Here is a 58252-nt window from a genome sequence, read left to right on the forward strand (position 1 = left end):
GAAGTTTGTTCAGATCTTCCTAATGCTTTCTGGAAAAGAAAACAGCAGATGGTAGATTTACCATATGAAAAGGAATTTAGTGAAAAATAAATCCCTAAAAAGCCAGGCCCATTCAAATGAATGAAATCTTAGAAAGACATTGTAGAATAGAAATCAAGGACTTAGAAAAGAAAGGCTTAATTATTAAATCAAGATCCCCCTGGTCGTGTGCAACTTTCTATGTCAACAAAAATAGTGAAATGGAAAGAGGTACACCTAGATTAGTAATTAACTACAAACCTTTAAATAAAGCTCTTAAGTGGATTAGATATCCTATTCCAAACAAAAAAGATCTTCTTCAAAAGCTTCATTCTGCTTTTATTTTTTTTTAAATTTGATATGAAATCAGGATTTTGGTAAATCCATATTCATCCTAAAGATCAATACAAAACTGCTTTTACAGTTCCATTTGGCCAGTACGAATGGCATGTAATGCCATTTGGATTAAAAAATGCTCCTTCTAAATTTCAAAAGATTATGAATGACATTTTTAATCCTTATTCAAAGTTTTGCATTGTGTACATTGATGGTGTACTAATCTTTTCAAATTCTCTGGAACAACATTTCAAACACTTAAAGACATTTTTTTATGTTGTTAAGAAAAATAGTCTAGTTGTTTCAAAATCTAAAGTATCACTATTCGAAACGAAAATTAGATTTCTTGGACACTAAATCTCTTGGGGAACTATTACCCCAATTGAAAGATCTTTAGGTTTTACTTCAAAATTTCCAGATAAAATTTTAGAAAAAACTCAATTGCAAAGATTCATTGGCAGTTTAAATTATGTCATGAATTTTTATCCAAATTTAAACTGTTTAGCGAAACCTCTCCATGATAGGTTAAAAAAGAATCCCCCTGCATGGTCTGATGAGCATACAAAGATTGTTCAAAGCATCAAAAAATAAGTTTCTGAAATTCCATGTTTACATCTAGCCGATCTATCTGCATTTAAGATTGTTGAAACCGATGCATCAGATTTAGGTTATAGTGGAATTCTTAAACAAATTCAAAACAAAAAAGAATGCATTGTCCAGTTTAGTTCTGCACACTGGAATAATAGAAATTCTTTCAATAGTTCTATGCATTTCAAAGTGATCTTTTAAATCAAAAATTTCTTTTAAGAATTGATTGCAAATCTGCAAAAGAAGTATTGCAAAAAGATGTTCAAAATATAGCTCAAAACAAAGTTTTGCCAGATGGCAAGCTATTCTTTCTGTTTTTGATTTTGAAATTGAATACATAAGAGGAGATTCAAATTTAATACCAGACTTTCTAACTAGAGAGTTCCTTCAAAAACAGGAGTGATAATGCCGCGAAAAACGAGAGTAAAAGATAAAGAAGAAAAGCCAACAGCAAATGCAAAAGCTATTCAAAGTCCTGAAAAGGAGATTATCCCCTCCTTTTCAAAGCCAATCAGAACTTGGACTAAGATCATCCAGGAAGAAATAAACAAAAACGAAGAAAGCCCGGCCCAAAAATAATTTCAAATACAGGAATGGCTTGCACAGCAACCTCCCAAGTTTTTAAAGATGGTCCAAGAATATTCAAAGACAAAACCTGTGGCTGAAGTCCAGCCATAGATTTCTCCAAAGTCATCTTCTTCATCAAACAAGGGTAAAGGTATACTCCCTATCCCTCTTTCAAAACTTGAGATAGTGATTTTCTCACAAAACCTATCTCACAACTCTACAAGCATTTCAAAGCCAAATTCATAAAAAATAGTTTTGTCTCAAACAAAACTTTTCAAAACTAATGAATATATAGAAAAACAAAAGTTTCAAAGCATTTTGACTGTTGATGAAGGATTCTGTATAGAAAGCCCCTCAAAATTAGTTTCAAAATTTTTTCCTCCGTGATGGTATTTTAAACCTTGGAATAAAGCAAAACCTCAGTCTTATTACCGGTCTATCCTAGAGGTAACTGGTTCCGTAAAATTTAAACACTTCAAAAAATATAAAGACTATAAAGACCCAGCTTATTTCACATGTACCATTCAAAGAATCCTTCACCCTTCAGATTGGAGAATGGATTTACACTCGTCAAAATCTTTCCCGACCTCCCTTCAAAGCACTTACCCTTCAAGCCTCAATACAACCTTTAACTACTGGGATTACTAGCAAGCCTGGTTAATACTTTTCTCCTGCAGAATGAAGGATAGAGCCATTCTTGGCTTTTCCACTTCGACACAAGCACAATTCAAACTTCAAAAATCTCATATTGGTTTAAACAATGGTGGAATTATTATGGTAACATCCCCGAAACCATAATACCAGAGGTACTCCCTTTGTTTAACCTCTTCAAAGCCCACTACAAACCAAACAAAATAGAAAGATAATTTCCCTCCTTGCTTTTATTTTGTTCAAACTTTTCCCTCCCTTGGGTATGTATGTGGTATTTCCATTTCAACCAAGCAGCAGATGGAGAAATCATACTTACCCGTAGGTTCAAAGTAAAATGGTGGGACAAATTCAACTACCAAGAAAAACTATCTCCAAAGATTGTCCAAAATTTTCTTACGAAGAATAGCTTCTTGCCAGCACCTAAAGAACAAACTATCTTTCTGGCACAAAAGTCTTTTATTCTTCCAAAGTTGGCGGCAGCTTAGACAGAAGAAGATTTCCTACAACTAATCAAACAATTGTCAGAAACTGCATCTTCTAAAGGAAAGTCTAAAGCTTTGTCCTCCTCTTCAAGCACCAGCTCAGCAGCCATTGACTTAAATGGTGACTCGAACGAAGATGACTGTTTTGGGATATTTAAGCCCATCAAATAAAATGTTCTAAATCCTTATAAAGCTCTTGGGTTGAAAACTAGAAATGGCGGCCCATGGTAATTTCTGTAATGGGCCAAAAACTCACATATTTATATTTAAAAAAAATATCTTTTCAAAAGAGAAAAAGGCAAAAGATTCTACACCATTATTCTTAAAAAGAAAAAGACGAAGACTCCATTATTCTGAAGCATGACAAACAATTTCTGCTCCATTTCAGAAAAATTATGGAGCCCCTTACTCCATTACCAAAAGTATCCAAAGAAAGAATTATTGAGGCCAAAGGCTGAAGCCCTCTATAAATAGAGGAGTTATCAAAGAAGAAGGCAAACTGAAAAGTCATACGAAAATCTTATATTGTTCAAGTTCTACTATTAGAAATATAGTGAAAAGAGAGTGATCGTGAAAGAAAGAGAGAACCCTTCCTCTTGTATTCTACTACTCTTGTAAGTTATATTTCTTTGTTTAAAGCTTTCATTTTAAAATTTGTATATTTGTTTATTAATAAGAAATTGTTGCTTCTTTTTACTTGTTGTGCATATTTTATAACAAGTGTATACTCTACGCTTGCCTCGTCTGAGGATCCTGCATATCAAAAACTTGTTAATCAAAACTTATTAAGCTTGTTCTAGTAATAAGTGTATGCTCTGTGCTTGCCTCGTCTGAGGATCCTGCACATCAAAAACTTCTTATCTTTAAATCCATTGGTATCAGAGCCTACAGAGTTCCTAGGAGGAAAAGATTGTTTGCATATAAGAAGTTTTAAAATTATTTTAAACTGCATCATATCTTTGTTAAATAAACTTGTTCATTTATGCACAATAGTAAGACATGTTTTTGACATTAGGGCAGTATAACTGGTGGCTTGGTTCATGTTTGTTTAGAAAGTTATTTTGATTTATTTTAAAATAAATCTAGAACCACTTTTCTGTAGATCGTCTTCTTTTTCAAACTCTTCTACCTCTGAGTCTTCAAGATCTAAAGGTTTAGTAAATAGTGAGGAAATCACTATTGAAGATGTTACAAAGCATATTGATGATTGAAAAATACCCAAGATTCAAAAGAAGCAAATCTATGAGTTTTCAAAGTTTCCTATCTTCAAAACAAATTTTACTATCAAAACTGAAGAAAGAGATATTCAAATTTCAAAGCCTTTTGAAGAAATCTATCTTCTAAATCCAAAAACCTTGCATAAACATAAAGAAAAAGATTATAAATACATCCACATAGGCCTTGTCCAGGTAGGAATAAAGCCCCTTACCAGAGAAGGTTTAGATACTTCCATCTTAGCAGTCCTTAGAGATGCTAGGTTTACAAATTTTTATGATTCTTTATTAGGTATTATCGAGTCAAGTCTTAACAAAGGGCCTATTAGTTTTAATTATTTTCCAAATATTACAATTTTTTTAAATGATAGAAATGTCTTAAAGAGTATTGTTCTCTAGATAAAGACGCATAATTATAAAATACTTGAAGGGTCCATCCTGATAGCTTTGATTTTCAAAATACATTACAAAGCCATGATTTCTGCCTTTGGTTCGAAACACAAACTTCACTCACCAAAAGAAGAAACCTTATTCCTCCAAACAGACCTTTCTAAAGCCAACACAACGATTCCAAAAACTATTCAATGGAAAAATATCACTCTTCCAGAAAAATAGATCCTTGAAGGACCAACCCAACCTGAATCACCAAAGCAGACAGAACCAAACATTAATCTTAGAAACATAACCCAGTTTCCATATGGAAAAGTAAAGCTCGCGTTCAACAGGAAATCAACTTCTTCTAGATTTTCTGATGATAGTTCTTCAATTTCAACCATAGATATTGGAAGGGTTTCAAATATACCTTCTGCTATCTATGCCCTTTACAAAGAACCAACAACATCCCAAACATTACCAAGATTTTTAACATCAGATTTGCCAAGCTCAACCACTACATTACAAAATGTTGATTACCAAAGCAATGTCTCTAGACTTGTTTATAATGAACCGAAGAAAGATGATGATATAAAGTCTATCTCTACCTCTTCTTCACCCTCACCATCTGCAATAACCCAAAATCTAGAAGCAGAAATCAACATGATTTCAAAAAAAATTCAGATTAACAAAAAGCTTTTACATGAAGATTTCTATTCAAAGAAAAAGCTTTGGTTTTTAAAAAAGTTTTACAAGAAAAAGATGGTAACCAGGAAAGATACTATGAATATTGCATACAAAATAAGATCCAAATCACATTTTTTGATTGGTTTCAGATATATTGCAAAGAAAATAGTATTTTATTTCCTTTCAAAGATAAACTCATTAGTCCAGTTACCATTAGGAACAAAGCCCCAAAAATGGAAGGTCGGAGAAAACTAAACCATCCAGTCTGAACATCCTCCTCTTAGGAAGATAACCATTCCTTATGGAGCAAATGAAATTGAAGCCGCACCTTACAAATTAGTAGGAGAAGGGTTTGAGAGAAATATCAAAAATATTATTCAACAGAATAATTTCTCAAATTTCTATCTTAACATAATAGGAAAACAACTGGTTAGGATAGAAAGCCAAATTCAAAGACCTACTACAGTCTTAACCTCTGTAATCCCCAATACTGGTCATCTAAGAGAGGTGGGTCAAACAAAAATACTCAAGAATCTTGTCTTCAAACCCTATCAGATTTTAAAGCCTAGTGAAGACCAATTTCACAAGCAAACTGAGTTTGCTAGAGCAGTCAGAGAGCAACTTAGCAAGTTAGCCACTTCCAAGTCTTCAAAAAATCTAATACCAGATACTCCTCAAAGGAGTAGAAATATCAGAGCTATAGAACAAGCCCAAAGCAGTTAATCTAATGATTCAGAACTAGAAAATGTAACTAAAAAACCCTCCCAAACCAGTAGATTGGGATGGCAAGCCCCTAGACTAACTTAGCATACTCCTAGGACTACTGCCCCTGATTTAAGTATAGAAAATGTAAATAATGTACTTACCCAGTCTAGGTTCAATGCATTCTCCGTCTATGAATGGAATATAGATGGAATATCTGAGTACAAAATTCTTGGTCTTTTACAACAGATGACCATGGCAGCTAATGCCTACAAAAAAAAGGGTTAAGCAATTGAACCATGCAACAAAAAAAAGGCAGAATTCATTATTAAGTCCTTGAACTATTCTGTTTTATTTTATTGAGCATTTAAATTTTTATTTTATTTTATAGAACTCTTAAACTTTTACTTTTGATTTTATTAAGGACTTTTTATACATATTTTATGAGACTTTTGTTTGATTTATTGAGTTCTTATACTTTTATTTTTACTTTGATTAAAAACTATTAGATCCTCGATAAAAGTAAAAACAAGGACTCAATAAAATATAATAAAAATTAAAGTATTCAATAAGACAAAACTGAAAAGTTTAAGAGCTTAAAAATAAATATTACTCAAAAAAATTGGTAATTTTATTTTCTTTCAACCAAAAATGAACTAATATAGTTAAGGGAAAGGTTTGATTTAATAAGTTTCTCGGTTAAAATGGTAAAATTTTTAAAAATATTATTTAGTGCATGAGGATACACATAGGTCGTAGAGTAAATGGAACTTTTATTCCTGAAACTTTTGTTAGATGTATGTTCTAAAAGCCAATTGGGCGTTTTGCTTTTTAGTTCATACATTGTGATATTATTATGTAATGAATATCTTTTTATTTATGGCAGTTACCTTTCATTCATTTTTATAGTAAATTATTGATGAGTCCAATAATATTTATGAAAGACTCCATTCTTAATAATTGAGAATATGAGTGAAGATAATCTTTAGAATAAAAATTATATAATAATTCTTAGTTGTAGGATTAAATAATAGATATTTTTAATCTAGAAGACCAACATAACGTGTTTAATTTTATGATTAGTAGGAGATACTAATATATACAGGATGGTGAATTTCATGCCATTTAGTATGATTACTAAATTAATCATTATTGGTCACTTGTGAGACAAGTGGACTGAACATGACTTGCAGAAATAATAAATCACATAGATAATTTACTTAAGTTATCGATTTATTATTAAGTTGTGATGGTGTAACTAATCCTTAGATCTGAGATGACAAAGTCGTCTCATGAATATGTAATTAGAATTTGCTTATGTTATAGGTCTCTATTCATGATAAGAATGGGTACTTGCAGATAGTGGCTCCAATTATATATGCATGGAGGCGGATTGATCGGTCTAAATTATGTATAGATATTTAAGGGTATTTTAAAGCTTTAATGATATATTTCTATATATAAAATGGTGAAAATATGTGCTTTTGCCTCATTTAAGCTTAATTGTCTATTTTCAGGAATATTAACAAAAAGAGAAAAATATGGAGCTAAAAGAAGCTTAATGGGACATATTCGTGCCAAGGCCCAAGATTAAGATGCATGGACTGCTAATGATAAGGCCTAAAGGATATTTTAGTCGTTTTTTATAATTATTAGGATTTATATTAAGAGTTATTTATGGAATAGTATTTGGTGGAGATTAAGATACTTTAAGTCTTATCTCTTAGATAGACTTATATTAGTATACTCATCTCTAGAGAGATTTATTTAGAGGAGGACTCTTCTCTATATAAATCTCTGCAAAAAAGAGGAGGAAAGAAAGGAAGAAGGATGGGAGTTTTCTCCTACCTGCTCTCTACACCTGCCACCATTATTCTCTCCATAATTCTCTACAGTTCTTCATAAACACTTTAGTTTTAGTTTTCATTATTCTTTTAGGATCTAAGGAGCTTTTCAAGAAGTGGAGATTGAGGACCAATCTTCTTCCTACTTGAAGAAATTCTGGATCTTGAGGGAGCTTTTTACTTTCTTATTTTTTGTCTTTCTATTTAATACCATGATCATTGGGTTAAATATGTTAGACTAGTTTTCATAAGTGTTTAGTTTAGTCTTTCTACTTTTGTATGAACCTTGTTATTTATTTATTTAATGAATGATTTTTTTACCTTCATATCTTTATTAGTTTCAGTTATTATTGTTAGTTAACCGTCATATTAATTTAGCAATAGTAATTGTTATGAAAATCTTTAGGTTTAAAAGTATTAGAAACATCATCTTTACTTTAATCTATGTTGGTATAAGAAACCTAAGTTGTATCATTAGCTTGAGTTATTTAGGGAAAAGGCACATCACCATCTCATTTATTAGATCTAGGCTTAAAATAAAATAAGGAGATTACTAAGTAAATGGCTAGATTAAATACTATTTTTAGCATATAGTTTTAGATTATAAGCATTTGCATTTGCATTGCATATTTATTTATTGTTTAGTTACTTTACTTTATGACCATTATCCTTTCAAACATACGATTTAGAGTATTTAGATTTACTTTTATTGTTTTGTGTTGATAATTAGTCTTTATAATAAGTGGCCTCATAGTTCCTTGAGAGATCGACCTCGTGGTGAACTTATCCTTACTATAGGAACGGTTCGTGCACTTGCGAGTACTAAAAAAGACATATCAAGTTTTTGGCACTGTTGCCGGAGAACTGTGTCTAAATTTATTATATTGATTGATTATTAAAAGTGTCTTATGTTTGTTAGTTTATTTTATGTTTTGTGATTTATTTTGTTTATGTGTTTTTATTTTATTTGTTTGTTTTGTGTTTTGTGTTTTGTGATTTGTTTTGTTTATGTGTTTTTATTTTGTTTTAAAATTTTATTTTTAATCTGAAATTTTCTTTTGTTTTGTATGCTTAGCAGGAAACAACTAGAAGAAGAATCAACAGAAGAAGTTGATATCATGGCAAACCCACCAAGAGAAGTAGGAGCTGAAAGGCGAATGACTATGAAAGATTATGCACTGCCTACAATTGGTAACACTACTTCAAGCATAGTTCTAGGTGATATATCTAGGAATTATGAACTTAAGAGCATTCATTTTAATATGATTCCTTCATTTTATGGTATGCCTAGTGAGGATGCATTAACATTCATTAGAGAATTTTATGCCGTAGTTCATACTTTCCTATTATCTGGACTTAATGAGGATCAACTAAGAATGATGTGTTTCCCTTATTCATTGAAATAAAGAGGAAAGGCTTGGTTAATGACATTGCCTCCTAATTCTTTGAGAAATTGGAATGAATTTTGTCAAAAGTTTATGAGTAGATTTTACTCACAGCAAAAGACCAAAGAATTAAGAGGTGAGATTTCTAATTTTTATCAAGAGAATGCTGAATCATTTCATGAAGCATGGGATCGCTTCAAATCACTTTTATTACAATGCCCACATCATGGATTCCCACTCCCAATAACTAACCAATCATTTTATGATGGGTTGACACACCAATATCAATGTATGTTTGATAATGCAGCTGGGGGTGCTATGTTAGAAAGGACACCTGATGAGGTTTATAACATCTTTGAGATGTTAGGAGCCAATTTTCAACAAAAGAGTGTGAGGACAAAGTGAATAGAAGTAAATGAAGTGGTAGCTAATAGTAAGATGGCCATGCAATTGGCTGAATTGATTAAGCAAGTTAATATGCTTACTTCAATAAAGAAAACTCACCAAATAATAAGGTATGTGGTATTTGTGGTATTTATGGTCATAGTGCTAATGTATGTTCATCTTTTAATAATTACAGAGAAAATATGTATGACCAAACAAATTTGATGGATTCTTACCAACCTATGCATCCTATGAATGACCCTTATTCCAACACATATAATACAGGTTGGAGAAACCATCCAAATTTTTCTTGAAAATACAATGACCAAAACCCACCACAATTATTGAGAAATCAAAATCAACCTCATTACCAAGACCAATATTCTCAATTCCAAAGGGACTCCAATCCTTTCTTTCAAGATCAAGAATAAACTCTTCGATCTAATGAACAAAGGAAGCCAAGTTTGGAAGAAACACTTCAATCATTTATGATGGCTTCTCATGATAGGATGGAGAGGAATGAAAAAAAGACAGATTCCATTGACGCTTCACTAAAACGTTTAGAAGCTCAAATGGAACAAATTGTTGAAGAGCTCAATAAAGAGGAACTATCAAGTCAACCTGAACAAGCCAATTCCATTACTACTATTAGAAGAGGTGAGGTTGTCGATAATATTACTATGGAAACTGAAAGAAATTTTTCTTCTTATACAGGTACACCTAAAAATGATGGATTATTGTAAAGCAATGAGGAAAGCATACAAAAGGAAGAAAAAGTAGAGCCTAATCTTAGGCTGGAGAAGAAAAAAAAGGAAGCATTTTCTGGACCTAAATTTCATAAGGCAGCTCGACCTTATAGACCCCCTATTCCTTTTCTAAACCAACCCCAAGAGAGCAAAAATGATGAATTTTTTTTTGAAAGTATTGAGATGCTCTCTAAAGTTAATACTAACTTATCTTTGTTGGATGTTATCAGGAATAAACCAGCTTATGCAAAATTCTTTAAAGAGTTGAACACCAACAAAAGACGATATGCGAACAACGAAAAAGTACAAGAAGCAAGAGTAATGCTTCAACATCAATTGCCCCTTAAGATGAAGGATCTTGGTAGCTTCACCATTGATATTACAATAGGTGATAAAAAACATACAAAAGCCATGTTAGATTTGGGAGCAAGCATCAACTTGATGCCTTATTCGATGTATGAACGACTTGGCTTGGGAGAGTTGAAGCCTACCACTATGTCTCTACAATTTGCAAACAGATCGATAAAATACCCTAGAGGTATAGTGGAAGACTTGCTAGTGCAAGTCGGTAAGTTAATAATTCTAGTTGATTTTGTAGTACTTGACATGGAAAATACACCAACAAGGGATAAAGAGCAAACCATACTCCTTGGTAGACTTTTCATGGCAACTACAAGAAATGTGATTGATGTGCATAATGGAAAACTTACCATGACAGTTTTAAGAGAAACTGTGGAACTTAAAGTGTTTGATTCTCTAACTTTATCTCCTAAATCTACTATTGATAAGTGTTCATATAATTATTTAGATTCTCTTGTTTATGAACAATTATATGATGATATTCCATTCTTAAGTGACAAGAGTTTTCATGACACTTTAGATGTTCGCATAAATAGTATGAAGCCATACTTGAAAGGAATGGCTTATGAAGAAAGGTGGAGTGCGCGGATGAACGCCCACCATGAGCATGATCAGGAATGTCTAGCTATAGACAATAAACTTAGCAATTGTATTTCTGTTTTTATGCATTTAAGTTATATTTTTTATTTCTATTTTTATTTATTTATTATTTTTCTATTTATTATTTATTTTATGTTTATCTTGTAAGCTTATATTTGATCTCCAAAAGGCAATATGTCTCCATGAGAAGCAATTAAAGCTCCAACAAAAAAAAAAAAATTGTGCGAGCCACATTCGTGACAATTTTCACACCGAAAGAGATGACACGGGCCCGTGGCGAGAGACAACAGGCGCCAAGCTGCGCGCGAGCTTCATGACGATCCCGCCAGGCGCGGAGGGCCGCATGCGCGCAGGCGTGGAGGGCAGGGGCGATCTGCCGCGAGTGCCGTGACCTCGCTGCTCTTCGTGACCTCGAGCGGCGCGGTTGCCCATATGCCGCGCAGGATGCGGGCCGTGGCGGCATAGGGGCGACAGTTGCGGCACGCGCCCGGCGGTAGGCGACGAGCGGCGGGCTAAAAAAAAAAGAAAAAAAGAAAAAATTGAGCAAAAATTAAAATAATTAAATCCAAGAAATTGGGATTAATTATGAATTATTTTTAGTTAAAACACTCTCTTTTTAAAATTAAATATATATCTATCTCCTCCACATAAATAGTCATATCATTGATTTAGGACTTTATTTTAAATTTTATTCTAGAATTTATATTTATTTATTAGGACCTAACTTTTAATTATCTTAGGATTTAATCTTTTTAGTATGTTTAGGATAATTTATTATTTTTAATTCTTTATTATTATTTTTTATTTTTTATTTCTTTATTTCTTTTATAATTATCAATGATGTGTGTTCAAATGTGCTTCTAAGGTTTGGATGGTGGAGATTGGAATTCAAGTTCATGGCTTATTATGCATTGCAAAATTCTAGGGGAGTATTCTATCTTTTTCCTCTCTTTTTGTTCTTTATTTTTCTATATGCAATGACATTGAGGACAATGTCAAATTTAAGTGTGGGGGAGGGAAATAGAATATTTCTTCGATTAACTTTATACGTCATATACCATGAGAATTAGCAACTTTGGTTAATCTTTTGTAAAATTTTAAATTTTTCCACTCAGCTTTTTCTTATTGTTCTATATAAGAGTCAATGAAAGAATGCTATTATGTTAAGATTCTTGAAGTCTTGAGTTAGTTTTTAACATGTATAAATATGAACTCATGAGTTATTTGCACTTAAATGATCAAGTATTCATCTTTGTATATGGACATGGTGAATAGTTTAGCAACATTCGACATGGGTATGATTAGAAGTGTATGATTTAGATTATGATTTCCTTGTTATTAAATTGGCTTGCCTAAGTTTGTGAGATATGATATGGGCAAGTTTAAAGCTCTAAGTTTAATAACTCTTCTCCGTTAATTTTAGTTGCTTACTAACTAGGGATCTTCATGACCAATGTCGATTTTCGCATAAAAAGGCAATTAAGATTATGAGTATGCAAAGCATCTTGTTGTATGTTTTGTTGAGTAACCAGGTGCATTCATTACCCATGTTTGTATTTGCATAAAAAGGCATAACATCTCAAGAAAGAAAGAAGTACCCCAAGTATCAAAAATAAAATCTAAGGGGTATAAAGAAAAGAAAAGAAAAAGTATAAGAGCTTCAAAAGCAAGTAATAAATGCCTATTGATCTCTTGTTTTTGAATGAAGGTTTTGCCTTTTTGAATAGGGTTATGATAATTTGGATTATACATCATAGTTGTATCCTTTGAAGATGAGTTAGACTATTTGTTGTGAAACAGGTGTGAAGGATTGGATGCTTGAGTCTTTTGATTAATAATGATTGAGTTTATATTTTTAAAGAAAATTATTATGACTCAAATGTTCTTGAGTTGACATGATCTTTGCATTAGTAAGATTCTTTTGAATAATATCTTTAAGCTGAGTAGGGATGTTTTTCATGATTTTTGCAAAAGTTAATTCTCAGTTGCTATTTACTTGAGGACAAGTAAAAGTTTAAGTGTGGGGGTATTTGATCGGTCTAAATTATGTATAGATATTTAAGGGTATTTTAAAGCTTTGATGATATATTTTTATATATAAAATGGTGAAAATATGTGCTTTTGCCTCATTTAAGCTTAATTGTCTATTTTCAGGAATATTAGCAAAAAGAGGACAATATGGAGCTAAAAGAAGCTTAATGGGACATATTCGTGTCAAGGCCCAAGATTAAGATACATGGACTGCTAATGATAAGGCCTAAAGGATATTTTAGTCGTTTTTTATAATTATTAGGATTTATATTAAGAGTTATTTATGGAATAATATTTGGTGGAGATTAAGATACTTTAAGTCTTATCTCTTAGATAGACTTATATTAGTATACTCATCTCTAGAGAGATTTATTTAGAGGAGGACTCTCCTCTATATAAATCTCTGCAAAAAAGAGGAGGAAAGAAAGGAAGAAGGATGGGAGTTTTCTCCTACCTGCTCTCTACACCTGCCACCATTATTCTCTCCATAATTCTCTACAGTTCTTCATAAACACTTTAGTTTTAGTTTTCATTATTCTTTTAGGATCTAAAGAGCTTTTCAAGAAGTGGAGACTGAGGACCAATCTTCTTCCTACTTGAAGAAATTCTGGATCTTGAGGGAGCTTTTTACTTTCTTATTTTTTGTCTTTCTATTTAATACCATGATCATTGGGTTAAATATGTTAGGCTAGTTTTCATAAGTGTTTAGTTTAGTTTTTCTACTTTTGTATGAACCTTGTTATTTATTTATTTAATAAATGATTTCTTTACCTTCATATCTTTATTAGTTTCAGTTATTATTGTTAGTTAACCATCATATTAATTTAGCAATAGTAATTATTATGAAAATCTTTAGGTTTAAAAGTATTAAAAACATTATCTTTACTTTAATCTATGTTGGTATAAGAAACCTAAGTTGTATCATTAGCTTGAGTGATTTAGGGAAAAGGCACATCACCATCTCATTTATTAGATCTAGGCTTAAAATAAAACACGGAGATTACTAAGTAAATGGCTAGATTAAATACTATTTTTAGCATATAGTTTTAGATTATAAGCATTTGCATTTGCATTGCATATTTATTTATTGTTTAGTTACTTTACTTTATGACCATTATCCTTTCAAACATACGATTTAGAGTGTTTAGATTTTCTTTTATTGTTTTGTATTGATAATTAGTCTTTATAGTAAGTGGCCTCATAGTTCCTTGAGAGATCGACCTCGTGGTGAACTTACCCTTACTATAGGAACGATTCGTGCACTTGCGAGTACTAAAAAAGACATATCAAGTTTTTGGGCGGATGTTCATCAACAAGGAATCCATTGCCTTGAGTAAACAAGGAAAATGTCCTATGCGCTCCCGCAACATCTTTACTAGAAAATCCTTGGCCAAGGTAATTATAATTAATGGAAAAAGAGGTTTTCGTATTAATCAAATTTAGTCGAGATGTATCATAGATTTAGTCATAGAATCAAGTTAGTGGATTTTTCTATCCCATGATCCTCACTTAATTGGGATATTGTTAAGTGGAAGGATTTAATTACATGGTAACTATAAATAATGGGTCTGTAGATGATCAATGCCTTTATATTAATTAATTAACTATAATATGTTATTAAAAGTCACTTATAATTTATGAAAACAATTGATGGATAATTATTTAATTATTTTCTTAATTGATTAAATTAGTTTAATTAATATTAAATTCTCATTGTCAATTAATAATGAACCTAGAAAGTCACATACTTTAAAATCGACTCAAGCAAAAAGACGATTGTGTGGGATAATCTAGAGAGTTTGCATTTGCAAATTTCTATTTGATTCTCTATTCGAATCGACATCAAAAATAAAGAAAAAAAAAAATCTATTCTTTCAAGATTTTAAGTTCTTCATTTCTTAATCAAAAGAAAATTTTATTTTTCTAACTTAAACTTCAATTTTAACTTGTAAACCTAATTTCTAAGTATTGTGCATCAATTTCTTGCTTCCCTGCACTATATGTAATGTATAACAGCTTTTAGTAATATGGCTGAGGTAATTAGAGAGCATTTTCCTGCAAAATATATAAACAAAATAAATATAAAATATAACTAAAGGCACCTTCAACAAAATGCTATCATATATTCAAAAATAGAGGTAGTGATTTTGTTTGGAATACTGATGCTCATGTGGTTTTTGCTCAACCTAAAATTAATTAATTGTGGTACGTATATGTGTTAATTTAGATTTTTCAATGATTATTTTAGAAAATATTATATTTGTCTATTATTATTTAATATAATTACTAGTTTTATATATTCTTTCCATGATCCGTGTTCTATATTATTAAAGAGTAAGAAATATAAATAATTTAGTAATTTTCATAGAAGTATGGGGAAGCCGCGGTAAGATTTTACTTTTACGGTCAATTTTTGTATAACTTTTTTAAATTTTTTTATGGTTTTTTTAAATATTTATTTATATATTTTTTTAGAATTGCAATGTGGTATCTTTTTGATATTTCATTGGTATTCTTTTAGAATATTCTTTCTTATCATTAAATAATTTTTATAGTTTTATTTTAATTATATTTTTATATATTTTAAATTATATTTAGTATATTTTTTGAAACATATATCTTCATATTATCAAAAACACACTAGTTACTATAAAAAAAACACATAAAATCGTTCACTTTATGAATACCAAACGTAAAGATATAAAATAAAAATGATAAATCTACCTCATTTAGTTGATTTCACAGTAATACGAGTTAAAATCATACCTTTCAGTATTTTATAGATATAGTTTTAGTATCCTTTTTCAGATGAAATTCTGAAAAGAAAATTAATAATAATGCAAGTTAAATTAATAAATTTTTGGTATTTTTTCTGATGAAATTCTGAAAGAAAAAATAAAAAATGTAAAATAAGAATTGAGATTACAATAATGAAAATTAAAAATAATATCATTTTGATATCTTTTAGGTGTACTTTTAGTATTTTATTTTTGATGAAATATTAGAAATAAAATTCATAATAATACAAGTTAAAATAAATAAACTTTTGGTATTTTTTAGTATCTTTCTTTTTCAAATGAGATTCTGAAACATAAAAAAAAATGTAAAGTATAAATTAATTTTACAATAATACAAATTTAGAAGAATAATTATAGTATCTTTTAGGTATATTGTTGATCTCTTTTTTCTGAAAAAATTTTAAAAAACTAAAATAGAAATAAAATGTTTTGAAAAAGAAGATCGTAAAAAAATATTTTTTACCACAAAAATAATTTTTTTTAGAAAAGTAGTACCCCATTGAATGTCTTTAATATTTATAAGTGAAAAGTTCCAACAAACCAAATAGGTAGTTGTAGCTATTTTGATATTTATTTGTATCTAAATTCAAATCTATTAGTCAGGTTCGTACACTCTAGAGATCCCACATTACAAATGAAATATTTTGGTATTTGTTGGACTGAAGTCAAAATCTATTAATTGGGGTCTATATACTTTAGTGATTCCACTGCACAAAGAAACATAAAACTTTTTAGAAATATCCTAAAATTAACAAAAAAATATTATTTTTTATTGTGAATTTTTTTAAAAAAATATTGTTTTTCTAACCTTTTTTTTAAATTTATAATGTGTCATTTTTCAGTTATTTTTAGTTATTTTTTGGATATTCTTTAGTTGCTTTACTAAAAAAAAAAAAAAAAACAATTAAAACTGTAATTTTGAAAAACAATTTAAAAATCATATTTTCGATATTTTAACATAATAAAATAGAAAAATCATAAATTTGATAAAAAAAATATAAATATTTTTATTATTTTTCCAAAAAAATAAGAAATACAAACAATATATTTTGACTAACAAACTAAGTAGTTGATTCTAGTAATTTTGGTACTGGTTAGAACCAAACTAATATTTTATTAATTAAATTCTGTACTATCTCATTCATTCTAACTCCCACATTAATCAATTTAATTCCATTTTTTTTAAAATATGATATTAATTATTTTTTTATTTTTCTTCGATTGTTTTTTGATACAATAATAAAAAATAATTAAAGAAAAATAAAAAAATAACTGAAAAACAATCACTACCGTATTTTATAAAAACAAGTTTACCAAACAATATTTTTGATAAAAGATAAATTTATACAATAAAAATAATATCTTTTCGGTTGATTTTAGGTTATTTTTAAAAAATTCTAAATATGTACATTCAAATTTAAATTTTCATCAAATCCAATTAAATATGGATAATCATAAGCCCAAATTGCTAAAGTTCATGGCTAAGCCCATAATTCAAACCCAGATATTTTTGAAAATTATGCACATAGTGATATAATGTAAAGGAGAAAAGCCTGGAAGAGTGGCGAGAAAGCAATGGAAAACAGTTGCATGTAATTACTGGTTGAGAGAAGAAAAAAGTGCAAAGCAAGGAGAAAGTTACAAATAGTGATGAGTAGAGTCCAAGCAACATACATCACAAGCCTGAGAATAAGAAAGGAAAAGTGCATATTTACCCCCTCTATTTTTATTATTTTTTACAATTTTCCCTTAACACTTTTATTTATTTATATTGAATCCTCGTACTTTTATTGTTGTTGACGTTAGGCTTTTTTTAACAGGACGTTAGTACGTATATCACACACTCTCTCTTAATGACAATATAAATGAACTTTTAAGTTTTCTCTATTAAACTTTTTTAGACATTTGCCTCCTAAATTTTTATTTTCTTAACGTTGAATTCTTGTATTATATTTTTTATCAACATTAGCCCCTTGAAATTTATTATTTTAAAAAATTATCATATATATATATATATATATATATATATATATATATACTAATAAAAATTTAAGGAGGTAATATCGCAAAGAATATAAATATAAAGATCTAATGTAAAAAATAAAAGTAGAAGGGGCAAATGTATTAAAAAAAATTAACACATAAAACTCAAAAAATCATTCACATTCTCATTAACGAAATGTGTATTACACGCACTAATTTACTATTATAAAAAGACCTAATATTAATAAAAATAAAAGTGCAAGAACTGAATATGTACAAATAAAAGTGCATAAAATAATTATAAGAAAATTGAAAAGTGCATGAGGCAAAATATGTGTCTTTCCAATAAGAAATCTTCATTCCACCAAGAATATTTCAATTAGTTTTAGTTAAATGATTTCGCCTAGAGTTAAAAATCTATTACTATTTTAAATTTCTTAATTACTTACACAATCATTTAATAAATTTCAAAAAAATACATTTAATATAGAATTATTAAAGTATCATAAATATAAAAGCCAAATATTGAACAAACAGTTATTTTATATGTTTAAGATGATTTTAAAATGAGACCGTCTTAAATTAATAATATGTTTTAATTGAAAAAATTTATTTTTGTGTTAGAGTTGGAATTAAAGATTTTTTTTTTTTTTAGAACTGTCATTTGATATAGAATTTATATCTTTGAAAAGAAACATTAATCAACATAAAATAATTAACTAACTGATATTTTATCTTTTAAGGATGACAATGTTCCAATTTACATTAACTTGGGAAGTTAAGTTAACTAAGGTGTACATATATAAAATTGGCTTAACATGTGATATTATCTTTAGTTTCAAAAAGAAAATTATTGATAAGAAAAACAAAGTTGAGACATGGTGGAACATGATGACAAACAAAACAACAAGTCAATCAACCCCACCAAGCCGCCCATGATAATATTATTTTGAGCCTAATATTCTCTTATCCACTAAAATTTAGGATAGCATGGTGGTACCAAGAAAATTACAAATTAATCCTATCACATTTATATATATATATATATATATAATAATTGACTAGATATTGAATACAAAATAAAGCATCAAAAAGAAAAAGGGTCAATATTACAAATTTCAATTATAAAATACATCCAAGAGCCACCCTATTATACATATATTGACATAATGTGAAGACACATAACTTTATAGGATACTTTTCATGATTTCTTATTAATTAACATTGCACACCTAGCTAACCTTTTCCTGATTTAATTATGTTCGAGTTTCATTTGTTTTTCAAGGAAAATACAATATTAGTTAAAAAAGAAGAAGAAGTATCTAGATAACTTGAGGAATAATAATTAAGCAATTTAGACATGGGTATTGTATAAATGGAAAAATCTTTATTCTAAGCAAGGAATTGATCCTTGTCCTACCTTACCTCATTTTACAAATAAACTTTTAGGATCATATTTTATTTTAGAATTTAAAACTTCATAGACAATAATAATGCTTATTGTTTATGTTTTAATTTTAAACTATTTAAATTTGATTATTTTAGCTTTTTATGAGATTAAATTCTAGTATCCACTCTTAAAATAATTTTACCTTAAATTTTCACAACTTTAACATTACACATACTACACTTTTGTATTAATTTTATGAATTTTAATAAAAATAATATTATTTCTTAATATATGTATATTTAAAATTAATATAAAATATATTAAAATTTTAATAAATTAGAAAACACTCTTACCGATTTAACACTTTTAGATATAATAATAATATTATAAGTAAAATAAATTGTAGCCATCCACATTTCAGTCTACGAACCTTTTTACCAAAATGGGCAGGCATATGACAAATGAAAAGGACCGAACCGCCGAGTCCCAACAACCATACTTCACAATCTCACACCAAACTTGACATTCTCGATACATAGTAAGATGATCAATTCAAAAACAAGAAAAGAATTTGTCCACATCTCAAAATCTAATTATTTCTTTTTGCTTTTCAATATCTAATTATTCAACCAAAAAAAAATACTGAAAATTTATTATACATAATAATTATAAAATTTAAAAAATTATTGTTAATTATTATTGTTATATATAAAATTGTTATAAAGTATTTATTTTATTTATATTGTAATTCGAAATAACAAATTTTATAAAATTTATAATTTTAGTTAAATTACTATTTGATAAGATAAAAAAACAAAGATCTATAATTTCAAAATCGATTGTTGTTATTCTCATAAAAAAATGATTTTAAAATGCTATAAAAGGTTTTAAATATTAATAGATCTAATTTAGTGATAAATACATATTGAATGACATTGCTTTCAGAATGCGACATCGATCATTAGTACGTTGGAGAGCAACGCTGATCTCCAGTCTTAACATAAATGTAGATCCATACTAGACATATTTGAACAATATTTTAATTTGGGTCTTTAATATACAATTTTAAATTTTTTAATAATTACAAATTCTTGTTATAATTTCTACTCTAAAATTATTTATATTCAAATATTTAATATCTCAAAAATATTTGTAACTTTAACTAAAATAAATAAAATTATAAGTAAAACTAATACAACCAATTATATTAGTATTAGTCAAAACTATTGGGGTGTTTTATTATAATTACTAACTTGTTTTTGGTATAATACCAAGTGAAAATTATTGGGAACAAAATCAGAAATTACTTTTTGAGTTCATAGATTGTAACTATGAACCAATCATGCTCCATTCACTGATTCTTATGTTCAATTTAGGATTAAGTTAAAAAAATTATTATATGGTTTGACACTTTTTCATTTGTGGGACGGAAATATTTTTTACATCAAAGAAGTATTATATATTTTATTTTCTTAATATTTCTTAAATATATATTTATATTTTTATTATTTTCATATAATTTTTCATATATTTAATACAAACTATTACTAAATTATGATTTTATAAGTAATGTGATATCTAACAATACATTAAAGAATTTTATAAATATAATTTTATTTAAATAATATTTTTTAAATTTGATTAATTAAAAATATAAAAATTTTAATAATTTTTGTGAACACCAAATATCTAATTAGATACTAAATTAATTAAAAATACTTATTTTATCAAATATTTATATTATATTAATATTTATAATTTAAAAATAGAAAATAGTAAATGTATCTAAAAAATACTAATAAAAGAAAACATATGTTACTTTTTTGATACAAAAAATATCTCTATTCTTCAAGTGTAAAAACGCCAAACTACAGAGTTAATTTTTAAACTTTATCCTTCAATTTAAATACTGATATCTAAAATCCATCAATTTTACATTTTATATATTAAAGATTGATAAATATTAATTATATTCATGGATTATAATAATTTTTATAAAAAGATCTAAATTTTTGTATCTTTTGATAAAAAACATTACTGATATATAGTTTTATAGCTTTATATTATTATTTTATTTAAAATATTATATTAATGCATTAACTAATATGTTACCTTTTAATTGAATAGTAATTTTAATCTTAAATAATATTATATAATTCAATAATAACTTTTAATTCTAAAATATTATAGATATAAATGCTTAAATATGAAATTTTTTCTGATATGTATATTTATTCTTAATATATTAATCTTTTAACATATTTACTTTAAATATATAAGTATTAGTTTTTAAATTATCAAATTAGTACACTAATTATATATTATTCTTTAAACCAAATAGTAATTTTAATCATAAAAGTAGTATAATCAATATGTTACGGATTTTTAATCCTGCTAAAATATTAATTACGTTTTCTAATATTAATTTATATAAATATAATTAAATATTAATTAATAAATTAATAATTACATTTTGTATGGGATATTATTCTTATATAGTTTATTAGAACATTTTCTTTATAGATTTAATTTAATACTAATTAAATTTTATGCTTTCAAAATTCTTAAAATTATTTAAATTTTATTATAAATTTTTGTTATAAAAGTCATTGGAAAAAACCAATTTTTTTTTTTTTGCTTTTTAAGTGAAAATGATTTTCAAAAAAAGAAGAAAAGAAAGTGAAAATGAAAAAGCCGTTGGAATTGGAAATGTCCGCATAGGTTCCTTAACCAATAACCATATTCATCTCCCATTGCCACCTCTCTCTTTTTCTTTTTCATTCTTCTTACACCTTACCAGTCAAAACTATCTTCATTTTCTATCTCCAAAATCCACACCCACACTTCTCTCTCTATGAAATTCTCTTTATCTTAGGGTTTTAGAGTTTTGTTGTGAAAATTTGAGGACGATAATAACATAACCAAATGGGGAAGAAGACACGCAGGCAGTTGAAAGCTATGCTTCGCAAGAATTGGCTTCTCAAAATTCGTCACCCTTTTGTTACTCTTGCTGAGGTTTGGTTCTTTTGTTTACTACTATTGTTATTATCAAACATTTTGTTCTTTTAATTATTATTATTGGTATGGTTTTAGTATATCTATATAGTTCTTGTTCTTGTTGTTGTTGTGTGTGTGTGGGTGTAGTTTGATCACAGTTTCATTCTTTATGTCTTGAAGTTTGCTCGTTTACTCTTTGTTTCAGCTTATCTGAATTCAGTTCATTTTCTTTATTTTTTTTCTTTAGTTCTTCAATGTATATAGTTTTGTGGGTTTGGTGGTTGTCATTTGATTAGATTTTCATTCTTCAGTTCTTGAATTATGCTCTTTATTTTTTTTGTTTCAGCTTACTTAATTTGATTTGATTTCCTTTTGCCTTTTTTTTTTTTTTTTTTCCATTTAGCTTGATTTGATTCATTTTAATTTTGTGTTTTCTTTGTGATCAAGAAGTGTCTTTTTCTTGAAGAGCGTGGTATGGACACCCAAGTAACTATTTGCATTTTATTTGCTCTTTGAATTTATAAGTTCTTTTTCTTTTCTTTTGGTTTCTGCCAGATTTTGCTTCCCACGATTGTAATGTTACTATTAATAGCTGTACGAACGCGAGTTGATACACGAATTCACCCTGCCCAGCCGTAAGTCCACTATTGCCTATTTGCCTTTCAATCTACTTTACTTTCATGTGTTTCTAGGCACCTTTTTCTGATTACGAATTTTGGGATAAAACAGATAACAAAAGCTCCAAATTGTTTGTTTAATATTTTTTTTTTAAATTGTTTTTGTTGGCTGGTTTATTATGTGGAAAGAGAAACTCACAAATTTTAAGCCAATGATGGTTTATTAACTAAAGTGAATTGATTTCGTGGTTACTTCATTATAGTGTAATTCTCTACTCATGATATTGTGTGAAGTGAATGGCACTATGTATTTATTGAATTGGTCTCCAGGTATATACGGGAAGATATGTTTGTAGAAGTGGGCAAAGGAATTTCCCCAAATTTCCAACAAGTTCTGGAAGTATTGTTGGCAGAGGGAGAGCTTTTGGCATTTGCACCAGATACAGAAGAAACAAGGATGATGATCCGCTTCCTGTCGATAAAGTTTCCTTTACTTAGGGTACCTATTAATAGTATTTTCTCTGAGATTTCCATTCTATAAATCATTTTGTGTTTTCAGGTGTAATTTATGGTCCAGATTACTTTTAGCCACTTTAGATATTGCTCATCAGAGTCTTCAATTTTATTATTTTGATTTAACTTTCTATTCTTCTGTGGTATAGTTTTAGGATCATAAATTCCCTTCTGCCAATCAATTATCAGCCTTGTCAAATTTAAATAATGTTAGAAGTTTTATTTATCCCACATCGCTTGGTTACTGGGCTGTTATAGTGTATATAAGTGGATTTGATGCCCTCTTCCTTTGAGTTAGTTTTTGGGAATGAGTCCTATCCAAGCCCATTTATCAAATAACAAAGAATTACAATATAGTTCTCTGATTTAATCAAAGGAATAAATGTGACCAAGATAATAAGAAGGCAGTTTCTGCTGTCTGGTCATATTTTTCTATTCGTTTCCATGAACTAGCTGGTTGTTTAATGTACTCATTTGCATAAGATTTTCTCAATTGTTTCATTGAACTTGTAGAGAATAATTGAGATGCAGAATAGATATAGAGATATGGCTTAATACACACCTTAAAAATCTTATGTATCACTGTTTATCTATAGGCTGTTATTTAAAAATTTCTGCTGTCGTAATATAAATATGAAAGTTGAACAGGAATGTGACACAAAGTTAATATAAATACGTGCTTTTGGGTATTTGTTCTTACATAGAATTGTAGAAGGGCAGGGATTATTTTGCTTTTTATTTTTCTTTCTTTCTTTCTCTTCAGTATAGTATGGCATTGAAATCAAGATTTGGTATTAATTTGCTAAAAAATGGCTCTAGGTAACAAACATACTATATTGGTATGCTTCTTTACCGTCATATCACGGGATGGCTATCTAGGAATCATTAGTGAAGCTATTAAGATAATTGTATCATCCACTGCACTTTGTTGCTGTAGCCCTCACATTATGTACCTAATAATTAGTTCAAAGTCTGTAGAAGAAACAAGAAAAGGAAAAATTTATCCACCTTAAGCTTTGATACGACAAGATACTGATGGTGTAGGCGATTTCATAAGGGAATTTGATGAATTATCGTTTCAAGTTTTTATTACGATGTCACTACAGTTAGAGCATTTGGTTGAAATTATACATGGGTTTAACATCCGACACTAGGATGGTTGAAATGTTAATTTATGGAGTTAGGTTAAAGGTGTGAAAAATGTCCAAACTACCATAGTTGCCACCAGACTGTCGCCATGGGACATCACTACAAGTACATCATTTGCTCAACTGAAAGGGGCTAAGATAATGAAATTCAATATATTTTCCAACCTATTATTGAATGTGGCCTTAGAGATGTGTCGGTTACTATGAAAGTTCTCCTAATGTTCATACATGTCCCTTGTATAACCTTGCAACATATACATATACATACATACATACATATATTTATATATTCACTAATGTAATATATATATATATATATATATATATATATGTTCACTAATGTAGCCTTAGAGGTGGCAACTATGATATTCTCCTTGAGGGCTCATGAATGCAAATTTAAGAATTGGGTTTGAAACTGTTTAAGACGTTAAGGCTAGAGGGTTGCTGTTGATTTATTTGCTATTTTTAGAGATACTTAAAGAGGTGGATCACTTCAGTCTATTTGGTGCTTTCTTTTGAGTATGTTGTTAGTGTAGGAGAACTATAAACTGAACCTAATGTTTGAAGTATAATGTAAGTTTTCAACTATATATTATGATATTTAATGTTGCCTTTCACACAAAAGATCATTGGCAATTGAAAGCGTTTATGATCTCATACTCATTATGCTAAGTTGTGTTGAAATTAATGATAAGTATGATGACATTTGGCTTTCACACTTTTTATCGATAACTATGAAGACATTTGGGAGTGACATTTTATATTACTAGGTCAAAGAGACCATGAATAACTAAAATGTTAGACAGTTAGAAAATGAGTTTTCAATGGACATGGGGTATTTAGTTCGATCGATGAAATGATGGAATCTTTAAAAATTATTTAACAAGCTCTGTTCAAAGACTTTTGACAATATAACAAAAGATTCAACCCAAAGGAAGTTTAATTGGTTGCGGTCCTACAGGAGGAAGCCTAAGATATTTCATCAACAAGAATGAACTAGATAGGTGGTCAAACATATTGAATGCCCACAAAGACTGTAGACCTAGAATGATATAAGGTGTTGTAAGTGATGGACGTTTAGCAGTCTTGGACTTTTCTATAGATGTAGCCTAAATGCAGTGGAATGTGGGAAAGACATTAATAGAGATGATTGTAACTAGGTCAGGATTAGGTGTAGTTGAGTAGTAAGGGAAATATTTTTATTGGGGAGGTCATTATACAGTCTTTTAGGTATGTTATTGCATTGTAAGAAGATGCTTCCACTTTGTTGTCCTAGGTTCTCATAGCTTTCTTCTCTTCTTTCCCTTTTGCCTCTCTCGTTGGTCGTTTTTTTTCCAATAGATGGGGCAGCATTTTATGTATATTATTTCATTCTAATAAGTCCTCGGTTCTTTTAGATTCTCTTTTATTTTTCCTTGATGAAATTTGTTTCTGATCACAAAAGTTCCGCAATTTCTTGCTGGGTCAAAGTTATCAGAAATTACTGATATTATACTGCAATATTTTTATTTATGACTTGTGACCCTCATGGATCTATTTTGTATTTTGCAGCAAGCTTCTAGAATCTACAAAGATGAACTGGAGTTGGAAACCTATATATGCTCAGATCACTATGGTGCTTGCGGTGGAGTCAAGTAAGTCATATTCTTGGTATTCTAATGATGAATGTCATTTTTCAAGTGCCTAAATGATGTCTGGCAATTGTTTGTGGTTAAAGCATTAGTCTTACTTTGAGTTATGGGCTGATTATTACTTGATGGATTCTTTAAGATTTCTCTGTGAAAAGAACCGGGGTGCTGGTTTATCTGTGAATAACTCGAGTCTTGGGCATTAAAATGCTTGTTTGTAATCACAAGTCATTGTGGAGTTATTATGGCATTACAATATGGTGCTCTTCATGTATGTCTTCATCTTCCAGTAGTGGCATGTAGCTGCTTATGTTTACTAGAGATAAAAAGAATCTTTGTTCCATTTACCTTATTTTTTTTTTTTTTTTTTTTTTGAATTTTACAGGAAATGAAAACATGGTTTTTTGGTCACAGCATCAATGAATCTGATGGTTTCTATTTTCTTTGTCTAGGAATTGTTCAAATCCTAAAATCAAAGGAGCTATTATATTTCATGATCAAGGTCCTCAATTATTCGATTACAGCATACGTCTCAATCACACTTGGGCTTTCTCAGGGTTCCCTGATGTTAAAACCATTATGGATGTGAATGGCCCTTATCTAAATGACTTGGAATTGGGTGTTAGTCCAATACCAACAATGCAATACAGCTTCAGTGGATTCTTCACTGTATGGTTGCTTATACCTTTTCTCACTGTTTTTGTTTCTCATTTCATATATTTATTTGGAATCTTAATTGGCTAATAAAGAATGTTTATTTATCTGTAATGTGGTTAGCTTAAATCTGGTCTTATATCTTTCAATTTTATCAATTTTCAATCAAAGGCATTGTCAGATAAAGAATGTTACTCCTACCCCTCTATCTCTCTCTATCCTTTTGCAATTGTGCTTATTTTGGAACATACCTCATCTGGTTAGTGGCCCAAAATAGAACTTGGTTAGATTTTATGTAGCCACTAATTTGAAAATGAACTGTTGTGGCCTATATTTCATTTCTTCGTTTGAATTGTAGCATGTCCTTGCTGTTAATACTTATGCTTCCCAAATATTATTGGAATTTGATCGGTTCACTTATATAATTATTTCATCTTTTCCTTTCCATGGATCGGCTAATGCTTTCATGCTTTCTGCAGCTTCAGCAGCTGGTAGATTCATTCATAATTTTTTCTGCCCAGCAGAGCGAGACTAAGACTTCAAGTGAATATATAGAGCTTCCATCTTCCAATTCATCTAGGAGCTCTTCTTCGCTCAATTTTACATGGAAGAATTTTAGCCCTTCAACAATTAGAATTGTTCCCTTTCCCACCCGCGAATACACGGATGATGAGTTCCAGTCTATTGTCAAGAATGTCATGGGAGTACTGTATGTGTTTTCTTTTCCGTGAATGCTCATCTTTTTATAGTATATACTTTCAGCTACTTTTTCTTTTTGACAGCTCTTTTTCTTCTTAACAACTCTATCTGGTTGACTGACCTTTGAGCAGGTACCTATTGGGATTTCTCTATCCAATCTCTCGTCTTATCAGCTATTCTGTGTTCGAGAAGGTTTGGTAATGACTGATAGTTGCTATAAAACTTAATGGTGCATCCATGCACATTTCTTATTTCTGCTTGTAAATCTCCCGCCATTTAATAGCTTAAATCATATCATCTATTTATTATTATTATCTTTTTCATTTTTGATATTAATCCATTACTGATTCTAATATTTCAGGAACAGAAGATAAGAGAAGGTCTCTACATGATGGGATTAAAAGATGGAGTATTTCATCTCTCTTGGTTTATTGCCTATGCTTTTCAGGTGAATTTCCTATTTGTCTTCAGATCAAATGCTAAATACTTTATGCCCTTGTTTAAATTAGCAAATGGTTTTGGATGATTATTCTGGATGGATATCATGTTTCCATGGTTAATGCAATACTAATGAACACATTAATTTATGTATGTTGCCTGCATGTTTACTTTGTCTGTGCCTGCTGACATATATGTTCACTTTCACTTGGGCATTTGAGTGCTGGGTTAACTCTTTGGTGGTGGCAAAAGACAAACTTTGCAGCTATAACCCTGTAAATTTAATCAGTCAAGACAAATTAGTTATAAACAACTTTTTGAGCATTGATGCAATTTTAGATAGCTCCAGTATCAATTATTCATGCAGTGTTGACCAAAATTTGCACATAGTTAGCTTTAGTTTTTCTGATGATGATAGATTCGCCTTCTGTCTATTAGTTGAAATGCTGGTGGTGGCAGTTGCCATCTCATAGAGTTAGAGATGTAATATTTTTGTTGTTGAGGTTAGTGGTGGAGATATTCTGTTGGTGCTATGACGGAGAAGTATTTCTGGTGATCACTTTTTTTTGGTTTTCTGCTCCTTTCATTCAAGCAAGATTTACACTTGTTTTCGAGGAAGATGTGGTTGATCTGTGGTGTTTCAGGCCCATTCAAGCATGAGATTTTGTATAGTCTATCACTGAAAGTAAATTGTTTGACATGTACAATACACTGAAGGAGATTGACGTGATTTTATTATGATAAACTCCACTATGGACCATATTTCTGTACTCTCTTGTGCCTGATTAGAGGAATGAGATATAGATATCCAGTCTTATCTTTGCAGTTTGCACACAAGTATTTTTCCTAGTCCCCACACTGTATAGACATCCTCATAAAGAAATTGGTAAAGCAGTTGAGGAATTTGGTTTTTCTTTTTCCCAATGTTTCATCTGTTTCTTTTGGTTGGTAGGGTGGAATTATTTTTTGTGAGGGGAGCGAGGTTTGATTTTATATATGTCCTATCAAGAATAAGGGATGGGGGGTATTTCATGATTAACAGAGGCCTCCTTTTGTGTTTTCCTTTTGAATTGTCTATTTCTCATTTTCTGGTTTTTATTTTTTATGCAGTTTGCACTTTCATCTGGGATAATTACAGCTTGCACCATGGATAACCTTTTCTATTATAGCGATAAGTCGGTGGTTTTTGTGTATTTTTTCTCTTTTGGACTCAGCGCAATTATGCTGTCATTTTTTATCTCTACATTCTTCACACGAGCAAAAACAGCTGTTGCAGTTGGAACACTGTCTTTTCTTGGGGCATTCTTTCCCTATTATACTGTTAATGACCCAGCTGTCCCGACGTAAGTACTTGTGCTGGTAGCACTTTATGTTTGAAAACTTTTTGGAGAAAGAAACTTATTATGGAAGTAATTGCTGCATTTACTCTTTTTTTAGAATGCTGATGATCTTTGTCTAACACTTTGGTCTTATAGGATATTGAAGGTCATAGCTTCTTTGCTTTCACCTACGGCTTTTGCTCTAGGATCAATTAACTTTGCTGATTATGAGCGTGCTCATGTTGGCCTTCGCTGGAGCAACATGTGGCTAGTATGTTTTTACATGGGGTTTTTGATATTTTTCTTTTCTCTTCAGTTCCGTCCTTCAGGGCATTTTTTTCTTTCTCTCCTGATGGTTTAGCAATTATTGGTGCAGGGGTCATCTGGAGTGAATTTTTTGGTCTGCCTATTGATGATGTGGCTTGACACTCTGTTATATTGTGCTGCTGGTCTATACCTTGACAAGGTGCCTTTTCTTGAACTCCTTTACTATTTGTTGAGATTTGGCATAAGGGTTTAGTACCTTTCTCTATTTTGCATTGTATTGTTGGCAATGCTATTTGAAGTACATTTATTCTGCCCCTTCATTCTTCTTTAATGCTTTTCCTTTTCCTTCATATTAACATTGAAAATCTGTGAGGGAATCTTTAATCTTCTGAAAGAGATTTTAGTTAATTATCCTATGACTTCAGAGTGTAAGAGAGGGAAAGTAAGACTGTGGAGGGGGTAAGTCCTGGTAATAAGGTTGGTCCTTTTAATCTGGTGGTCACGTGCTAAAACATAGGAGCAGCATCATGGTTTTGCAAGAGAACCATGCATTTTTTTCCTCTTTAATGTTGGATGCCCTGTCAAGTATGACATCTTATCATTCAGCTGTTAACGTCTTCTTTTACGTGATTTCGTCACTTATATGGCTTATAGCTATTTGGCTCTTAAATAATTATTACTTGTTCAGCAGCTTTCTTGAACTACAAGGTGCTGTCCTAATTGGTTATGGTTATCCTACCAACATGAAAGAGGCGAAAAGGGGTTGTATGATGTACTTTCGCTGGAAAAAGGATACCTGGATTTATTTATCATTCCACCAATTCTTTTCCTGATATGATCCATGTTAGTTTGTTTTCCACAAACCTTATTGATATCGGTGCATATGATAGGTCCTTCCCAGGGAAAATGGAGTGCGTTACCCTTGGAACTTCTTATTCAAGAATTGCTTCTGGAGAACGAAAAGCACAATTAAAATTAATGATAAGTCTTCAGCTAAAGATGCATATTCTGGGGGAATGGATGTTATTGAACCTGCTGTTGAGGCAATAAGCTTGGATATGAAGCAACACGAACTTGATAATAGGTATATGTACTCAAATTTTTAAGACAGTTGGAGAATAGAATCCCACATGGGACAAATATTAGAATATTATATATATATAAGTGGAGTAGATTGGGCCTTAGCACAAACAAATTGGTTTTTGTGCAAGTGATGTTCCAACCCCGCTTATATGGCCATTGATGTGAGTTTGACCCAACACTTTGAGGCCACGGAATTCTACTAAGACATCTTTGTACATGTTAATTTGGTTTTTCATCTTACGCACTTTTGTTTGATTTGTAGATGCATCCAAGTTAGGAACCTGTGTAAGGTGTATGCTACTAAGAGGGGGAAATGTGCTGCTGTTAATTCACTACAACTCACCTTGTATGAAAATCAGATTCTTGCTCTTTTAGGTTGGTTCTGCAGCTATTTTCCTTACCTTCATTCCTTTTTCCTGCCACATATTTGGTATTGGTTTTAATTCTATACCTACAGAAGAATAATGATTTGCTCATATGGCATACATTTTATGACATGTCTGCTTTCCTTTCTAGTTAATGATACATACATTTTGAACTTGCCTTTTGTAATACATTAAAATAGTTCTGCAATGAAACTACCTTTGCACTTGACATAGCTTAGCTGTGTTTTATTTTTAACTTTTAAAGCCTAAGGTGCATGAATTTGAAATTGACTAATTGATTTAGAGATTTGTGAATCATGATGTGCCTGTATTTGCATTTTCAAGTCTGTTGATAATTTACTGACCTTGTTATTTGCTAATTTAGGTCTGTGTTGTCTACCTTGTATTGATTATTGGCATTATTTCTTATTTAATGGCATAAACTTCTGTTTACATTCATTCCATTGTCTAATTGTCACTTTTTTTTACTTCTCATTCTCTTGTTAGTATAATTGCAGAAGGTTTTTTTATTCTTACTTTCTATGATCTCAAAAACATGTTACATCCAGTGTAGATTATCAAGATAGTTGGCCATTTTTCATATACCCTAAAAATCTGATCTCCTGTAGGTAAACATAAACCCCTTACATTTGAATTTAGTTTCCTTATTAAGAACTATCCTTAAAAATGCTAGCAAAGCTGAATAGTCTGGGAAAGAATATATAGAGTTGTTCACAAACACTTGAACTTTTCTCTATGATGTGCAGATTCTTATGTTTGGCATTGTAGCTTTGCTCAGGGAAAGAAGAAAAACCTTTTTCTTTTCTTTTCTTTCAAAGGATAATCTGATTTAATATACTGAGATAATATTGTGGTGTTCAAGGACACAATGGAGCGGGAAAAAGCACAACAATTTCAATGCTTGTCGGTCTTCTTCCTCCTACTTCTGGGGATGCTTTGGTGTTTGGAAAGAATATACTGACAGATATGGTAATTGATCTTTCTTTTCCTGAAACTATTTTCATCCCCTTTTGCAGTTTGGAAATGGTTTGATGTGTATCTGATGAATGCTCTTGTAGCATTTTCTGGTGCAATACTTATGCTTCTTTCCTTTTCTGCCTTTTGAGGTTCCTTTGTTGTATTGATGAATTGTCTAACATTTGTAATTTACTCTGTTCTGAGATTTTCTTAATTCAATCTGGCTGACGATATATTTGAATTCTTCCTTTTTTTTTTTTTTTATTTACTTCTGATTGTTTATTGCGCATGCTCTCTTGGAGTGGGGGGGTGTGGAATATGGATGTTTTGCTTCTTCTAAAGTAAAAGGACAATAAGGACAAGTTTATGTGCTCTGTGTCTATTGTCAAGGCACAAAGATTATCTTAAGCAAAATGTGCCTGATAGGAAGGATTCTCTATTTGCCCCCTCTTCTGGGGTTGGAGTTTTATGTTTTCTGATCTTATGATGTAAATTATTATAAGCATCTAATCATTTAAGTTTGTACATTCTTCTTTCATTTTCTTTTCCTTTCCCTTTCTTTTTTCTTGTTGAATTGATATGTTTCTAATCTGGTAATTAATCTGATATCTTCTGTAGGATGAGATACGGAATGGATTGGGTGTATGCCCACAGCATGATATTCTTTTTCCAGAATTGACTGTAAGTAACAGGGATTGTTTACTTTTCCAACTTGTGTCTAATTATACAGATTATGCCCATGTGCTTAAAAATGTTTGCCTTCTGGATATTATATACGGAAAGAAGCTTTTCTTGTCATTTGCATTAGTGCATCAAGAAAATTTGACTATCTTAGCATACATGTAATGTCTTAAATTTATTATTGTGGTCCTTATTTCTGTTCCTTCTAGTATCACATGAAAAGTCCCAGGCATATTGTTGGAGTTGGGGGTATCCATTTCTTACTGTCACAAAGTATTTGATTTCAGGTGCCCTTAAAAGTAAAATTTAATCAAACCTGAAGAGTGTATAAATCATTGAATGCTTCAACATGCAGTAGGAAGAAGTGAATGAAGAACAAGGATTGGAAAAAAAAAAGTGGCAGAATGCTAATGACTCATTAGTTTTTGTGACATTACCTTAGATTTCCTATTTTGATTGCATGGATTTGTTGATATGAAACAGTAGATCTCTCTTTTCTTCTTGAAATACTGAATATTTAAATGTATTTGTTGTGGCATCAAGTCATCTGGTTTCTTACTCTGTCTAGGTGAGAGAGCATTTGGAAATGTTTGCCACACTCAAAGGTGTGGAGGAAGATGCTTTGGAGACTGCTATAACTGTTATGGTTGAGGAAGTGAGTTTCTCCAACTGTAATTTGATTTATGTGCATTTATTACTAAAATTTTGAACTATAAGCTGTTTTTAGCCTTTTAAACTATGAACTGTAAAATGCTTTTGCAAATTGGAATTCCACATTTAATCTTCACATGTTTGCTTTTGCTCCCTTATATTTTTATTTCACTTTTCTAGTATGTCTTATGAGGTTACAGAGTGACTAATTTCACTTCAGGTGGGTTTGGCTGATAAAATGAACACTGTCGTGAGCTCTCTTTCTGGTGGTATGAAGAGGAAATTGTCTCTTGGAATTGCCCTGATAGGAAACAGTAAGGTGATACACAAATGTGAAGCGTTTTTTTTTTTATTTAAATTTCTTAATTTACTTTTTAATCTTTTCAAAAATATGTGGAACTTAGTTCTCACCATCTCTCACAGGTTATAATTCTTGATGAACCGACTAGTGGAATGGATCCATACTCAATGCGGTTGACATGGCAATTAATCAAAAAGATAAAGAAGGGCAGGATAATATTACTAACAACTCACTCAATGGATGAAGCTGATGAACTAGGAGATCGAATAGCTATCATGGCTAATGGTTCTCTTAAATGCTGCGGAAGGTTAATTCTTATAAACCACTATCCATTTCTGTTTTTCACCCAAGTTCCTGTACTTCTACCAAAAGGTTTCTAGAAAGGAATTAAATAGCAGGTTGGTGAATAGTCTTGTCTTCCGAAACCTAGTTATAGATTATTGCATTTCTCATGCTCACTTCTAAATAGCTTCTCAAATCAATGGAACCTTAAACAATTATTTTTGCTAAAGAAGTGGTTATGAAAGTTTTTCCATTTATTTCAGGCTGTTAGTACCTTTTCTCATTGCACGAATGACATGTACTACCATAAACTTTTTGTTCACAATTATAATAAAAGATTTGGTTTCTATGCTCTGTACACTGCTTTGCCCATTGCATCCAGCTATTTTGCTTGTAATTTTTTGTTACTTTGGTAAAATAGTAGTTTTGCATATGAATTTCCGGCTATAAATCTCCTTTTTCTTTTAACGGTTTAATTTTTAAAATTTTTCTGTCGATAAATTTCTATTTTCTCATTCTCACCATTTATCTTCGTCAACATCTTCATTCTTATTTGGGATAAAAGAATGAGGAAACTTTTCTCAAATCCCATTGGCTTGTAAATAAGTTTCAAATGATCTATTCAATGAAATGTGACCTAACTCAATAAATTTTTCAAGCTATTGAAATAAGTTTTGCACTAGGGGATTTTTGCAGAAAAAGCTTCCACGGAAAAGAAAAAGTTGTATTTTAGGAATTGTTATGAGAGATTGCTTTGAGTTCAAGGCTTGGTTGAGTTGCATTGTGTTATGACCGAACGAAATGGTATAATTGGTAAACCATTAATGAGACATGACAACTTCATTTTTACCTACACGAATACAATTAATCGTTCCATTTTAGCTATCCTACCAATCATCCTTTTGAGAACATCAACCGCCAGAGTGAACATTCTGAGAATCATCTTATTCCCTTGTTCTTAATACATGGTTCATTCAGGCACATTTTTCCCTTGTATGTTTGTGTTTATGATAAAGTGAATTACTCCTTGCTTCTCTAAGATCATGATTTGTGTGTGCTGTTTCTTGTTGTGATTAACTGGCACCATTTTTTAAAAGTATTTAGTGTAATATTTACTATAATTATATTTTTAGAGCACATTAAAAGGATGAATATCTGATCCTTTTTCCTAATTATAACGTGATGCAACTTCCTTATATTGAGGGTAGGCCTTGGTGGCTGGCCCGACGCCTTGGTTGCTCCTCATGTATTGGGTTGTCTACCCCTCTTTTATAGAAGTCAACCTAACTGGAATATGATAGTTTAATTTCCATGATCATGTCTAAAAACTTTGTATTATGTTCACAGCTCCCTCTTCCTGAAGCATCAGTATGGGGTTGGTTATACTCTTACTTTAGTAAAGGTTAGTCCTATTGGTGATGATTAGTTTGAGATCTTATATGTTCATGTCTTTTAGTATCCTGACAATGGCCTTATTGTTAACACTATATTCTCAGTCGGCACCTACTGCCTCTGTGGCTGCTGATATCGTTTATCGTCATATTCCATCTGCAATATGCGTGAGTGAGGTATTCATCTTGATCTTTGCATCTCAGTTGGACCTCTGCTTTGATTGTGCATGCTTGTGTTTGGTATTATATACCATATGGTCAATGCAGTGCCCAGAACCTTTATTGATCATTGATACTTTAAGAAGGGATTATCACTTGTATTGACTATCATTTCTTTTGAGATATTTACTTTTATATGTTTGAATATTTGATATTTTAAGATCTGGTAAATTTGAGCTTTCATTTGTAATATGTTATGTCCCCATGATGTTGTGGATGTTATATGCTAGTACTGTATGAACTTCTTACTCATGCATATGTTTGCGCGTTCTACAGTTATACTGAGTTTCATATGAGCTATATACTCTTACTATTCCAGGTTGGAACCGAGGTTTCCTTTAAGCTTCCTTTGGCATCCTCATCGGCCTTCGAAAACATGTTCAGGGAAATTGAAAGTTGCATGAGAAATGCAGTTTCAAACTCTCAAACAAATATTATGGAGGAAAAAAATTATATCGGCATTGAAAGTTATGGCATCTCGGTTACAACTCTCGAGGAGGTATTTCTGAGAGTTGCAGGATGTGACTGTGATGAGACTGATGGTTTCAAGCAGAGTAGCAATATTCTTTCATCGGACTTTATGATTCCTACAGCTCACAATCATGCACCAGAAAAAATTTTGGATTCCAAAATGCTAGGAAATTATAGAAAGATTATCAGTGTGATATCTGCCATAGTGGGTAGAGCCTGTGGTTTAATGGTTGCTACATTTTTAAGTTTAATTAATTTCTTAGGCATGCAGTGCTGCTGCTGCTGTTGTATTATTTCAAGGTCAACATTTTGGCAACATACTAAGGCGTTATTTATAAAGAGGGCAATTTCTGCTCGGAGAGACCGGAAAACAATTGTTTTCCAACTTTTAGTTCCTGCCGTCTTCTTGCTTTTTGGTCTTCTTCTTCTCAAGCTTAAGCCACATCCTGATCAGCAATCTATTACCTTGACAACATCACATTTTAATCCTCTATTAAGTGGCGGCGGCGGCGGCGGTCCAATTCCTTTTGATCTGTCCTTGCCTGTTGCAGAAAAGGTCTGTTAATTATATTTATCTTCTTCTGGTTTTATCATTCAATGCTGTCCTGGCAGCCTTTTAAGTCATACATTAGAAACTTGATTTGAAAACATTCCAACTTTTATGAAGTTACTTATGTGCAGGTTGCAGAATACATTGATGGGGGTTGGATTCAAAGCTTTAAAGAGAATGCGTACAGATTTCCTGATTCAGACAAGGCATTAGCTGATGCCATTAAAGCTGCCGGACCAACTTTGGGACCAGTTTTACTTTCAATGAGTGAATTTTTAATGTCTAGCTTCAATGAATCATATCAATCGAGGTATGCTAACCTGAATGCTGAACTGAAATTTTTTCCCAAATTTCTTTAATCCCTTTAAACTGCTTTAAAGAGCTTGTGGAATATTACATCACTCACAGCATCTATGATTCGTGGTTCTTTTGCAGTCATTGCATTAGTAATTCCAATTCTTTATTTTTCTTTAGAGGTAGTATATAGGTTGAATTTCCTTTTCCATAATTATTTTTTGCAAAAAGTTATTTATTAATACCGTTTGGTTATGGGATTTGACATTTCGAGGGCTATGGTTTATTTTATATCAACTCAGTATCCTAAGGTTTCTTCGGTGACAGACTTAGGGCTATGTTCTAGAACCTATTGTCCAGTCGATAATTCTGATCACGAAAACCTGCAAGACTAGTATCAATAACTCGAGGATCATTATGGTAAAATTATTTGTTTAAAACATGGATAAAAATTGATTAAAAATTGAAGAACCAATGACATCTCCGGTGGCGATCTGACGATTCCAACCACCTCAGGCCTCACGATTTATCACATCTAAAAGCTGGTGAGGAGACAATTTCGAAGCATAAAAAATCAGCTTGATTGAACACTGGCAACTCAATATGTGAACTGGAAAATTGAGTTCCGTCATTGGAGAAACTCTCAAGGTACTAAATAGATACAAAAAATACCACAGGCCTTGAAGAGTCAAACCCCTAATCCACAGAACATTTCCCTTATATTTTTATAATTTTCTTTGTAGCAAACTTCTTAATTTAATGGAGACAAGAGTTAGAATTTAGCTTCTATTTAGTATATATCTCTTTTCATGAAACTTCTTTTCTCTTATTGTATATTAGAAACCTTTAACATTCTAAATATGTACAAATATTCTTGTTAAAGCCATTATGTTTACATCTTTAGTTCCTTGATAAAACTTGTTTTATCCTATGTTAGGCAAGTCAGGCTGGAGCTGATTTCTCAGTGTTGCACTTTTTTCCCTTAGAAGTTAGAAGCCTTTAGAACCTCATTTTGATCACGATGGATTTTTGGTTATATTCGATTTTAATATAAGATCCTGTGCAGGTATGGAGCAGTTGTGATGGATAGTCAGAATGATGATGGGAGTTTGGGATATACCATACTGCATAATGGTTCTTGTCAGCATGCTGCTCCAACATATATCAATGTGATGAATGCTGCAATTCTTAGGCTTGCTACTGGTGAAAAAAATATGACAATTCGGACACGCAACCACCCTCTGCCAATGACAAAAAGCCAGCACTTGCAGCGGCATGTATGTTTCCCGTTTCATGTTAAATGTTCTCGAGCATTTTACACAAACATGTTATACTATGAACCTAGATTGGGTCATTGGTTCTACTTTCATTGTTGGTTTTGTTTATATAGTACTGAAAATAATATCCAGTACATTACATGGAGTAATGCTTTTGAACTGAAAATAATATGTTCACCTTTTATTCTGTTATGCAATAGGGATTCAAAATGCACTAATAGGATCTTGATTGTGGGCGGAGGCCAACGCAAAATATTTATTGAAACTAGATTTATATGGAATCTCTTACATTTATTACTTTGTGTAGAGTGAGGAGATCGTTTTGAAGAGTATGGTGAAACATGATGCTAGTGAATGACATACTAATGAAATTTATTAGAAGTTGTATTACCACATCGCTTGGTTATTGGGCTATTATAATGTATATAAGTTGATTGGGCACCCTCTTCCTTTAAGCTAGCTTTTAGGAATGAGTTCTACCCAAGCCCATTTATCATGGTATTAGAGCCGGCTTTTTGTCTGTGATGGTGGGTCTGGACCCAGCCCGTTTGCATATCACGCTAAGCGTGAGGGAGGGTGTTAGAAGTTGTATTTATCCTATATCGCTTGGTTACTGGGCTGTTATTGGCACCCTCTTCCTTTGAGCTAGCTTTTGGGAATGAGTTCTACCCAAGCCTATTTATCAGAATTAAATATAATTTTTCTTAAAAAGGTTACTTAGTCTCTATGGCCATGTCTAATACTTTCATCACTATATAATGCTATCTGACAAGCACGCTTCTCAGTGTGTTTAGCTTAACAACATAGTAACACACTTACATTTTGTTGCATGCTAAATAAAATTGTTTGAAATCCTATTTCTTTCTCACATTAACTAAAGTATATAAGATCTTTACATGTACTGGTGCGTCTAATAGATGCATCTTTTGGCTTTTTTCAACCATTTCATGAATTTACAGCTCGAGTTTTCCTATGAACTTTGTAGGATTTGGATGCTTTCTCTGCTGCTATTATTGTTAGTATTGCCTTTTCATTTATTCCAGCTTCATTTGCGGTCGCCATTGTAAAGGTATTATTTCTGAATGTTACCATATGTATTCTTCTTTATGGATTACCATATGCCTCTGCTCAATTAGCATGTGTTAGATCTAATTACAAGTATAGTTATCGTAAATGTTTACTTATTTGGTATATTTAGCTGTGGAAATAAAGTTACTGTAAATAGGTCTAACATTGTCTGAAGTATTGCAGAGACTAAAACTTTATGGTGATACCTTGCAATTCATTTTGAAAATTACTGTGTTCATTTTAATAACTAGAGAATTAGAAAAAGTATTTTGTTAAATAGTTTCAGCACAAGAGTTTGTTTCGTAGCATGCATTTGTATTATTGGTTGTCATAATTTTCTTCTACTGCTTTTGATGTTATTTCAACTTTACCACATGATGCAACATAATTACAACATTCAAGAGTTTTGAATTGTCATTTTAAGTTTTCTAACTGGCAAGCAAGCAAGAATAGCTGGTTGTCATCTAGAACTGTTGGTTAGAGCCTGTCGAGAATATATTTTTAGTCATTATATTCATCAGCCAGTTATTTAAAATTCGCATAAATGATTTTGACATAATATTTTTGTAGTGGCACAACATTTTAATATATCTATGCTATCTGATCCAGGAACGTGAGGTGAAGGCTAAGCACCAACAATTGATTAGTGGGGTACGATTGCTCTTTTTGCATATTTGCTTCTCGAATTTTATATTTTCATAATTTTTAAATCGGTTTTTCTTTTTGCCAATATTATTATTACTAGAAATTGAATTGATTAATTAAGATGAGAGTAAAATTAATGAGTGAGTGTAGAGCCCAACTAGTAGAATTGGGCTTGGTTCCAACCAATACCAAAATGACTAGAACTAGCCACTTAGTTGGTTGGACCTTAATCCTTATAAATTGCTTGCGATTCTTATTCTTTAATGATGTAAGATCTCTAAGACTCCCCCTTAAGTGCAACTGGAATTTGACTTTGATCCAATTGTCACTTGAAATTGAAATTCTCCCCTAAAACTTGAGATTGAATTGAAACGCAACGACAACACCGAACCGGGCTGCTAGGACAGATTATCCAGACGTAAAGTCGGGAAATTAAGAAACTGGGCCGGACCTGCTCTGATACCATATTAGATTTTGAATTGATTGATTAAGATGAGAGTTAAATAAAGTCAATGTAGAATTGGGCTTGGGTCCAACCAATATCAAAATGACTAGAACTAGCCACTTGCTTGGTTGGACCTTATTCTTTATAAATTGCTTGTAATTCTTATTCTTTAGTAATGTGACTAACAATTATTATTATTATTGTTGTTGTTGTTTTTTCAACTTTTTAAGTAAATATGAACAGTTTGTTCTTGTTCTCAGGTTTCTGTACTTTCGTATTGGGCTTCTACATTCATTTGGGACTTCGTCAGCTTCTTAGTTCCTTCATCTTTTGGAATAGTTCTCTTTTACATATTTGGTAGGTTCCCAGGCTTTCATTCTTATCTTCATGTCTTGAATTTTATTTTCAGGTCAAACAATTAGTACTCACATTATTTAATAAATTGGTTTAATGAAATTGATGGAAACATCTCCATCATTCCCCTAAAATATTTGGAACTACTAGTGTAAAATAACTGTTTATAGGATAGTTATCTTATTTTCAAACTATGGTGTTATATTGCACCTTCCAAGAATGAATTAGAATTGGAAATTCATATAGTGTCAGGTTGATATTATTTGTTTCTCAAGTATCCATTAGCATATAAGGTATTGATGTAAACATATAAGCTATGTTTTGTGTGGTTTTTGTCTAAAAATTAAAAATTCTCAGGAATTTATATATAGAGCAAGGTTTTAACATTGCTTTATCTATCCCATGGGTGTATGATTTTAACTCTATTTTCTCAATTCTTAGAATAGTATATCTATCATAACATATTTTTTCAATTCTTAAATTACAACACTTTAATTGTGATATTTAATTATCCCAAAAGAGTAATTGAACTTAATAGCCTATTTAGTGTCATTTGAAGGCATATTTTGTTTTTAATATTCCTTCTCCTTTTCAAAATCGTTATATTCTTTTTAAAACGTTTCTATTCTTTTGAGAATTAGTTGGCACTTAATAGTCTATTTTGTGCCTTTTGAAGGCACGACCTTTTATATTCCTCTTTATTTTTCAAACTCTTTGTTATAATTTTTTTAAAATTTTTTTATATTCATGGGAATTAATTATTTATTAATTAGAAAATCATTTTTTTTTCTTTTAATGGTCACATATTCGTTCTCATTCATTCTTTGGCTCTCTCATTTCATTCTCTCTCGCACCTTTTTTACTTTTTTTTTTGAGAGTAAAGAAAATTATCATTGACGATTATTAGAAGAAATTACATCCAAAATATGATAATATTTTAGTATTTTACTATTATTTTTAAGATTATTATTTCTACTTTTAGTAATGTAATTTCATTATTGTTAAAATAACCTGCCTTGTGAGCGGGCACTAATCTAGTTTCATATTGAACTTAAACTTAGGTTCTCAATTTCTGCAATTTCACATGCTTGATGTTTTTAAAGTTGATAGCCCAATGGGCATTGTAGGTCCTTGGTCATAGTAAGCATATTTCCTCGTTATACCTTGTAATGATAGCCTGAAGCTATTGTGAGAATTTTTCGGGGGGTGCTTGGCTGGTCTCTTTGCAGAAATAAACTGATAAATGCAGGTGAAAAAGGAGGAAAATCTTGTTTCTTTCTTTCATCTCCTAGGCATTCATAGAAACTGGATGTAAATTATAGGTATAGATAGGTTGTCCTAGTGTTAATTTTGTTTCTTTTCTGCAAGGAGACTTGGTGAATGAAAGAAAAGATTAAAAATGGGAAGGAGTAGCTACCTCCTATGGTGCAAGCAAAATATGAAAGGAAAAAAGAAAAAAAAATCATCAAACCTGCATTTTAGATGCTAGAAAAGAAACTCTTTGAGAAGCCCCTGAAACAGAACCATGCAAGGAAGCAAAAACCAACTTCATCTAATGATGACTGTAATAATTGCTAGGTAGTTTGTAGAGCAAGCTTTCCTTCACTTTTAGATTCCAAAATCTGTATAGTAAGCCAAAATTCATTATTTTAAATCCTCTGCCAATTGTTCCTACTTAACGTTAATGATTCAGCCCATGTTTAAAATGGAGCAAAATTTTGTTTGCTTTATTTATTGTCAAACATTTAACTGTCCATTCGAAACCCCTTTACAACTTCAAACTCATCCTGCTATATAATATATCACTCTTGGTGCTGATTTCTTTGGAACTAGTATTCTATTTTCAGTTGTTTAGCCTTGTCATCTAATTTTATTTGGTCTGCAGGTCTTGATCAGTTTATTGGAAGAGATTGTTTCTTGCCAACAATTTTCTTGTTTTTGGAGTATGGATTAGCAGTTGCATCATCAACATATTGTCTTACATTCTTGTTTTCTGATCACACCATGGCTCAGGTAATGCAGAAATTCATCTCATTACATTTTTCTTACTTCGGACCTCCAAGTCACTATGATCATGCCATATTGATGTCTACTATATTTGCAGAATGTGGTTCTACTGGTCCACTTTTTTACTGGACTGATTCTTATGGTTATCTCATTCATCATGGGGCTTATAGAGACAACAACAAGTGCTAATAATGTTCTCAAGGTTGATTTCTTTTTACACTTTTTGACGTGTAACTACATGACTTTATTCTTTAATGAGGATATTCTTAAATCAATCAAATGTTAGTTGTTTGAGTGGGTATTTAAAGAAAAAAACACCAGATATATTTCTTTTACTTGATAAAACTTCTTATATTAGACTTTCAAATGTTTGCTAGAAATCCATAATTTTTCTACCACAAAGGCCTTTCTCTAGGATAAACTTGTGAGACCCCTTGAGTCTTCTCTTTTATTGTGCTTATGGGTGGTTGTTTCCTGAAATTCATTCTTTTTGACTTTGAAGTTGCTGAAGACAGTTAATTGAACGAAACTTGAATACTCTCTCTCTCTCTCTCTCTCTCTCTCTCTCTCTCTATCTATCTATCTATCTTGTTTATGCTGCATGAATATGGATTAATATCTATACTTTGTTAAAAGTGGCTTGCTCGATGATAAACATGTGTGGGCTTCTAAGTCTTTCTTTCTCTATGTGGGCGTTCGTGTTTATGTTTCTGAATCTGGATTGTTATCTTCTGAAGGTCCTTTTCTTCCATTTTGAAGTTGCATAAGACTATCATTGATTGGATTTTTTTTCTGTATGTGTATATGTAACACTAAGTTTTCCCTTTTTTCCTTATTTTTTCTAATTTGTAAGTTGTTGGAGTTTAATGATCAAGAAAACTCAGCTCAGCTCAACTATATTGATTCTCTTTCTCTAGTCTAAAAGGTTGTGGACTTCATCTGCAGAATGATGTAAAGCCACTAGATTATTTTATACAACTTTTTCTCCTTGTTAGTTTAGGTCTATCCCTTCCTTTCTTTACTCTATCTACCTTAATATGGTCGACATTTTTTATTAGAGCATTAATAGGTCTGTGAATCATATGCCCTAACCATCTTAATCTACATTTCTCAACTTATCCTTAATATGGACTACCCTCGCCTATTAAAAGTGTATCCTTAAGACTAAATTGAGTAGAATAAAGTAAAGGACTCATGTTGTCAATTCTCATTAGATTGATATTTAGGCATGGTAGAGTTCTCTTGTTGTATAATTAAGAAGTTGGCTTTGCCTGCTTGAAGTTTTGAAAAAGATAGAAACTTGGATGATTCAAGTGTTGAAATTTCTATTACTTCATTGGCTTTACAAGAACCTTGATTCAATTTGTTTACTTTGTTTTGCTTGCGGCCGCTGTAAGTTAGGAAGGCAATCACAATATTTGGTTGGTAAGACTTGGAAGACTTTGCACTTCGTATCTTGTATCCTCAAGCCAAGATCTTGTTGGAAGCTAGTTTTCAATACTTCTGTTGGAGAATATAATCTCATATGGGAAAGGTATGAAATATAAAGTGACATATAAGTGGTGAAGGTTGGGCCTTAGCATAAGTTAATTGGTTTTGTGCAGGCAAGTTTCTAACCTTACATATATGACCACTAATATAATTTGGCCAACACTCTCAAGACGCATGGAGTTTACACGTAGAATGGAAGCAGAAGATGGCTCAACGGCCGAATGTGGTCTCGTATTTGAAGACTTGGAGCTTGGGCTAGTAGAGGAGTCTAGACACGTTTGGTAACCTATGACCTCAAAGAGTAGGCCTAGGTGTATTTGTGATGTTCATCTTTGGCAAGTAACAAGAGGTCTAGGCCCAATTGCACTTGAGCAAGAGTGTTGGAAAATATAATTTTACATGGAAAAAGTATGAGAATATAAATGGCATATAAGTGGTGAAAATTGGTTCTTAGCACAAGCAAATTGATCTTATGCAAGTAAGTATCCAGGCCCACATAAATAGCCATTAATATAGTTTGGCCAATACTCAAGGTCTATGGACTCTCTACATGGTATTAAGCTGAAGATAGCTCAATGATCCTGAACATATTTGAAAACCTGGAGTTTGGGCTAGTAGAAGAGTTTAGACCTGTTTGTTGACGCAGGGCTTCAAAGAATAGGCCTAGTTGTATTCGTCATGGGCCTCTAAGAGTAGGCTCATTTTTGGCTAGTTACAATCCATGCTCAGTTGCACTTGAAGGATAGTGTTGGAGAATATAATCCCACATGGGAAGATATGAGTATATGATATGACATAAGTGGTGACGATTAATGCACAAGCTAATTGATTTTTGTGCAAGTGAGATGCCAATCCCACATATACCGCTAATATAGTTTGGCCTAACACTCTCAAGGCCACAGAGCTTTTACATGGTATCATAGCTGAAGATGGCTCAATAGTCGGATGATCCTTGTTCTTATTTAAATAACTAGAGTTTGGCCTAGTAAAGGATTCTAGACTCGTTTGTTGATCTAGGGCCTTGACGAGTAGGCCTAGTGTATTTGTGACTCTAAGAAATAGGCCCATCTTTTGCAAGTGACAAGTGGTCAAGGCTCATGGAGCTTCTACAACTTGAGTTCCAGCTTCTTGGATTCTTCTTGGTGACACCTTTAGTGGTGACTTCAAATATAATCTGTTTTCTCATATGATTCTTCCCATTAGAGCACTCTGCAATGCTATTTTACTAGCTAAAAGTTTTCGTAGTATACCTGCACATAATGGCAGTATTGCAGGTTCTACATGATGGTTTTATTAATATAAGTGCATTGGTGTCTAACCTGCTAGTTTGACTCTATCATTTGGATGGTCTTACAAAACTTGGAAGATCTCAAAGATTCATGTCCAAATATTTACTTATTTTGTATTGAAGCATGCTTAATAGAGATAATAACTAGTTAGAATCAATTTGTGGTCAATCTAGCACTTTGGAACTTAAATACACCAAATTATAAGTGCCTGGAGAAATTTCATAATGGGGAAAACCAAATACAAAGTATATTAACTAATTTTATGCCTTAACTTTTCCATCATTTAAAATTTTCCAACCATTATTTTGAGATTCTGCTAAAATTATTGGAAAGTGCCTTTTGGAATAGTTAGATAAGGAAAAAAAAGAAAAAGAAGATGCCTGGAGAGATTGTTCCTTGGTTAAGATATTTGTTCTCACTCTTTGTTAAAAATTTGCAATTGAAGCCTGGTTCTTGTTTGGCTTGTCTAATATCTTGTAATGATAATTAATATTCTGACAAGAAGCTCCAAAAGGCTAGATCTGATGTTATTGATTTCTTGAACGAGTGGGATTGTTGGAAAATAATAAATTGCTTCTGGAATTTGTCCAGTATGTAAATAATTTTTCTGTTTTTAGGAAGATTTTTATCTTTTTTCTAAATATGTTTTTTTTTTTCTTGTTGGCCTTATGATGTTTAAAGTTCCAACTGGTGTGAGAAATGAATTGAAATTGCATATGCTTGCATCTGATACATGATATGCATGTGTTTTACTTTGCTTTCCAGTGAGCAATTCTTCACAGATTATGGATGGATGATTGCCAGTCTTTCCTAACATATCTAGTCTTATATGTATTTTTCAGAACTTCTTCAGAATATCACCTGGGTTTTGCTTTGCTGACGGACTTGCTTCACTAGCTCTTTTACGACAAGGGATGAAAGATAAGTCTAGTGATGCAGTATTTGACTGGAATGTTACTGGAGCTTCCATATTTTATCTTGGCATTGAGGTTAATGCCTTCTTCCTTACTCTTCTACTACAATTTTGTTTCTAATTTTACATTTACACCAGGCTGTAGTCGTAGTTATGCGTCCTTGGTAAGAAAGGCAGTATGCTGCATCAAAGTTTTGGTTTTTGGTCTAGAGTTGAGGCCTTATCCATGTCATGCTGGCAATCAATGCACTGATAAGCATCCATTACTTGTACAATCGATGTTTTGTGCCATTTCCTCTAAATATCTGTATAACTTTGGATGAAATTTCATGCTTTCTGGAATATTTAGACTATCAATCATATGTGTTTTAACCATTGCCAATTTGGTTACGAATTAGTACTTTATGTCAGGGAACAAGCATGTACCCTGCCCTTCCTTTTTATATGTGCTGAGAACTCAGTAATATGACAAGATTAGTCATACAAGCAGTGATAAGCTTTTAGGTTGAGCAGTGATTTAATTATGTAACTTTTACTGCTAAATACAAGCAATAATAAACATAGATGAGAGCTGAAACAAATTTATTGCTGCTTGTATTTAGATTTAGTGATGTGTTAGAAGTTGTATTTATCCCACATCGCTTGGTTACCGGGTTGTTATAGTGTTTATAAGTGGGTTGGACACCCTCTTCCTTTGAGCTAGCTTTTGGATATGAGTTCTACCCAAGCCCATTTATCATCGTATTAGAGCCGGTTTTCTGTCTGCGATGATAGGTTTGGACCCGGCCCGTTTGCATGGCACGCTAAACGTGAGGGAGGGTGTTAGAAGTTGTATTTATCCCACATCGCTTGGTTACTGAGCTATTATAGTGTATATAAGTGAATTGGGCACCCTCTTTCTTAGAGCTAGCTTTTGATATGAGTTATCAATATAAGAATGCAGAGAACCATCACTTAGCCTGTACTGAAACTTGATCGTGTACGGATTCAGAGGATTGGGTTCTGGACATGAGGTTAACTGAACTTTTGCTGCCATGTGTAGAATCATTTAGTGTTAATTCCTTAGCTGTTATTTGGGGCTTCATCAATGGTATATTATTTGAAAGTGTTATGGAGTAACAGTTGCCTTCAACATGTTCAAGTTGTAATTATTCTATAATAGTTTTTTTTAGCACATGCTGAATGAAAATGGGCTTAATTTGATCTGATTAAGTTTGCTCATTAATGATAGAGCATTGGTTACTTTCTCTTGACAATTGCGGTGGAGCTGTTGCCTTTTCACAAGTTTACTCAGGTTACAATCACACAGTACTGGATGAATTTTAGAAATTTTTGGCGTGGCTCTTCCTCTGGCTATTCAGAACCTCTTTTAAAATCTCCTGAAGCTGTTGCTCTTGACTTTGACGAAGATATAGATGTCCAAACAGAAAGAAACAGGGTGGTTTCAGGATCTGTTGGTAATGCCATCCTCTACTTACGTAATCTTCAGAAGGTATTTTTATATCTGTAAATGATAATACTACTGTAATGTACCTTTTCCTCAAGTGTATTAATATTGCCACCCATTTTAGGTGTATCCTGGAGGAAAGAGTGGCAAAAAGATAGCTGTCCATTCATTGACTTTCTCAGTTCAAGCAGGAGAATGTTTTGGTTTCTTAGGAACAAATGGAGCTGGGAAGACCACTACACTTTCAATGTTATCTGGTATGCAACAGCAATTAAATTGCTTAATTTTATTCATTTATTTATTTTTTTTCATAAAAATCGGAAGGTTTTATTTTTCTAATTTGATTTTCTTTCTTCAATTGCAATTAATTAAAAGTTATATTTGCCTGCATTGGTTGTAAGTGTTTCTGAAAGCATTTGTTTACTTTATTGGAGGAACTACTACTTACAGAATAATGAAACCAGTTATAGTTAACTTTTGTTACTATACCATAGTAATTTGATATTCCAAATTGTTTAATGGTGTAAAGAAATATGTGTTCTTACTTCTTCAATTTTTGCAGGGGAAGAATCTCCAACTGATGGAACTGCTTTCATTTTTGGCAAAGATATAGGTTCGAATCCCAAGTCTGTTCGTCAGCATGTATGCTTTGATCTCCTGTTAAGTTGCTTTCTGATTGAAAATAGACTCTGTTTGAACATTTTTTTTCTACCAATCTGCTTAATTGTTGTGTTATTTCAATGACTTGCAGATTGGATACTGCCCCCAATTTGATGCTCTCTTGGAATTCTTGACTGTCAGAGAGCACCTTGAGCTTTATGCAAGAATAAAAGGAGTTGCAGATTACAGTATCACTGATGTATGTATATTTATTAAATTTTTTCTTGCACATCTGACTTCCGGTTTTTCCATACTTTGTGTACTCTTCTGTCGTTTTGCTCCTAATTTTTTTGTGTTTCAATATTATAATGCAGAGTTAAATCTTATTTGAACTCGGTTTAGCAAGTTTGACCGTTGTTATGTCTTTCTTCAGTTTGATCATTTCAAACTTTCAAGAAAATGTATTAATTGAATAATATTATTGAATGAAAAAAACATTGCTTTTGGATTATATGTTCTTCTCCGTTGTCTTCTTCTTTGATGTGTTTTTCTGCTACCATTCATACGATGGAGTAAGACCCACATGCTAGATCAATAATGCCTTGATTCTCTGCACAGGTTGTCATGGAAAAGTTGGTTGAGTTTGACTTGTTGAAGCATGCTGATAAACCATCATTCGTACTTAGTGGAGGGAACAAGCGCAAATTATCTGTTGCAATTGCAATGATTGGAGATCCTCCAATTGTAATTCTTGATGAGCCATCAACGGGTAAGGATGCTGGTCATCCTCTTTATATAATTTTTTGTTTGCATCCATATTCCATAGAACCCAGGCTTTGGAAATTGTTTTATGCTCAAAACCATTACCCCTTTTTGCAATGTTTCTGTTTTTAATTAAGTCGAGTAATGCCTATTTGCCAATGTTAATTATTTTAGGTATGGATCCGATTGCCAAAAGATTCATGTGGGAAGTGATATCCCGATTGTCAACTAGACAAGGAAAGACAGCAGTAATTCTCACCACCCACAGCATGAATGAAGCTCAGGCACTGTGTACTCGTATTGGAATAATGGTACCACTAAACTTGCCTTTCACAAGCTTTAAAAACATGAAAATGGCTCCTGATACATCCTTTCCTTTTTCTCTTTTGGACTGATTTTGAAGGTTGGCGGCAGATTAAGATGCATTGGAAGTCCCCAACATCTGAAAACACGATTTGGAAATCACCTTGAGCTAGAGGTATATGATAACTTGCTAGTTCTTTTTTCAATTTTCATATTTTTTAACTTTAGTTTTTTGACAATGTTAACTACAAATCACCAACATACACTCTTTGTAGAAGTATCTTCATGAAAATTTGGAGCATAATCTACTATCTAATTTGGTTTCTGCCCTCAGGTTAAACCTGCTGAGGTTAGTCCTGTAGAGTTGGAAAATCTTTGCCAAATTATTCAGGGAAGGCTTCTCAACATTCCTTCATATCCGAGAAGTCTGCTTAACGACCTTGAAATTTGCATTGGGGCTGTTGACTTTATAACATCTGAAAATGCATCAGCGGCGGAGATCCGCTTGTCAAAAGAGATGATACTAATGATTGGACAATGGCTTGGGGATGAAGAAAGAGTGAATACACTTTTTTCTTCTTCATCCACTTCGGATGGGGGTTCCGCTGAACAGTTAGGAGAACAGTTGGTTCGAGACGGTAACTTCCTTGCATATACTATTATGAATTTTTTCTTTACTTCATATTTTACGCATTTTTGTAATTTTTCATGTTTGTTTGTGTCCAAATATTTTTTGAATATATATTGATTGAAGGATTTGGATTTATCTATTTATGGTACATTAATGTGATTGCAAAATTTGACCATTGCATGAATTATCACTGGAGCTTGCATGTTCTAAGAACTCTTTCAAGAAAGCAGAAAATTTTCCTTGAAATCCCAGCTTTATTGGTCGAGTTTTAGCAAACATGACATTGTGTATTTTTTTGCCACTATGGTCCTTGTCCAGATCTTTTTTGTTAATTCCAGCAGAATATTTCGTAGGCAACTAATTAACAACATCTAGCCGCACCTTTCTATATGCTGTATATATAGCCATCTTTGCAAATATACTACTACAGTAACATGAGTTGTGTAGACTAAGAGGAAAAAGTAATTTCATGATAATTTTATTCATAGAACAGATACATATATATACTAGTTGAGTAGTTTATATTAGGAAGTTATACTAAGGTATACTAATTAAGAATTCCTGTACTTAAGCCTATGTTAAATCCTACAACTGTAAGATTTGATTATATTCTGTTACACTTCCTGATAAACTTGAGCATAGATTTCAGTCATGCCCAGCTTATTACTAAGATAAGTCAAGCTCCATTGATAGCTTTTCTAACAATATCTCCTAGTTCTCCAGTTTTCACATGTCCTGTAGAGATCAAATTTTGCTGCTTCTTTTCACGAATGAAATGACAGTCAATTTCAATGTTAGATGTCCATGAAACACAGGGTTAGAAGCAATATGAAGAGCAGCTTGTTATTGCCATAACTTTGTTATTAAGGTTTTGAAACCAACTTTAGTTAAGAGTTGATATATCCACATTATCACACAAACATCCTGTGTCATAGTATTCCTCATTTAGGGGCTCCTTTCATGTGACACAAGATTTATTCTAAAGCTGTCCAAGGATGAACTGTTAGAGAAGCCATGTATTGACTTAAGACAAAGAGAGTACGCAATATCAGGACAAGTTATTGTCAGATAGTTCAATTTTCCAACCACTAATCTATACTTTTCAAGATCTTCAGATAAGTCTCCATCTTTTGTGAGCTATAGATTAGGAATCATCGAAGCACTGCATGGCTTAACCCCCAACTAAGTCGAGCGTATATTTCTGCTTAGATAAGAAGATGCCTTTATTTCTTCTCGTTACCTCAATTCCCAAGAAATATTTTAACACCCCTAAATCTTTCGCATGAAACTGGCTATGAAGAATTTAGAGATGAAATTCCCATAGAATCACTGTCCGTAATGACAACATCATCCACATACATGACAAGGAGAATGATGCCAGATGTAGATTGTTTATAGATGTTATAGAACAAGAATTAAGAGAATTTGATGTGTTTTATTGAGGAAAAATCACACACACACACACATATATATAATATAATAGGGATTAATTTAGAAAGTAAATCGTCTACCTACTCCTAATATAGTTAGGACTAATTCCTACAATCAAGACTAATTCCTAACTGAGCTATAATACATATTTACAGCTGTAAGAATAGAGAACTGAGCAGTTTGACTTGCTCTTACTCATTCCAAACTCTTCTACTACTTGACTAAATTTTTCAAACCAAGCACGGGACTCTGCTTTAACCCATCTAGAGATTTACGAGCATGACAAACTTTCTCATACTTCCCTTTAGCAACAAACCCTAGTGGTTGCTCCATATAAACTTCTTCCTAAAGATCACCATGTAAGAAAGCTTTCTGATGTCTAATTGATGCAAAGGCCAACTATGAGTAGCTGCCACAGTAATGAACATACGAATTTAATTCAATTCAGTGACAGGAGAGAAAGTGTTAGAATAATCCACACTATAAGTTTGAGCAAAGCCTTTAGCTACAAGGCGGGCTTTAAGTCGAGCCACTGATCCATCAAAATTGAATTTGATTTCAGACACCCATTTATAGCCAACAACCTTCTTTCATATTTTCACTAAATCCCAAATACTATTAGCATCTAAATCTTTCATCTCCTTTATCATAGCATCATGCCAGCCAAGATGGGACAAGGCTTCATTAACAGTTTTAGGAAGATTTATAGAATCAAGGGATGCAACAAAAGAACAAGAATAAGAAGACAAGCGACCATATGAAATAAAAGAGGAAAGTAAGTGCATTGGTCTTTACTTTTGTAAAGGGCAACTGGCAGATCAAGATCATTGGTCATTGGATCTGATGTCGAAGAAGACTCAATTGCCGAATATGTATCAGGTGGATCTCGTCATTTGGAATAGACCCGGTGAATAGGAGGTTTTGGAAGTGGAGGGTGCTTGAAGCAGCTGGTGAAAGCTTCTGGTGGAGCATGAAGCTTGTGCGAGGCTTCTTTTGACTGGAGTTCTAGGAAGAGCCAGCCAGCAAGTGGCGTTTCAATCCTTGGTGGCGGTGAGTAGAAGTGGTCACTCAAAAAGGGTGACCCGAAGAGATGGACAAATAATGCTCACTAGGGCAGAATTTAAATTCCAAAATTCTAAAAAAGGAAATCACTACTCTAAGACCATGTGAACTAAGAGGAAAGAGTAATTTCTTGATAATTATATTCATAGGAACAGATACATATATATATATAGGTTGAATAGTTTATATTAGGAAGTTATACCAAGATATACTAATTAAGAATCCTATAATTCAGCCTATGTACAATCTACAGTTGTGACTAACTTACAGCAAAATGTGGTCTCAAGTTTCTTGTTTATTTAAATATTCTTTTGGTTAGGATGGCGTTTTTCATTGTTGTTTCTGTCCCACTTCACCAACATTAAAATACACAGGCATACTGTGGTAAGATTACATTTCTTTTAACATTTTTGATGAGTGGTTGTAGGTCTGGATGGATCTTAGGGTGTACATCCCGGACCATTTGCCTCATCCAGGGATCCATCTCTCTTTGTTTTCCTGTTCTTTTATATCTACTCTAGTATAACTTTAAGATCTTAGAACGCCTGGTGATTGTGCATCTCTCTCTCTATATATACACACACACACACACACACACACACACACACACACACACACACACACACACACACACACATATACATGCACTTACTGGTTGTATTTGTGTATAGGTGGGATACCACTGCCAATATTTTCTGAGTGGTGGCTAGCCAAAGAAAAGTTTTCAGCTATTGATTCTTTTGTGCTGTCTTCATTTCCTGGTGCCACATTTCAAGGGTGCAATGGTTTGAGTGTTAAATATCAGGTAAAATAAATAATGCATCATGCTACAAATTTCATTTTCTTAGTTATTTTCTTGATTAAGTGAAGTAGCGAAATATCTCATGTGCTTAAAGCAGATGTTCTTAGAGATTAACCTATTGTTTCTTTCCTTTTATTTTCTTTGGAGTCGTACATCTTGTAATTGGCATCTTCATTTTGCCCTGTTGCTTTAACAATTATGTGCTATTTATGGCAATTGTTTTTGAAAAGTAAGTATGAAGAAGAACAGTTTATGCAAAAGACAAGGAAACAAATTTGCGAAAATCAAGGTAGGGATCAAGAGACATAAGACTTCTCATCTCTTCTTATAATCAATGTCTCCAAGGCCATTGGAATAATTTGAGATGTCAACCAAAACATGAAAAAGAAAGAACGGAGGTTGTTTAATCTGTAAGGATGACCAAAATCAGCTTCTGGGATTTTGTTCACCAAAAGCTCCTTGTACCAAGTACTATTTTTTCTAATTGAAGCAAAAGGTCCCTCTACGCAGTGCTACTTTTCTCATTGAAGCACGAGTGTAAACTTCAGAGAAGCAAGTAGAATCTCAGATAAACGTGTTCAAATCTTTATAATGCTGAATTTTTCATTCTTATGTTCTTGACTTTTGGCTATTCCTGTCAGACTCTTGGCGCTTGCTGTCCTAGAAGAATTAGTCTTGTAACATTATAAGCTTTTAGTGCATGCATGTGTAATGTATATCTACATCAATTATCAAGATTCAGGAGTGATCCTACAACCCGAGTGCTGATTAATATATAAACTCTATTGCAGATTCCATATAGAGATGGACTATCACTTGCAGATGTTTTCGGGCACCTGGAGCGAAATAGGTGAAAATCTATTAATATCTTTTCCTTCTTTTCCCTCTTCATTTCATGCTCACTAACATACCCAATATCAAACTTCAGGAATCAGCTTGGCATAGCGGAATACAGCATCAGCCAAGCAACCTTGGAAACCATTTTTAATCATTTTGCTGCAAGTTTATGAGGTAACATCAGTTTCTTGAACATTATACTTGTGTCCCTCTATTTTTCTCGAGAGGGTTGATAGAATGTATCAAGCGAGAAACTTTTGGTCATTTTGCAAAACTCAAATCGGAAATGTACATAACCATCTTAAAGTAATTTGCTCTCTTGATTGAAAAGCTCTTAATACATTGAATGGAGTGCTTGCTCGGCCACTAGGAATGATAGTTATAAACTGAAGTAAGGCAAAAGAAAGTCTTTTTCTTTTGGTTTTTCTCCTTCAGACTAAAAATTTGAATAAATACATTTTAAAATCTAAATGGTTCGAGTATTATTATATGCATAATATTATAAACTACATGTTTGTTCCATTTAAAAAATTTATATTATCATGGATTTGGTAAGGTACCAAAAATATGCTTGTGGCTTTGTCAATTTTTTACTTTATGTACGAAATTTAATTTATTAACAAAATGATATATTTTTATAACCCTCTTATTTTATTGATGTGGCGCTTACATGGCAGAAAAGAAAAAATGCACTACCTAATAAAAAGTTTGCCATGTCAGCTGAATGTGTGCCACGTCAGCAGAAATTAATAGTGTTATAATAATGTATTTAATTTTATTAATGAAGTAAATTGCGCCTTCTTATTAAAAAATCGCATACTTAAAATTGAAAACAGTAAAACAATATATACATGTTTTTTTTGTCTTTTTTATACTTTTTCTGAATCGATAGTGCCACTTAATGGTTTCGGTGTTTGGATGGTTTACATTTCTTCTTAACGTACAAATTTGGGTGTTTAGATGGTTTGAATTTCTTCTGAACCTGCAATTTTGGTTCATTGTGTTTCCATTTTAGGTGAACTTAAAAATCTGAAACAGTTACAATTACTGAGGTTTCAAAATAATCATATAACTTATTATATATCGTTAATAATAGCGATAATACTGTAATTTTTTTTTATAATTTCATCACTTTTTGATTCACTCACAGAAAAGTCATAAACATTACAAGGAAATGTCAGTTCACTCACAGAAATTATTGATGAATCACTAAAAAAAATTAAAAGATATTTATCGATAAATTTGGCGGCGGATTTGAATATAGTGATGAAATATTTTGTCACTAAAAGCGGCGCCAAGTTTTTAGCTATGATTTACGATAAATATTTCGTAGCTAAATATTTCGTCGCAAATGTATAAGCAAATATGGCGTCAAGTCACGTGCCAAACTTTAGTGATTGATTTAGTTACCGTTGTTAATTAGACAAAACCCTTTGTCGCTAATGAAGGTGACTGAGAGAATGTTAAAAGAGAAAAGAAAGATTGCAAAGGAAAGAACAGTATTTACTTTTCCATAATTGGCTCGACCTCTTTCAGTAGAATTTAAGAGGCAGAATTGATATTTTTGTAGTCAGCCAAGAATGTACAGAACTAATATAAGCAGGCTTAAAAGGTCAATTTGCCCCCTCAACTTGAAGTCAGTGGCTAAATTATCCAGATTTTAACTTTTTGGCCTATTTACTCATTATCTTGGCAAAAGTTGGCAGTCTAAAATTTTTACAAATTTAATTTGGACTGAATTGACTACTTTTATTAAGTTGGTAGGTAAATAGGCTAAAAAATTAAAAATCTGATTAAGTTGGTCATTGACTTCAAATTGAGGGGTAACTTGACTTTATGATGTCAAAGATAGCTCTCAACTTTCCCAAATCTCACCACATTTTCCTTAAAATTGCATGTTTCATGAATTCTAAATTTGCATAAATAGTTAACAATTTTATCGACCATTTTTCTCAATTAGGTATCCAACATTTTCAGCTTTCATCTACCTTTCAACATATTTTCTATCAAAACATATTTGTCCAAATCTCAGAGTGTATTATTCCTTTTATCCACCAAAACTCCATAATGTGTCAGATTTTTATTGGCTTTAATACATAAGAGGTCCATACATTATGTATATGAACATTATTCCCTCCCAAGCAAATTATACCTACCCTCGTTAGTTAGCTCGTAAAATATAGTATTAATAATTTGATATTTAATTTATTATAGATGTAAAGTATCTATTCAAATTTATTTATTAAATAAATTAAAAAAATTTAATTAAACTGATATACAACTTGAATTATATTTTATATTTATTTAACTCATTTATACTCGATCAAATTCATCCAAATTTAAAATTTTTTGATAATTTCAGATTGAGCAATTGGGTCGATAATAAAAAGAAGCAAACTCAAGCTAGTCAAAGGTTGAGTAGGTTTGATTCGATTACAACTCCAGCTAACCATTGTGTGAATATAAGAAGTTGCTAAACATTGAAATAGGCAAGTCAAACTCAAGATCTAGAAGCAGCAATTAACAAATAAAATGAATTTCAAAGAAGGAAAATCAATACCTTAGGAACACAAATAGCCATATAATATATATATATATATATGGATCCCACCTTCCTGTAGGCAGGAGAGCTACTTATATCCGCTTTACAGAGAAAAACTTGCCATCCCAATTATTTTAAACATTTAAATTTGGCAGTCAGCTATCTAGAATTCCAATACCTTTAAATAATAATAATAATAATAATAATAAGACAGGAATTGATTCAGTCATTCCACCATTTAGTGAATTCACATTGTCAACATTATTTTTTCATTTAAAATTTCTAGGATTAAATGTTCTTTTTAATTTAGATTATGATAGACTAAATTAAAATGAGATATAATATATTATTTGAGTGAACTCATTAAACTTTAAGCTGATTTAGAGAAAAAAAAAAGATTTCAATTATGGCATGAACTGATTTAAATATTTTTATTATTTGAACCGAATTAATATATAGGCGAATAAAAAATTCAGTGTGTTTATTATAATTATGAACAAAGTATTAATGATATACGCAATAATAGATTTACACATGAAACATAATTAACCAATAATTTATATTTAAAAAAAAATCTCTTAAAATTTTGGTTTTGATGGCCAAATATTTAATAATTTTGCCAGAGTTGTGTAACTTACAACTTAGAATTTTCAATTAATTGATGCATTGTTATATAAATAAGTATCAGAAAATAATTATGAATAAAAACTGTGCTGAATATCTTTTGGTTTTGTGGATTAGTTCCATTTTTAATCCTTTGTGTGATAGATTCCTATTAATGATTCATTTAATTACTAAATATTTGTCTTTCAAGCATTTAAATTGGCATCCATGTTCATCATTTTCAAAGAAATAAATCCAGTAAGTTAGTTAACTAAAGATTTCTTTCGGATTGCATTTGACAAAGCTTAAAAGTTAATTTCAATTTTTTTTTTTTTAGTTTTAAAACCATTGTTTGAAAAGAAATAGATACATTAATTATTTTTCCAAAAGCCCATTTAATAAAGGAGTTTATATTAAAAATTCAATTTATTAAATTAGAAAAATTAAATTTACTTTTTTAAGTTCTCAAGCAGACTTTAGAAATTCTGTCCATTAGAACTTCTTAACCAGCTTTGAATTTTCTTGGCCATCTTGAAGTTTCATTTGGCAATCAAAGGATTACACAAATTTAGAGGGAAATTAAACTATGGCAGTAACTACTTCCTCCAATCCATTATAACTCTCTTTTTTAAATAAAAAAAATTATATAATTATTAATCAATTTTATATATCCAATATAATATTAATTCTTTTTTTTCTATTTTATCTTTATGTTGAAATAGGTGTAATAAATTTTTAAATATCTACAGAAGGGTAAATTAGTCAAAATTAGCTAGTTTTGTTTTTATAATTAACTTTATTAAATGCTTTTTTAATTCAAATAAATTACTAAAAAATAATAGTTATAATGAAATAGGGAAAGTATTTTTCTTCTAGCTTTCCAACTAGGCTACTCTTTTTATAGTCACCCGACTCACTATAAAAGTGATATTTTTTTACCGATTTTAATAAATAACGATAAATTTAATTTCGAGACCTCTTTAATTCTTACAAGTAAAAACAATTGATTAAATTTAGTAATCGCTCATTGTTTGATAGGTAATTTTCATTTCATTTCCT

At 31.5% G+C, this 58252-nt stretch overlaps 2 protein-coding genes and 1 non-coding gene across 7 annotated transcripts; 2 read left to right on the plus strand and 1 right to left on the minus strand.

Moving 5' to 3' along the window:
- Window positions 1–8971: 8971 nt before the first annotated feature.
- Window positions 8972–9079, minus strand: LOC112536435. The gene has a single exon (XR_003080458.2). It is a non-coding gene; the product is annotated as a small nucleolar RNA R71 (small nucleolar RNA).
- Window positions 9080–9721: 642 nt separating this feature from the next.
- Window positions 9722–12758, plus strand: LOC125371392. The gene is made up of 3 exons (XM_048380376.1): window positions 9722–9969; window positions 10207–10911; window positions 12737–12758. The coding sequence occupies exons 1-3, from the start codon at window positions 9722–9724 to the stop codon at window positions 12756–12758; spliced, it is 975 nt and encodes a 324-aa protein (XP_048236333.1).
- A 9080-nt stretch (window positions 12759–21838) lies between these two features.
- Window positions 21839–54378, plus strand: LOC8287671 (ABC transporter A family member 1). 5 transcript variants are annotated; one of them, XM_048370207.1, is made up of 40 exons: window positions 21845–22153; window positions 22691–22770; window positions 23083–23251; window positions 25965–26047; window positions 26494–26710; window positions 27175–27404; window positions 27526–27586; window positions 27756–27842; window positions 28943–29175; window positions 29308–29422; window positions 29528–29617; window positions 30309–30502; window positions 30764–30876; window positions 31750–31856; window positions 32463–32525; window positions 33094–33180; window positions 33397–33495; window positions 33600–33784; window positions 35107–35161; window positions 35256–35327; window positions 35689–36396; window positions 36522–36700; window positions 37751–37961; window positions 38947–39030; window positions 39639–39680; window positions 40380–40476; window positions 42359–42486; window positions 42578–42682; window positions 46103–46249; window positions 47405–47665; window positions 47745–47877; window positions 48183–48262; window positions 48372–48479; window positions 48839–48989; window positions 49157–49293; window positions 49386–49460; window positions 49620–49923; window positions 53081–53214; window positions 54003–54061; window positions 54140–54378. In XM_048370207.1, exons 1-40 carry the CDS (start codon window positions 22064–22066, stop codon window positions 54219–54221), a joined length of 5655 nt encoding a protein of 1884 aa, XP_048226164.1. In that variant the 5' UTR covers window positions 21845–22063; the 3' UTR covers window positions 54222–54378. The 5 variants fall into 5 exon arrangements, 4 of the variants coding, with proteins under 4 accessions (XP_048226166.1, XP_048226165.1, XP_048226164.1 ...); XM_048370209.1 differs by lacking the exons at window positions 53081–53214; window positions 54003–54061; window positions 54140–54378 and adding exons at window positions 52000–52122; window positions 52227–53052 and having other exon boundaries at window positions 21843–22153; XM_048370208.1 differs by lacking the exons at window positions 53081–53214; window positions 54003–54061; window positions 54140–54378 and adding an exon at window positions 52000–53052 and having other exon boundaries at window positions 21843–22153.
- The last annotated feature ends 3874 nt before the right edge of the window (window positions 54379–58252 follow it).

The sequence above is a fragment of the Ricinus communis genome, chromosome 10 (genome assembly GCF_019578655.1).
Source record: "Ricinus communis isolate WT05 ecotype wild-type chromosome 10, ASM1957865v1, whole genome shotgun sequence".
NCBI classification, from domain to species: domain Eukaryota; kingdom Viridiplantae; phylum Streptophyta; class Magnoliopsida; order Malpighiales; family Euphorbiaceae; genus Ricinus; species Ricinus communis.

Coding starts and splice junctions, on each gene's coding strand:
- LOC8287671 (XM_048370207.1), top strand. CDS start 22,064: ATGGGGAAGAAGACACGCAGGCAGTTGAAAGCTATGCTTCGCAAGAAT. Junction 36,397..36,521: donor CCTTGCCTGTTGCAGAAAAG/GTCTGTTAATTA, acceptor ACTTATGTGCAG/GTTGCAGAATACATTGATGG. Junction 47,666..47,744: donor ACTTACGTAATCTTCAGAAG/GTATTTTTATAT, acceptor CACCCATTTTAG/GTGTATCCTGGAGGAAAGAG.
- LOC125371392 (XM_048380376.1), top strand. CDS start 9,722: ATGGCTTCTCATGATAGGATGGAGAGGAATGAAAAAAAGACAGATTCC. Junction 9,970..10,206: donor CCTAAAAATGATGGATTATT/GTAAAGCAATGA, acceptor GGATGTTATCAG/GAATAAACCAGCTTATGCAA. Junction 10,912..12,736: donor GGAATGGCTTATGAAGAAAG/GTGGAGTGCGCG, acceptor GTTGTGAAACAG/GTGTGAAGGATTGGATGCTT.